The sequence below is a fragment of the Lepeophtheirus salmonis genome, chromosome 9 (genome assembly GCF_016086655.4).
Source record: "Lepeophtheirus salmonis chromosome 9, UVic_Lsal_1.4, whole genome shotgun sequence".
Classification (NCBI taxonomy): Eukaryota; Metazoa; Arthropoda; class Copepoda; order Siphonostomatoida; family Caligidae; genus Lepeophtheirus; species Lepeophtheirus salmonis.
The window spans coordinates 2012589-2084677 of record NC_052139.2 but is presented as its reverse complement, the minus strand read 5'-3'; the positions used below and the strand labels follow the sequence as shown (position 1 = coordinate 2084677).

General features: G+C 31.6%; 1 protein-coding gene across 1 annotated transcript; it reads right to left on the bottom strand.

Annotated features, from left to right (window-relative positions):
- Window positions 1-26283: 26283 nt before the first annotated feature.
- LOC121124601 (uncharacterized) lies at window positions 26284-29222 on the bottom strand. Its single transcript, XM_040719758.2, has 2 exons — window positions 27683-29222; window positions 26284-27137 (listed from the first exon to the last, which is right to left on the bottom strand). Exons 1-2 carry the CDS (start codon window positions 28760-28762, stop codon window positions 26895-26897), a joined length of 1323 nt encoding a protein of 440 aa, XP_040575692.1. The 5' UTR covers window positions 28763-29222; the 3' UTR covers window positions 26284-26894.
- Between the last annotated feature and the right edge of the window lie 42867 nt (window positions 29223-72089).

Below are 72089 nucleotides of genomic sequence, written 5' to 3'. Positions count from 1 at the left end.
ACAATGTAACTACTCATATTATAGTCTTGATAATTTTTGAGGAGAATCCTGCATTATTTAAGGTCAACATTGGTCAGTCTAATTACAAATTATTAATTGATATTATTACTTCATTTTTGTCTATCAAATATTATGAATTTATGTGTAGTATAACTGTGGGCGTTTGAACTTTATTATGTGATATAGATTATTTATATTAAAATAGTCAAAAATTACACCATGAATACGTGGGTCGTTTGAAAAGTCCGAGAGATTACACTACTTGAACGTATTAAGGTTATGTTTAGTTAGTAGCATCTCTTGGAAGAACACACACCAACTTTTAGACAGATAGGTCAATTTCATTCTGCTTGGCATTTGTTTGAATCGAGGAATCGGTTGGAAAGATTATGGTGACTGTCTTTTGGATTCGCAAGGAATAATCCTCCTCGACTTTCTGGAAAAGGCTAAACCTATTACATGTACATATTATTCATCGTTATTGGACCGTTTTAAAACTGAGCTGCAATAAAAACGCCCACGATTGGCCATAAAAAGCCTTTTTCCATCACGTCAATGCACCAGCTCACACCTCAACAGTTGTGGCCACAAAACTGATTGAAATAGGATTCCAACTCAAGATGCCCATAGCACTAGCAATCTCATGCACCTTCACAACTCTGTCATACATCGCCATATTATTGATTTTGTAAATTATTTCTAGAGTAGTAACCTCAACAGGTCGTTCATTACGTTCAGCGTCACTTGTGCCGATTTGGCCAATCCAAAAATTTTGAAACCACTTATGAATTTTTCTAAAGTAAGAAATAGACCGATAGGATGATTATCTTGACAATTTGTAGCTGATTGAATGAAACGTCATGACAGCTAAACGGCCCTCCATCAAAATACTCTTCAAATTGTTTTGTGTTACCATGTTGATTTTCCTATTCTTTTTTAAGAGTCCCAAAATACACCATTTTAATCACCCCCCCATACCCCATTGATTAATATTAATTGATTGCTTGATAGAGGGTGTCAAGCTAATTTAATTGTTGAGCTTAGATTTTATCATTTTTTATGAAAAAATATGACTTTACTCGAACTCGTCTTGACTCAATATTTAATGACTCGAACCCCATAATTATTAATTGAATCCAACACGGCTATGAAGCATGGAGAATGTAGTATATAATTAGAAGATAATTGAGAAAATGCTTTATTTGAGTCACCGTAACAATATTAACTTTTTGTTTCTTAATTTGACAATAACAGTAGTAATGAAATATATCTGTAGAATGTACATGTACATACAATCATTGAATAATGATTCTATCAGAATGATTTGTAATTATTTTTCAGTAACTTACATTTTAACTGAGACATGACTCTTTAAATTCATAAATATATACTCTATATATGAATAAGTATACCATTTTTATTATTCCTTAATAATAGCATTTATTGAGAGATACATTTTAATGAACCAGCATGAGACTTCCAGGCTCAATAGTGTGTAAAGAGAAATGTGAATAGATTTCTTAATTTTGATTTAGAAAATACCACTTCATATAAAAGTATATACTCGTAATTACCAAATAAATAAATTTCACGAATAAAAAGAATATTGATTAAGAGAATGAACGAAAATAACACAACACTAATCTGATCTGTTTCAACCACTTTGATACATAATATATATATTAGAATAATTTGAAAACTTAATGTAATAAGTTAATAAACTCAAATTATTATGATATTAGATTATCAAATTTTTATTAAAACGCTAGAATAACTTTACAAGTTTATAACTTAGTTGCCTTGGGGTGCTATTACGTCGTGGAGGGGGTCTCGTAACTTTTTAAGTTGGTCCAAGAGCTCATCTTCCGTCGCCTTCTTTGTCACCTGCTCACAGCAGGTGACAATTTGACAATGACAATCCTTCATTGCTGTCAAAAATGTCCTCTCAGAGTAGATGTTTGACCTTCCTGTACTGGAAGCAGTCATTCAGGCTTAGATAAGTAGGAAGGTATTTTATGCACCGGACGTCTCTACTGGTCGGGAAATCCTTTGTATCCTTCGATGCGTGAGGTCTTGCATTGTCCCAAAAACAGATCATACAGCTTGATTTTGTCTCTTTTTAAATTGATTCAACTGATGTCTAGTCGTTTTTAGTTACTTAATTATGGCGAACCGCTCAAGTGAGTAGGGACACTGAAATTTAACAGACAAAAGTCCAAACTCAGTCTATAGTTAGTCCATTCTTCTCAACGCTGGGACTATTTTTCTAATAGTAACAAAGAATTACTCACAACTGAACAAGAGCTAATTTGACTTTAGCCAATTAACATTTAAAACACTGATCAAGGTACTAAAATAGAAAAATGGCAGCTGATAGCAATTTATGGCATAGTATCTTTTTATACTAGTGTTAGACGAATATCTCGAAATAATGGAAAAAATATAATGAAAAATATAACTACTGAGGTAAAGCCTTTATTTTTTATATTCAGCTAATTTATATCAATATAAATATATGTCGAGTACAAGTTGCTTTTTGTACAAAATGTAGCTTGTATAAGAAAATTGTAGGATTGGTCACCAAAAAATGATATGAATAATTTTAAATGAAGGATTCATTTCATGAGATGAAGATCTAGAAATAATTGAATATTATTTTATGAATGGTTAATGATAAAATTATTATATAATTTTTGACTATTTTCATACAAATGACTAATATTTAACAATTCGGCTGCACATTATCAATTTCAAATGGCTGGAGTTACATAACTCATAAGCAAATAATACTCATGTGATCATAATAACGTAAAGTAAGACACCATACTTGACAGAATGTTATGGTATATTTTATCCATTCATTTAACTACGAGTCTCATACACATTTATAAAATATGTGGATAGCAATTTCGTTTAACTAAATATGATATTTCAACAAATACAGCTGTAATATGTTGAAAATAAATGCGATCGATAGAAAAACAAGGTGTTAATTTTCGAAACTTTAGCTACATCTAAAAATATTTTTAAACCCCTCAAAATTTGAACATGATATATTTTTTTTAAATATGATAGACCCAACCAAAGTTCCACCCTACTGTAGACCCAACCTTATTCTACTTACAGTCGGAATTATTTAAGATGCATGTTCATTTCACAGTACATATGCCTTGAAAAATATTATGTTTTACCTATATATAATAGGTAAATATATATAATCGAAGTGTACTTCCTGATTCCTTATAAAGAAATGAAAGTTGTACATTGATGATCCTCTACCATATTCGGTTTGAGAGAGGTGGTGATAAAGAAAAAGACAATACGAATTCACTAGAAGAAAAATAAAATAGAAAACGGAAAATCATTTATCAGATTTAGAATGTTTACTTATTGTTGGATACATACATAGCGTTGGGTTTTAAAATGGAATGCACTGGTCAAAATAAAATATTTTTTTCCAAGTGGTCATTCCATGTCACATATATGTATATATATATAATACAACGACTAACATACATAGAGCCATAAAATCCTAACAAAGACAGCAATGGATCTAACTTTAATTGAATTACATTAACGACCAATAACAGTTATTACATATTATAGGTAGAGAGATTTTTTTGTCAAAAAAAAGGCATATAACAGGGAGATTATCTTAAAAATGGTCTTAATACGGTATAACCATATGTCTCGCTTCCGCCTTTTCCTTGCATTCCTACAAAAATGCATTTTTTCCTATAATTAGAGATGAGATTTGTGTAAGAGCGCGAGGAGAAGGCGGGAGCGAGACATTTAGTACTCCCGAATTAGGACCATTGTTAATATCAGCTCCTTGTTAAACCGGAACAACCTTTTCTAATGGTTAATCGTAGTTTTTTCTTTACAAGGATCCCTTCTTTGAATATTAGTTACATATGTATATACTTTTTGTAATGTTTGGGTTGGATCAGTGATGTATAAAATATTTCCTGTCAGTATGTAAAAATAAAAGAAACCAAAAATGAACGTAGTAATCCTGACAATTTGAGGAATATTTGGGAGGAGAACAGCTTAGCTGTCTTGACACTTAATTAAATTAGCCATCAATCAGCTACGTAATGAAGGAAATAAACACAATCCCCACTCCGTATCTACCACGCGTCGTTACTTTATTCCTTCATATTTCCTTTCATATGCAAAAATCGAATAAATGCCCCAAAATAAGTTGGTAGTTAGCCAATCATGCAGTCTCTAAAACGTTGTGCAAGAAAAATACCAATAATTCCTTAACTACAACAATAACGAAATATGTATTCGATCCTTTACCGATTTTGTAAGTTGGTCCACTGATAAATACTTTCTATGGGTCTGAGATCTGGAGACTGGCTTGGTGGCTTCATGACTAAATTTACTTCTATTTAAACCACTCCTACGTTGCCAAAGCTGTATATTTTGTTAATTGTAGTGCTAAAAGACTCATTACACAACCCCACAGGTAATTTTTTTGTTAGTCGGCTATTCTTAATTTTGTGGGCTCATTTGTCTGTTAACGCTAATCTGCTGCAATTTATCAATTAATTGTATTATTTAAATGCAGAGGTCTGTCCAATTACCATCCTATTCGTTTTTTTCGGACCACAGAAAGTTTATATGTGGCAAAAAATTGGAAGGCATATCCTATTAGTTGGATGGGCTATCTCCCTGGAGAATATTGTTAGTACTTGAGAGTTCTTCCTAACTTGAATTCATGGAAGCTCACAAAAAGTTAATTTGTTTGTGAAAAAAATTTCAAAAATTTAATTACAATTTGTCTTAAAAAAGGTTCAAATATTACAATTTTTGGGGGAAAATTTCAAAAATTCGTAGCTATTTACAGGAAAATAAATGTTTTAGAAAATAAATTCAAATATTAAATTTTCCTTAATTTAGAGCAGGGTGCTACAGCTCCTCCAGTCTACCTCCTGTGGCCGCCCTGGGTAAAATATAATTGGAAGGGGTTCATAATCAATATAAAGAAGGCCTTTGGTGATAGTTTGGTAAATGAGCAAATCGATGAAACTATGGTTTTTAAATAGAGTGTGATTATATTTTTATTTTTCAAACGTGTATCTAAAATAATTTTAACTACCCTCGTATATCAGCCTATCTCCATTAACGAATTTAAAGGAAGGTTAGGTTTTTGCCTATGTTTATTTTATGTTGGTCAGCAGGGTTAAGGAAAACGATTTTGATATAACATTGTTCAAAGATTCTATATAGTCACAGAAAGAAACCATTTATTTTGAAAGGTCAAGATCAAGGTAGCACTAAACGTTCAAAATACATTATTGACAATAACTTTGAGACATATTGAGGTACATAACTCAAATTGGTATCATTCTGTAGGTTTAATAAAGATGTTTCATATAACAAACAATCCAAGGTCAAGATCAAAGTCAGACAAAAAGTGAAAAATTAGAAAGGAATACCATAGGTGGAAGTTTGTACTGTACCCAGCGCCCATTCTAGTTTATATTAAAATTATACATGTAATTTAAAATTATATTTGGTTGGAAGATTTGTATGTGGGGATGATTCTCATTTAATTTCCATCTATTGGTAGGCATAATACATCTATGAAGGGGATTTGACACCTTTTTTCTGTCAACTATCCGGAATTAAAAACTGCACTATCATTGTTTTGAAAAGAAATTAAACCGCATTCCATGGTTTTATTATTGCATATGTAGCTAACACATATATTAACACTTTAAACAAACATTTCATAAAATCAGTAAAAATAATAAACAATTGATTTAGGTATATTTTTTAGATCGAAATATAAACTCATGTAATCAGAGTCAAAATATATTTTATCACCAGTTTATAATATAATAAAATATTTATATATCAGAATGTTATAATCTATTAGATTACTACTTTATAGTTTCTTGATAAGTCATCAAACTATATATTTATTTGAATGCATATTAAGCTAGGTTGTATAATTCATTTTTTCGAAAATAAAAAAACCGGTTGGGTTTCTTAATATGTTTTTTACATGAACTACAAAGATGTAATTTTCGAAAAGATAGAATAACTTTAAGCTACATATATTTTACATTAAAAATTAGAGAAAATTGGTTTTTCCTACAATTTTCCAGTGCTGGTTTTCTATATGTAATATATAGATATTTGTATTAAGGGAATGTATATAATTTGTCCTTAATGTGAACAATTCAAATGTGAAGACATTTTAATCATTAAATTACTATAAACTTATTATTTGAGTACATAAAAAAAGACCATTCACAAAAGTTTTATTTGATTAAATGATGAAAATATTTCAATTACATTTGAATCAATTAAAGAGCTTTAACTTTTTCTTTCAGTATACTTTTTTTATAATTTATTTAATTTTAGAAGATTATTGAGGTCATGCTTGAAGTAATTCTTTGACATCTGTCTCCTCCTGGCTTCGTGACTATTAATTAAGCCATCTCTATTTATTTTTTTGTGAGAAATACTGTGAAAAAACTGATGTGACCATTTTAACAACCCTCTCACAACTTTTTTGTGTGGCATGGACATTTCGCCACATTCAATTGTGTTTGGATGAAGTTTAGAGTGTGTCTTACGAAACCCATTTTTACTAATCCAAAATCCGTTTCCACCATGAGTTGAGATTTAGTATGGGTAAGAATGTCCTGCAATATTTTTTCCTGCAGCAAAAATTCGAAGGGCTACTTCAGGTCAAAACTTCCGGTTAGTTCTAAAACTTCTCCAGAAATTATGTTCCATGCACAATAATTTATTTTTTTGTTATGTAATGTGAGTGTAAAAAAAAAATTTATTTTATAAAAAAAATTTTTTTGTTAGTTAAAAAACGAGGTTTTTCACTACACTTGTGGACCTTATTTATGAAATATAGTGTAGAATAATTTAAAGCGCGTTGTAATTATTTTTCCTTCGTTGACTTATTTTCAACAAATAATAGTAAACTAAACGTGTACAATACACTTATAAGAAAATTTGCAATATAAGTTATACTCTTACTCTAAGCTTTTAAAAACATTGAAAATTAGTTATCACTATCTAAAGCTATAAAATCTGACTTTTGGTAGTTCTTTGATATTTTTGATCTTGAATGATGAATTGTTAATAATCTATGAGGTCTAGTTCTTTCATCCGGTGTTATTTTAGCTTCTTTAGTAGTTGATGCGACACATCTTTCCACATTTTGGGAATGGCACGGGATCTCTGGTAAATCCAAAAGTTATCCTTCAATGCACTTGAGAAATTCTTCTTTTTTAATATCAAAAGTTAAAGGAGATTCCGTTAAAAAACTATTTGGAATCGATGATAAATCAACATACTCCAAATAACTTTTTGCATTGAAGTTTAAGTAATCAGTTAAGCAAATATATTGCCTAACTGATCCAGTTTTTCTTTTTCTATGTCTTTCATGATTATATTGACTGCTGTCCTTCTGATATTTTTGTCCGAGTCAGATAAAGCGCCTAAAAGTATAGCTTCGGGGTGTGCACCGAATGAGTTAACTTTGAATGAATTTGCAACTACATATCGTTCCTCTTTTGTAAGATGCTCACGTCCTTGATGCAATGCAAGGAAATAGTGCTGAGAAGTATATCTAACGTGATGATTCTTTTTAATGTTTACGAATGTTGGTTCATAAATATTAAAAATGATCACTACCATTCTTTTAAGTTCTTCTGAGGGATTTCTGGTTTGGCTATAGAGTCTCAGAAGAGTGGATGCTGTAGTAATCCATCTAGCATTGTGGATAGTTCCTGGATGTTTTTTTAGGAAAGGCTTTGTATTTGAATGTGGTCCATTTTGAACATTTGTGCAAATTTCATAAAAGTACTTTTGATCCCTACTGAGTTTGTTTTTAAAAGAGTCGTCGACGTTTGTAACGCATCCTTTGATGGCTTCATATTTTATTGACTCCGTTAGGCATGAAAAGTTTGATACAAGCATTTCTAATTCCCCTCTAAATGTGTAGGGTCCTGTTGATCTTCCCTGACAAAATTAAAATAGTTTTTTGAAGGCTAATTCATTAAAATGGAGCATGCAAATAATCAATTATAAAGGAGTGTATAATTTTTGCTCAAGAAGCCTAATGATGCCATCTTTGTCCCCTGTATTTACTGCAGTTCCATCGCATCCAATGGCTCTGATAGAATGAAGACTTCCAGATTCAGAAATTGAAGAAAATAATTCTCTTACAATGTGTTCTGCTTTTCCAAAAATAGGGGGGAAAATGGCTGATATATTAACCTTCTGGTTCTACAATTACTGTGATATGCTCCTCAAATATTCCAGGTCTATAAGACCCGGGCAAGGTTTTTGTAAGATCCTTGCGACCATCAAACTTGATGCAAATGAATTCTTTGTTTTCTTCAGGAATTTGATTAATATTTTTTAGAAATTTCTTTGCTTGTCTAACCACTTTCGATGTTGAAAGTAAACTTTGGAGAGTAGCTAGCTTCAGATCTCTTAATAATGCATCTCCATATCCTGCAGCAGAACGAACTGAAAGACCATACCTAATAAGAATTTCGCTAGATTCTTGGAGTTCGATATTGTTTCTTTGTACTGCTGGTTGGCATACTTGATTATTTGGTGTATCATAATAATCCAAATTGCTTCTATAATCACCAAAAATGTAATTTTGTTGTTTAGATTCTTTTTTTTCTTTGTCCAAAGTAGATATTCTTTCTTTTTCTCTCTCTGTTCGTTTTGCCATTTCATCTTTTCTTTCTTGTCTTCGAGCTAATTTCGTATAATTATTTCAATAGGACTGACTTGCTGCCTTGTCAATGAATGAAGTGATCATGAGTTTCTAAAAAAAAAAAAGTTTTGATCCATGTAGAAATGAAATTAATTCTGGGGTATTTTTTTGAAGGAGTCACATGTGCAATTTTTCACTTTAAAATAACTAATTTTCTTATTCTTATAGCAAGAACATAAAGCGATATCAAAAAAGATCTGACATCTCTTTCAAAAACTCACCAACAAGTTCATCACTACATCGGTTTTGTACATTCATCTTCTTTACTTGGTCCTTGATGAGAACCAAGAATCTGTCAATTTGTTTGCTTGAAGTACTTGATGTCGTACGAAAGGGATATTAGCCATCTCCCAAATACTTTTATCATCCATTGGCATTGTTTCGACGATTTGAAGATGTTCTGTTTTTGAAAGTCATAGTCCATTGGTATATTTATTTTTAAGGTAGAGGTAATATCTCATTAAGTCAAGCTTACTTGGCAGAGCATTCAGGGAGAGATCGCGGGGACTTCCAAATAAAAAGTGCTCCTTGTTCCTGAAGCCATGGTTAGTGCAAATAAATCATAGTTGTTTGTAGTTCGATAACTTATAGAATGAAGAGATTGATTTATAGGTAAAACAAAGGAAACAATCATAACTACCCAATGGGTAGTTATGTTCTTTGTTCTTAGAATTACTCAGTAATTAATAATGACATCGGTAAGACTAAACAACCCTACGGACAATATTGTTACTTTCTTTAAAAGTAAAATTGCAATGATTTTATAGGCGATAAACATTTTACACCAATGCCCATTTCGGATGCCCAAGAAACGCAAATTATGTCGTGTCTTGACCAATGTCAACTTCATAACTACAAACTCAATTTGATATCTGTTAAAAAAGCCAATAGTTTCTAAATTTTCACAAATCAAACTCCCAAATACCAAACTTTGTCTTATTTAAATTCTTTTTTTCTTTGCTATATAAAAACAGTTTAATTTACTATGAAGAAGTACAAAATTTATATTACAAATATTCATATATGTATGTGTATTGTACATAGTTCAGTTTATACAAATTTGTTGAAAAAAATTAAACGAAGGAAGAAAAATTACAACGCTTTTTATATTACTCTACACTATATTTCATTGATAAAGTCCACAAGTGTAATAAAAAACCTCGTTTTTTAACTAACAAAGCAATTTTTTTATAATATAAAAAACGTTTTTTACACTTGTATTATATTACAAAAAAAAAAATCTATTGTGCATGTAACATCATTTTTGGAGAAGTTTTAGAACTATTAGAAAGTGTTGACCGGAAGAAGCTCTTCGAATTTTTGCTGCAGGAAAAAAATATTGCAGGACATTCTTACTCATACTAAGGCTCAACTCATGGTGGAAACAGACTTTGGATTGTAAAAAATTGTTTTCGTAAGACACACTCTAATATGCATACAACTCATTCACTTTAAAAATAATCCAATTAAGTAAAAAAACATGAAGCCTCCTCGAGATAAAAATGAAATTGGACTTGACTTTATTTTTATTAAACAAACAATCAAACATCTCTTATTAATGAATTACCGGGCGGTGCAAAATTATTTAACGAAGATGTAAATATACTTTTTAAGAGGTTTTGTGGCAACCAATCTGATTGTTTCGTATTTTTATTGTTAAAATAAACAAAAATCCTTCCTGTGAGAGCGTAACAACTTCCACACGTGAGACCATGTCCAATCAGGAAACAAAGAGGATCAAAATTGCAGCCCTCCTCCTAGCGGGAGTGCCTCATAACAACATTAAGGAACAGGTCGGGACCTCGTTGAAGGCAATTTACAATGTTTCCATGCGCTTGGAGGCTGGGGGTGATCTCAAGCATTCCCCTGGGGCTGGCAGGAAGCCCACTGTCTCAACAATGCAAGTAAAGGCAGTGTTCAAGAGGACTCCCAACAGGTCAATTGCCGACATGGCCAGAAAGATGGGAACATCGAGATCGACTGTTTCAAGGGCATTGAAAAGAGCTGGAGGAAAGTCCCTGAGGCGTCCTGAACGCCCTCTGCTAACTGAACGTCACCGAGAAGTCAGACTTGAGCGTGCCAAGAAAATCTTTAATGATATCAAGAGCTCATCTGGACGCATCATCATTTTTTCAGATGAGAAAACTTTACGGTCGATCCTGTTTTCAACAGGCAAAATGACCGTGTTGTGAGCTATGGAGATGTGCAAGATAAGCACCGCTATGTGGCAACAACAAAGCACCCTGCTTCGGTGGTGATGTTGGGTCTCGTGGCCTCCAACGGGAAGGCCATGAAGCCGGTATGGTTCCCCACTGGCTACAGGTTAAAAGCGGAGGATTATGTGAAGATTCTGGCGTCCAAGGTCCTTCCGTGGATCAAATCCATAGTCCGCAACTCTCCTTGGGTTTTTTAACAAGATGGAGCACCCCCACGCATCCAAGAAAGCTCAAGAGTGGCTCTAGGACAACATGAACTTTTGGTCCATGGACTACTGTCCCCCTCAGAGCCCAGATCTGAACCCACTAGACTTCTCTATCTAGGCGTACATGGAGACCAAGGCCTGCAAAAAACGACATAAGAACATAAATGCCTTAAAGGCTACTGTCAACAAGGCCTGGGCCTCCATGGACGCCGATTACATCCAGCAAGTCTGTGGCAGCTTCAGACGTCGCCTGACCAGTGTCATTGAGTCAAATGGTGGCTACATTGATTAAATTTGATCACAAACTATTTTATTATTCTAAGAATGTATGAATAAATTGTTTCTCAAGTCATTCGAAATGTCATTATTGTCCGCAATATGTTCTGAACAAAAATCGGTAAATAATTCTGCACGGCCCGGTATTTTATATAATGTATATCTATCAAGATGAAGATCACAATTTTGAATACAATTGAGATAAAATGTAGTGTCAACTCAGGGCCATCCGTAGGATTATATAGCCATTCACAAAAAAAAAATATTTTTGAAAAGAATTTAAAATATTAATTTTTTTGAATTTCAAAAGTCCATAGCTATTCACGAAAAATTAGATTGAAGCTCTTCAACTCAGAAGTTACTAAAGAGCAGTTAAGATATGGCTTTGACACTCCTTCTGACCAGATGATCAGGTTAATGATGCTAGAAGTCCCATTGTTAAAAGTAGGCGTTTTTCTGATCCTGACAGATAGGCTACCAGGTTCACCGTTTGGTCCACTCTCTCCCCTGGTCCCCAGGATTCGTTCTACCGCTATTATTACCTCCTTCATGACATCAGAACAAACCAGAGCTTGTAGGATCATTTCACTGTGAGCAAGCCAAGTATATCTTTCCATTGTGTGTATCACGTGTTCATACACCTATTTTTTCAAGGACTTGAGACATTTAATTTAAAATATGACGTGCCCTTATTTCCAACAGTGATTCACCTTGGTATTGAACCAACATGGATAATATGCACCAATTATAAACTCAACTATGAGGCTCAGATTTTTTAGGTTTGTGCCCTACAGTCCCAGCTTTGAAACACAAAGTCCTAAAAGTCTGTAAGCAGTGGGGATCCGGCGGCTGTGGTAGACAGATCCGATCTCCAATAAATCTATCCTTTCAGGAAACAATAATCTGTAGAAAAATCTTGAATAACCTCATCACATAGTTTGAGTAATGTTGATACAATAGCAACTGGGGAAAATATTTTGATTGGTTATTGGCTTGGATATCAATCAAAATATTTTCCCCAGTTGCTATTGTATCAACATTACTCAAACTTTTTGGCTTTCTGTGAACCACATGAGGAATGGGAAAGTCCTATATCCACTTTCAGTCTTGTGGACGGTGCTCCCGGCATATTTTGTGACTTTTATGATTGCCTTAGGACTGTTGCCAGCCTCAAGCAATTATTTTTTCCTCTTGCTGCTTCATAGTGAATCTTAAGAGATTTAGTGGAGAAACAAAAGTTGTTGTCTATGCCCAGTATTTTCAGGTGAAGTTAGAGTTTAGCTAGATAAAACAAAAACAATTGCAATATATACGAATATTTCTACCCACCCCTGTACATAATAGTGATATTTATAAAAATTAATATTGAATATGACCACCATAGGCAGCAATAACGGCTTCCATTCGGAGGTGGATTTTGCTGCAGTTGCTTTAGATGTCAGCCTTTGACATCATTGACAGAATCCTTTAAGGCTTCAACGTTTGGGTATCGTATTTGGAAGACCTGGGGCCTTACTTGCCACCAGGAACTAAAATCCAGTGAATTCAGATATGTTGATTATGAATGCCAAGAATTATTGTCCCCGAATTCACAATTTTATCCCAGCCAGCGTGGGTTCCATCCTGTAGAAAGACAAATTTAGACCCACAGGATATCTGCCTGTCCTAAGTTAGCCATATTGGGAAGCAATAACTGTTTTTGGGGGCATTGCAGTGACAAGCAAGGTTGCAATCTTTCACCTATGTTCATTATTATCAAATAATAATGAACATAGGTAGATGAAAATGATATTAGAATCGGAGATGAATTAATTGTAATACTAAAATGTCGACTTATACCTAGTCAATGCAACTCTATATGACCATTATAGCGTTCATTAAATGTATTTTACGTCCACGTATTCATATTTGAAACACAATTGTTGATGGAATTAGCGTCACAGAGTAACACAAATTAATCCTATAAGATATCATATATTTATATTATAACTTTAAATAATTCTTATTTATGGGTCTTTGGACCTGACATGAACATAAAGTCTTACAAAAGCTAAACTAATTATAAGAATTTATGTGAAATTAAACGGACCCCGTTCTTGCTTTTTTGGAATAAGTAGAATTTAAATATACCAAATTCTTCAACGTTTCATGTACACTTGAATGAGACTAAATCTGCTTCAATAAGACACACCATAGGTTGAAAATACATTTTATTTGACTGCAGATAACAGAGAGTCAATGACTAATTTTTAAGTCAAAACTAGTTTACTAGATACTAGCTTCAACACCCTGCATTGCCCCGAGATATTAGGTGTAGACCAATAAACAACTTTTGTTTTAATATTATGGAAGATAACTTCCCAAGAAATCTTCCGTCTTTTGTCATAAGCACACTACCACCTAGTTACTCAATACATAGTTGTTCTCTCCTTAAGAATAAAAAAATTAATAAATAAATTTTGTGAGGAAAAAATAATATGACGTGATGAGTCAGTGAGTACTTTAGTCTCTCGAGCGTTCACTGTCTGTACTTTACCTACACACACTGGTTGATAATCATCAGTAAATTTCACATCCAGCTTTTTATTTAACAAAAACAATACTCCGTGTATACACGCTCAATGTTAGACAAAAAAACGCCTACGATATTTCATTAATCACAACATTTTTATTTCTTAGGTCAAAAATATGTTTAATATATACTAGCACAAAGACGCTATCTTAAATATAGCCAATTAAAAATTAAAAAGATTTTATTTATATTTCGCTTATTTATGTTCAAATTATGAACTAAAACGATTTACTATAAACTATTTATAGATATATTATATAATAAGTAAATTTCTATTATAAAACTTCCTTGTATACAGCATTTTTTGTTTTGTCTATCCATTTGATGTAAATGTTATCAAACCTGCACCCCCTTTTGACATTCTTGAAAATGCAACCTTTAATTGACCTTTGATATTCTTGAATTGACCATGTCAAAATACTGATTTTGCTAAATATAAAGTAATTTTTTTCAAATGTTTGACCCTGTGATTTATTTATTCTCATTGACATTGCTAATTGGACATGTCCTTCATGAACCATAATGAAGATAACAGATACATAATAAGATTAACTCGCTCATTTTCTTCCAAAATCAATTTTTTAATTCGTATATAATGTACGTTCTGGTAGTACAATAATTCGTTTCTTAGATTTTTAATTTTTTTGGTGCATTTTCGAGTCGACAACCATACTTTAAAAAAAAACTTTGAGACAGGGGGGAATCAATTTGGTTTTCTGAAAAAAAAAAAACTTATTTAGGAGAAATCAAACATACCTTCCAGAACCCAGGAATCTCAACGGATCAGTATTAGACCTAGCCTTACGTACGTAACTCACATTTGAGGACAACTTTTATTATATGTATAAAGTCTATATCTGTCTTTGTTTTTTAAATAAATGTGTTTTTATTATTGTTTTCCATGCGGAACGTACATTCTACAGATACACACACACAAATAAATTATTTAAATACTATGTAGGGTTAGAGGGCACTATATACAATGAACCTTATATATACGCTTGATGCGTCAGGCAAAAAGGATGCAATATATTATGAATACGAACACATTTTTGTTTATTAGATTAAAAATATGATATAAATCAAGGTGCACCCTGTACATATACTTGATGTTATGTGATAAACGACTGCTAGATTTCATTCATATGACTACATCGTTAATTCTTAGATAAAACATACCTAATTTTCATTTAAACCAGAGAAACTTTCCTTTATTAGTATAAATAAGAAATGAAAAATTAAATTAATTTCATAGAAATTATCATATAAAAACTGCAAATCTGTGTCATTAAAGTTAAAAGTTGTTGTAATTTTTATGTGTTAATTCAAAATCAATTCATTGATTTATTGGATGAATCTAAATAATTAATCTACACTCCGTAACTTTGATTTTATATCTTTCGTCAGCCAAACATTAAAATAGATATTTAAGTAATATATAAAGCTTTATTTATTAATTTTTTAAATTGAAAAATTACAATTTTTGTTTACAAATAAAAACATTTTAATTTTTCTACAGGAAATAGAAAAATTAAATTTTCTGGCAAAAAATTTCAAATACGTAACTTTTTGCATAAAAAATTCAAATATATAACTTTTTGGATACAAATTTCAAAAATCCATGCTATTCTCAAAAAATAAAAGTTTTTGAAAAAAATTCAAATTTAAATATTCTTGTAAGAATCACAAATTTCTATTATTATTTTTTTTTTTTTTTTTTTTTTTTGGGGGGGGGGCTACAGTTCTTTCAGCCTTTCCCCTTGCGGACGCTCCTATAAATACAAGCATCAGTCAACAAATTGAAAACTTTTCTACCAATATATTTTATACCTGTGAGTTGATCATATCTCAAATAAGTTGGAGAAGAGAATCTTAATCAAAGGGTTTAAAAGTGTGGGATAGATGAGCTCCCCCTTGACACCAGAACTTTTTCTCGCTTTTTGAAAAAAAATAACTATTAAAGGTTGCATAATGAGTTCATCAACATATTTATTCATTATTATGAAGCTGGTGCCTTTCCACTTTTGTATCGTTTCTGGCACCCCTGAGACCCCTTTCCCACATACACTACCACAATTTCAACATTTCATATTTTTTTCTATTGGTTAACAGTGTTTACATATACAAATATTTTTCTGGTTTGGCTCCCCCTCCCCAAGGGGAATCGCTTCCTAGTTAGAAAACTGCTGCGACAGAAGATATAATTAGAGTTGAGTAGTTTGTAATGAAAAAATATTAAGAATTAGAAAAGGAAAAACAGTTGTTGCGTGCGTTTTCTTCTTTTTTGACGATTATTTAATCGCTCACTGTGATGTTAACTTCTCTGTCCGAAGTCATCATTCTTGTCTATCATTGGTGCAAATTGTTTTAAAAATGCAAAACTATAATAAATGTATCTATACATTAAATGCAAATTTCTGTGTCTGGCAATCACGCCTAAGCAAATAAATAGTTTTGAAAATCCCAGAAACGGTTCTGGTACCAATTTTTTGGCTTTCAAGTCCATCCCGGCCTTAAAACAGCATTTTTCTATAAACGATTTTTTGATAAACAAAAGACCTTTTTTATATAAAACAAAAAATAAAGATCTTAAAATTTTAATAACTTTTCTTCAAGCATGTTGGTATGTATCTTTGCATACTTTTTCTTCAGAGAGATTATAAGGTTTAGAGAAGAAAAAAAAGAAAAGAAGAAAACAATGGATTTGTGACAATAATATGAATGATGAGCGAGCGATAGTTTAACTTGAACATTTTTTCTTTTCATGACCTTATAATCTCATTTAAAAAAAGTGCAATGAAACATTATAACATGCTGCGATAATAGTTATATATATTCTTTTATATGAATGAAAAGAGTTACGAATTAAATTTTTATTTCTTAATGTCCGGACAACACCGGGTAAATCTACTCTATCTTCCTTTAAAAAAAAGTGTGCAAAGATACTTAACATCGTGTAGCGGGAAAAATTATCTATGTTTTTCTCTTAAATTAAGCAGAAGAGTGCATAATCAATATTTGATTTCTGAATGTCTGGCAACGCGGGGGTAAATCCATCTTCTTATAAAAAAAGTTTGCAAAGATACTTAAAAACATGTAGTGAGAATATTTATTTATCTTTTTCTTTTATATGAAGCCGTGGAGCTAAAAATTACTTGTAATATCATAAAAATTTTCAGGTACGAATATTATTTTAATTGTAGAAGCGTCTCATTTTTATTCTAGTAACACTTTTTCTGACCCCAAGGTTATATAACAGGCAGCTGGTATTAAAAAGGGTCTTACTTCAGGAGCATCCACTTTTTCCTCGCACTCTTTTTATTCGTTACAAAGATATCAACCCTAGATATAATTAAAAATGTATACAACATAAAAGTATATTTCAGTCTTTGGAAATGAACAGATAGTTAAATGCAAGACTTTAACTTTTATCTTTTGTTTTTAGATTACATCGCTCAGAAATTTTCCCATATGAGCCATTCTCACAACATCATCATCACTGATTTTAATCATTTTTGTCAGGTTGTTTATCCCAAAAAAAAAAAAAAAAAAAAAAAAATTATGTCGGAAATCTTTCAGTCGAGCCCATTTCGGATTCTTCAAAGTTATGCCCTACTGAAGAATTCTTCAGTAGGGCATAACTTTGCTCAAAATCAACGAATTTCAAAAATGTTTACTTCAAAATACTCATAGTAGCATGTGCTTAAAGTTTTTTTTAAACATTGCATTTGTACAAAAAATGCAATAAAAACATTATACTAAATATTTTTTTTAAATGTTGTCCAGTCAAGTTTCAATTTTGATTTTGCCCATTTTTGTTTGAGCTGCTACCAACTCATAGCCTATATGTATTTAATTAATAAAAGTGGGATGTGAATGGAATCACCTTCATTTAGGACAAACATTTAAAGACAGTTACCAAAATTGTATGACAATTTTTTCTTTTGTTTGTGAGTTATTGTGTTAACTTTGACGCTCTGTTTGACGTATGCTTTAATTTTGCACCGCTTTTTGATGTGAAAAAATACAGCTCAAGCTTAGAAATGGATTGAAAAGTGTTATGTGGACTCCGCTCCTTAAAGGGGGGAAACAGCTAATAATAATGATTTTAAAAAAACAAATAATTTTGAAGAAAAAAAAAACGTGTTTTCTTTATTAATTCCAAAACATTTCAGCCCATGTGTTAAAAGTGAGTCTTTCTTTGCTGGTATAGTGTAAAAATGGTTAGAAACATCAAATCTTTTTAGTGAGAAAAAACATGGCAACAATTTCAAATGTTACAAATAAAATATCGTGTCAGTTGTCAATTTAAAAGAAAAAGTAACCAAATAAGTCTATTTTTTGCATGTCATATTTTTTAGTAGTCAATTGTAGAATTTTTATAGATTTATTTTGTAGATAAATATGTCTTTTTCATATTGATATACATTTCTTGACTTATCTTTGATACTGATCCAATTTGTTGGTGTGTAAAAAAATAACTTTTTGGATATTTAAAAAGAGAAAAATGCACGTAAGTGAATGCAAAGATGATATCATTTTTTTTTATGTATGATAAGTATGTGGGGATCTTTCAAGTTGGTTTTTATATTTAAATATGAATATACATACATGTATTATATACTGATTCTTAAATGTGATTTTTTTTACTTCGAAATGATGGTAAGATATAGTCAAAAAATGTTTGTTTTAGTAAACAATGAAAAAATAAACTTTTTGAGTAATATTGATCAATGTTTAGAGAATGTGCAAAGCCTTTCAAGTTTTAAAGTGTCCTATCTTTATTATAGAAAATATTGAATATTTCTAGAATATCAGAAATATAAGTAAAAATATCAGATTTGATGGTCAAAAATATTTTATATGAATAAATAATCTTTCAAATGTTTTAGTAAAGTTGGCTTAGAATGAATATTTCTTGTATAAATAAAATGATAAATAAAATATTATTGTATTGGTTTTTTTTGTCGTATAGTGTAACACTAGCGTGTGTATCCTGCATTGCTCGGAGTTATTAGGCGTCCTCGAATAGATAAACTTTGCCTTAATAACATAGAAGATATCTCTCCCAGAAGTCTTCAGTGTTTCTATAGGTATTTTTTAGCACAAGTAGCGTCTCAATAGTTCAATTAATTCATATGTATATGGTCTCCCCTCAAGAATGAAAAAAATAATTATAAGACATTTTGAGAATATTGCTTAAACTTTGTATATATTCAATTTTTACAAAAAGAAACATTTTTCAAATATGTTTCCTTCAATTTGAAACAAAATATATTTTAGGAATCATTCTAAAATATTTGTTGAAAAGCGTTTTGATTGAATCGATTGCATTTACGTTTGTGTACCTATATTTAATGTTTATCTATTTCTAAATATTATATAACTTTATGCATAAACCTATGATAAATATTTTTTCAAAATTGAAGAAATCTTTTTTTTCAATTTTTATATATAATTATTAAGAGAAGCAAAAGTTTTATTCATAATTGTATTATGAACTATTTTACTATGTTCCATATAATTAATTACTAAGTGGGAACGCTAAAACTTGTAGTATCATGAATAACTAGGAACAACATGATCTTTATTGAATCAAGAAAATACAACTCAAAAACCAATTGTCATTTGTATAAATACTACTTTTATGTATATTTTTGATTGCATTTATGCACCTTGACGTGCAAAAACAGCCTCGACACACTGCCAAATAGATTGGCAACTCTTGACGATAAAGTACATGTCCATGGGAAACCACACTGTCAAAATGGTAGTTAGGAGCAAATCCAAATTGAGATGACAGATGTAGCAAACAAGAGTTGGATTTTGAAATTTGTTTTATAAAAAATCCAAAAACTTAAAATTTTTGAATTAAAATATAAATTTCAAATGTTAAATTTTTTTCGGAAAAAAATTTAAAAATCCAAAGTTCTCAAACAATAAATTTTTTTCGTACAAATTTCTAAAATCCAAATTATTATAACAGAACAAATTTCAAAATCCACAGTTGTACAGAAAGACATAACTTTTTTGGCATATAATTTCACAAAAAATTTCAAATTTTTTAATAAAAAGCCAAGTTGTTAAAAAAAATGAAACTTTTTGGTAAAAAAAATTATAATACTAAATATCAAATATTAAATTTTTTGAACAAAAATTCATATCTTTTCATATAAAATTCTATTTCCAAATCAAAAGCGATTTTCAAAAAATTCAATAATTAAATTTCATATATTAAACTTTCGGAAGAAATATTCAAATATTTAATTTTTGAAAAAAAAAATTAAAAACCAATAGTTTCTCACTGAAAATTAAATTTTTTGGAAAGAAAATTGAAAAAGTAAATTTAATTTTTTGAGATTGAATTTTCAAATATAAAATTTTCTTGTAAACTGAAAAGTTCCTTAATTTGAGTGGGATAACCCCTGCCCTGACTACAAACTGGGAAAGTCCAAAGGGAGAGGTCAGGGCACATGGAAGTAGGCCAGAAGTCAGCCAGATTATTTCTGAAGAAGTTTTTGGTTCTTCATAATTGTATGAGACTGTCATCAATTTCTTGATGTTATAGGCAGTCCGGATGGAAGTACCAACAGTCTTTGCAGCCTTATTGGCACTGACACCCGTACAGAAGAGATTGCAAACCATGAATTATATGACGAGGGAGCTTGGTTTTTATAATTTTACAGAAAAAAATTTGAAAAATCCACATTTGTTCACAAAAAATGAATTATTCTATAAACAAATTTAAAAATTTAATTTTTTTGGAAAAAAATGTTAAAAAATTAAATTTTTGTAGTAAAAATTTAAAAAATTAAATTTGATGTAAAAAAAATTCAATAACCCTCAGTTATTTACTAAAAATAGTTTTTTTTTTGGATAACTTCCAAATATCTTCAGTTATTCACAAAAAATTAAATAAATTTTTTTTCAAAATCGATAGTTTTTCATAAAAAAATTGGAAAATTAATTTTTTTAAAGAAGTAATAAAAAAAAAATATTTTTTTTTATATATTTGGATGGTGGTACAGCCCCTCCAGCCCACCCCCTGCGGACGCCTCTACAAACTTATAGTTTTTTTTGTTTTTGTTGCTCCGACAGTTTTAAACATTGTTTAAAACTTGTTTCCTTTAGTTTTTGCTGTCATTAGGCTGCGTAAGGAAACCTCATAATTAATCATTAGGGGGAAAAAATCGTAGTTTAATGCTACTTCAAGCTTAGGGTTCTCTCTTGGCAAAATATATGTAACTCAATCATAAATGTACTGAATTATCTACCTACTTCAATTATCATCTAGGTTTAATAGAAATTCATCATTGATTTATAAGCTATGAGTAGCATTTTGTACGAACAAAAATGTAAACTCATGAATTACTAGAAATGTATTATCATATTTATTCTAGTAACGCAGAAATCAATTGAATATGTATTTGAAAAAAAACAAAAAAAAACCACGATGACTTTTAAAAAAAAACATTAGATAGACGGTTATGTATATTCTATATAGGCAATAGACAATAGGCTCAACATGAATGTACATATCAACAACCCATTCGATTTAATTAACGAACTTTTCCATCTTTCTATGCGAGCTAGACAATGTTGTAGCCATGAAATGAGTGACCTCTACCATGAAGTTACTAGGGAAAAGGGTGTATCTTTAAAACGATGACGGTCATCCTTACTGTTCATATGTGTATTAATATTATAGTCTATTAATGACAGAGGCTCTATATCATTGTTTATAAAATGTTAACATTGATAAATTCTGTCTCGTTAGATACAAAAGTAACCGGTTTTTGTTTTTTCAAACCAAGAATCTCTTTTAATTCAATATATTTATAAAAGTCTATATAATCGTAAAAGTAATATATATTTTAGTCGTACTTTTAATTTTTTTATACATATACGAGATAATGTCTTATTAATGATGAAATGGTTTCCTATATATGTTATATAGCTGTAGTCTTACGTTCATTGTATATAAAAATGGTCAATTAATACACAAAAGAGGGTCACTCACAATTAAAAATACCTTCACATTATATGATAGCCTAGGTAGAAACACACTCTAGGATTTCTCTTCACCTCAAACACACACACACACACACCAGTCAAAAGGAAAAGAAATATTACATCAGAACATGTGCAAACTTGATTGGCTAAAAACCCGGGTTTATACCGGTTTTAAAAATACCGTTATTCTGCTGTGTAGTGTCAATTATACAATTTATTTACATAGAGTAAATATGCATGCATATGGATAGAGTCAAAAATTAATTAATTGATGCTTCCATCGAATAAATTTAACCTTCTTTCATTTACTCTAATGGAGGTGATCAATTCCTCCCTCATAAGAATATTATATCAAGATGGAGACTTTTATAACGCTGGATATACTTTTTTTCTGTATCCAATTTAAAATTTTCATAAGTGAATGTACACAAGAATAATATCCCACTACGACACATTTCTTACAGGGCTCCCAGTGCTTGGGGTTCCCCATAGATCTCTGGTTTCATATATCATCCTTGGTTTTTAGGTTTTAGTTAAGAAAATGTAAGTGTTTATGGGTAATATAACTGTGGGTATTTACTTTATAATGTGACACAAAATATTTATATTCCAGTCATTGTTATTGAAATAACCCAAAATTTCACCAAGATTAACATATTGATCATCTATGGAATATCAATTATTGCAGTATCCTTATACCAAGTAGGCTGAAAACTTAATTTAAAGTTATTCATTTCTTTTGGAACTTGTAAAAAATCGCAGCTTGTAAACAGCTTATATAATTTGGCCGCCATTTTATTTATATTAAACAATTTTGCCCATTGAATAAAATAATATGTAGGATTTTAATATTATGAAATATACATATACATGTAATTCATTTTAAATACTGTAAATAAATACTATTACAATGATAGTCTGGGAATATTTAAGAGACAAATTTCAATTAGTGTAACTGCCTTATTTGGCTAACTACCAACTGATTTCAGGCCTTTTATCTGCTTCTTTTTGGTGGAAAGTTTGCGTGAAACAATGGAGGTAACAATGTTCTAAATACTATAAGTAAGCCCTAATCAAGAACAATGGCAAATTATTATCGCACTTGAAATATACTAGAAATTTCAATAGGAATCAATACATTAATTTGATAGTTGTGATAAAGAGGCAATATATGTAGAGGGCATTCTAAATATGGGACTTTATTCAAGGATTGATGACAGAGACGGTACGGACCGATTTAAAGTCCTGATACAACCCTTTTAAGTACTGTTTATACCTGAAGATAACGGGGTAAATTAAATGTATTAAAAGTTGATTTTTAAGCTATCACAATAATATAATGTTTTGAAACCTCTCCAAGAATTATTTATGTCTTGCAGTTAAAATAGAAACTATAGGAAAAGTCTGCAGGTCAACTAATTAGAAGTATGTCTCGAAATTTCATGTGAGGAATTTCCTTGTATCGACGTAAAAATCATTTACAAAAGTAAGTAATTTTTCTACTTTGATATTATCTGCACTCAACCTTCGTTAATTATTGAATTAGTAAGTGTTCAGATTTCAATGGACCACCCGGTATAAGTCCTTACTTTATAAAGAGTTGGACTTCTGTGTATTTCCTTTCTCTCTCAGTTGCCCACAGTTGATGATATGAAACGTCGTAACAACTAAGCTGATATCCTCCCAAATATTCTTTTAAAGATTGAAGATTACCATGTTCCTCGTAAAAGTACCATGATATGTACTCACTGTAAAAGTTGGGCTAAAATTTAATTTGGGCATTTCCTTAGATTCGACCCCAATATAAGCTAGAATTAAACTGATGTCGATCCTTAATTATATCTAAGTCCAAGTAAGACTTACACTTAAAACTCCTGAGCAAACGCTTATTGTTGATCTCTGTGTTTCATGAGCACATGCAGTAGTTATTAATATAAACAAAGATTTACATGTCTTCAAGAATTTAATAATAATGATAACAGCTTGAGAAAAAAACAACCCTGTTTAGTAATGTTGTATCAGTCCTTATTTATTCGGTTTAATCCAGTCTTAGGGCCCAGTCTTTTGGTCTATGTTCTTCAGACTGTTACTCCTTGCAATCGGACCTTGGAAATTTCAGTCCTTGGGACAGGTCGTTTTACTTTTTAATAAAAAAAATTAATGATATGTAAAGCCAAATAAGATAATATCAGGTATGTTTTAAGAGCATTGCAAATATTTAGCCCAAAAATTCATATCTTTACTCTTATAATTTAAAAAAAGGAAAACAACCTTAATGACTACGTTACGGGGGATCCATTTTACATTCTTTAAGGATCGATAAGTGGTACTAAACTGGCAAGAGCGTCTGTTGGAGTCCCCCCTTCTCTCAAAAAAATATATATAATCCTGTGGACGCCCTGACTATACTGGATCTCGTTTCTTGGTCCTATATAGGACCGACACAATATTACCTTTAAGGCTGCAAGTACAAAAAGTTTCACACGAGTTCTACATCATATTTTATACGACTCTACATACAGGAAACGGGCCAATCGTAGGGGGAAAGGATAGAACGGTATGTACATGCCCAAGCCCACTTCATGATTGATGAATTGTTATATACTTTTGTTCCTTTAACGGTAAGATGCAGTAGACGAACAAGGATGGGCATTTAAAACTCATTTTTAATAAATAAACTTTTTTTTTGACAGCCATAAACATGTTTTTATTAATTGTAATTCAAATTAAAAAACATGATTGGAAAAATTCCTTTGAAAAAAATACATATTTACTAGTGTGCATAGACTACATAGCTTACTTTTAAGATGTACATGAAAGATTAGTCAACAGGTGATTTGCCAACGCCGGTTAGTGAAATTATGACTTTAATAATTATCAGATGAAAGTTTTTTTTGTTTGTTTTTTGCTTAAAAAATAAATATATTAAAAATGATTAATTTTATTTGCAAACAGAGTTTCTATTCGTCAGGATGTAAAAATAGGAAGTCCACTTGTGTTTCAATCTTGAACCACAGAGACAAAAAAAAAGTTATTTCTCCCTTAATCATGAAACCACTTTAAAATTGTATCCACAGTTCATAGTTAAAGGAATTTTTACGAGCAAGACAGACTTAAATCATTACTATTTTTATCGAAAAAATAATAAGAAGATAGTACTTTAAAAAAGAAACGATGGTCGTTTTTTCCTTGAAAGATAAACTACATGTATATATAATGTTCCATTTTTATAATAATAAGATGGAGATAACATTTTGATTTAGGTAACTACAATATATATAATTATAATGAGGGCATGAAAAAAAAATTCGAATTAAATTTTTATGGAACAATTTCAAAAAAAATTCACAAACAATTAAATTTTTATTGAAAAATTTCACAAAAAATTGAATTTTTTAGATCAAAATTCCAATCCATAGTTCTCTAGAAAATAAATGTTGTGTAAAAAAAATTGTAAATAATAAAATTTTCGTCAAAAAATTTCAAAAATTAGCTGCAATTATCAAAAAAATTAATTTTAATACAAAATTTTCGGAAAAAAATTTACAAATATCAATTTTTTTCGATAAAAATCTATAGTTATTCAGAGATAATTAAATTTTTTAGAAAAAAAATTTGAAAAATTAAACTAATTTTAATATCCATCTTTTTTGAGCACAGACGAATGTTCAATCAGGTTTTGAATATAGTGGGAAAGGAAGTTCACTACTCAGGAGTTAAATAATAATAATAATTCATTCTTCAGATTACCAATTGAAAAATAATATAACGACCTAACAAAATGGACAACGGGATTGGGGAAAAATTATTTTCTTACACTCTATCTGTGTCCTCTTGCCTCTTTGTCGTTTCTAGAGAAGAAAATATACTTTTGTACTCTTAAATGGACTCCAAAGACAATTCCTAGGTCTCATGGAGTAAATGTAATACTGTAATAATCATGTAAATATACTGAATCATTGCAACTCCATATGATCAAGCAAAGCAGGGATTGGTAACCTTTTTGGCTGAATGCCACATATTTTTAAAAGTAATTTCGTGTGAGCCACACAATTATTTTCAAATTAAAGGAACATTAATAAAAAAAAACAACGAAAAAATAAACACGATTTACAATTCTTGTCATAGGTTCTCCTACCCTAATTGCTCTAAGACGTTCATTTATCAGAAAAATGTAACAACTGAGTGGTAATGAAATTATGTGAGGCTCATGAAAAAATGCGCGAGTCTCTTATCAAGATTTATATTTCGTAAACACACGTATATTTATTTACCTATAGATATATTAATATATTTAAAAACAAGTACAAATAAATAAATTCGACTAAGAACTAAACTAAACAAAAGAGATTGAAAGCTTTTTAGAGAACACTTTTTTTTATAATTATTTTAAATAAACAAAAAGAACAAATTTTAAGAAAGTCAAACAGAGACAACGTATCACAATTATTTTTAATTCCTTTTAATACGTTTGAGGAAAAAAATGGGAGTCAGTAGATTTGACAAAGATGTCATAATACAAAAATATCATTTTACTAGCCTTAGGGAACCTTAGCTAAGTAGCACCCTTTTGGACAATTAGGATCTATGTAGAATCAAAAAAGTAGTGAGAAATTCTTAAGACATACATAATAATATTATTAAAAACAACAACATATATATATATACTTATTACTAATCATTGAAGTGCACCATAAAAACAGTCTTGGTTACTTTAGAGCCTCATGAATAATTGAATAAGTAATGAGCAAGGATTTTAAAATAAATTCGATAGCTTGAAAGACAACCCCTAAGACGAAAGGCTTTTGGTAACAACTTAATATACTATAAACAGATTTTCAAGAGACTGAGAGTGGGGGATTTGTTGATAGAGCCGTGGAGGAACATCCGACCTTCCTTGCCTTTCCTTCTTGAACTTCCAACTCAACTTCTTGTACAAGGCGCTCCCAAAGAAATTTGAGCTGTTTAAGGAGAGAATTTTCAAGCTCTGCTTCTTTTCGTCTTTTTGAAAGCTGTGACACATGCTCCTTTAGCTGATATACATAGTGGACTCTTTTCCGACGAGAGGATCTTACGGCTGCCTGGAATGATAAGGAGGGAGTCAGTGTTTTGAAAAGAATATCAAAGATGTGAAAAGGGACTAAACAATACATATTATTATCTTCAATGGCCTTGGAGTCCTTGAAGAAAAACACAACAACATCTTGAAAAATAACAACCCCTAGAGACTCAATATATTATGTTATATTCATTTTTTTAAAGATTAATTGATGATCTTACACATAGGTACTACAAAAAAATAATACAATAAAAATGCAATTTAAATAACGTGAACACAAGCACTAATTGCTACTAGTTGGTCAAATACCTAGTAGGAAAAAACTAGTTTTTTTGGTGAAGATGAAGAAAAAAGTTCCTTTATCAATAACGGTTGAATAACCTCCTCTACAAATAATGACCGGAAAACTGATTTTCTTATCTCGGATACGGATAGAACTTAAAACAATTTCAAAAGAAAGAAAGAAAACTGAGTTGTGTGTTAGAACTGAGAATGATTTGTGTGTCTCTTTTTTTTTTTTTTTTGGTCATTTGATCATACAAAGATAAGAGAGAAAAAAGTCCTTACCGTATTTTTCTTCCTTCGACGTATCTTGAGACAAAGAGCCATTTGCCAATCTGAGAATCCTTTTTGTGACATGATTTTTTTCAAAGATGTAAGGGTGGGTTTGACAATTTCCTCTACGGTCATGGGGACGTCTGCACTCTGTAGAATGGCCTCCAAATTGAGTTGCCCATCCGGTAGAGTATTCAGCTCATTTTTTAAAAGTTCTAAGTTGACGTGTCCATCCTTAGTGATTGCAGACTTCCAATTTGATAATTTGACAGAGTTGAGAGATTCGTCATCATCACTGATTGATGAAGAGGTGGTTGATACGTCTGTTGACAGCCTTGTGATATTATATCTTGAGAGAAGGGACGACGGTTCTTCTGTTAATTGATTGTCCATTTTTCGTATGATGAGTTCATCCCTAGCTAGGAGGTTTTGAAAAGCAAGAGGGAACTCATTTTGTGTAGGTAGGTCATTTAAGGACTCACTCCAATCCATGGGTACCCCCTCTGATTGACTAACAATGGTGGATATGCTCTCCACCATGCTACTTGTGTCGGATGGAACATGAGATGTTGGTGGTGGTGGTAGTCCAGAGGTTGAGCTGACGTCTGGAATGGTAATGGGTTCAGATAGCTCTGTATCGCAGGTTTGAACGCGGAGTTGAACAGCAGTTCCATCCCCAAGGGTAAGAGTGTAGATCTCTCCGAGAATAGCAGCGGAATTAGGATTGATGTTACTGTAAATGGTGTTATTGATCGGACTAGTTGACGTTTCATGTTGAGGATTCAGGATGAGAGAGGGTGGAAGAGGGGTGCTTTGCTCCTGCTCTTGAATGATAAAGGGCTCAGAAGAACGGAGGAGTGTAATATCTTCATTGACTTCTTTTTCTGGATGTGAGGATGATGTAACATCAGTGGAATGGGATGATATTTCTGATAGAGCCTCACCATTCATCAAGAAGTCGGTGAAGGGATCATTGACTGTTTTCACATCAAAGAGATTGAAACTTTTTCCCATGATGTTGACACTGGATGATTTTGCTGTGGTTGAATCTGGAAGAACGTAGGGTGAGGTTGTCAGACTTCTTATGTTCATAATAGTCTGGTGGTATCCCTATGGTCCTCTATTAAAAAAACAACACCCCAAGATATACTTGTTGCTTTGTTTAATTTGTTAGAGCTTGGAAGCCAGATAATAGAAGTAATAATTTGCGACTTGCACGACCTGATTTGACTTACTGACGTTTCGAAATCATTATAAAATTTACCGGTAAAAAAAAAAAATCAAACAATTATACAATAAAAAAGGAAAAAGAAAAAAACCAAAGGCGCAATGGACGCAGTTAGAAAAGAAAACGTCTCTCACGAGGATTTTTTTTATATAGGTATTATCTGTGTATTTATTCTTTTTCACGGGTAATTTCAAACGCTCGCCTTTTTCCGAATCTCTTATAACACCCATTCACTAACACTCATCACAAAACTTAAATATGTTTAAAAGGGATCATATTTTTTCATAGGAGATGTCTCCATTAGAATGACGTGATTTCCACTAGAAAATGGCACAAAAAAAAAAACACATTGTATGTATTGTACACATATGTAGATTTAAATGTAGCTCTATTTACAGGTGCTTGAAGAAGCTTCTTCACACTTGAAGAATCAAAGTTAGTACATTCATAGCTACAAAAATATGATTATAGTGAAACATATGCAGGCAGAAACACAAAGGAACAAGAAATGTGTCAAGGCGGAACGAAAATATTGTCGTAGTTTTCCATTGTTATTATTGAAATCATTAGCAGTCGTTTCTGTTCTCATTTAATAAGACTAAACCAAAGAAGGCAAGTCCAACATTTAGAGTACTGAGACTAATTAGTTGATTTCATAACATTAATAACTAAAATCGAATAAAATAAGTTCACTAACATATATGTTTATTCAACATCAAAACAATCTTGAATAAAACTAAAAAAAAGAAAGAAGGAAATCCCTATATGGTTTTTTATTTCGTATATACAGGATGAGGATTTTAAATCCCGAGAACTTGAGGATAATATATATACTGCAATTTATTTCCTAAAATATACTCAGTAAATTCACAAATATATACATGTTAGGGACTTTGGTCATTGGGTATGTCAATAACTCAAAGAACCGCTCTCCAGCGTCAATCATAGACTCCAACTCGACCTAGAACCTGACACAATTCTTGATGTAGAACTCCTTGTCCGTATTGGGGACTCCCTCGAGAATGTAAGCCTGCAAGGATTCAACAGTGTTATATGCACGTTTATTAGGCTCTTTTTCTCCAACATACCCACAAAGTGTAGGCCAAGAGGTTCAGATCCGCGTAGCTAGGAGGTCACATTTCCGTTGCCCAAAACATTTTGGAATAAATACGCTTATAATTGCCCAATTTGAACAAACTTCACCAATTTGAAATTCTTAAATGACACAGGATCTGTTAACATCAATTTAAGGACTTTAATATTGTTATCATTCGAGTTATTTGCGTACTTGGGGGGTGTAGTTGGCACGAAGGCACACAAAAATGTCCACATGTCGTTCGTATTCGGCGGACATCTAAAGAAAATATTTTTTTTATGCAGTTACTAGATGAATCTGATGAGTAGATTTTTATTGACATAAACTTAGGGCTGCCAAGATATTACAGTATAAACTTGTGCAAGATTTAAACTCCCCGTCCTATGCAGAGAGGTCAATATTTCATATACCTATTTGAGTCCATGATAGACTTTGTATTCAAAGTCTTTGGGATGAGTCAAGATACCAAATAGTTTCAAACTTTTATTCGATTAAAGAGACTTAAATTCTAAATAAAATCTGTCAATATCTCATAGTTGTATAGTGACAATCAATTTTGTATAACTTATGTGCAAAAAGACTAATAACAATAATTTGTTGATAGGAATTAAGGATAATCTCTCTCCTTTGATGAGGTTGTATATTATATATAAAATAACAGTTATAATATTACATTCTTGTGGATATCGTTTTTGAATACAAGAATACTCCTAAAAATCAAGAAAAAAAGAAACGACTTTTGAGCAAACCATTTAATTAAATTCACTTAGCCTCGGTTAAAAATGATTAAATATACGAATAAATCCTAAACAAAGTATTATCAAGATGAATAAAGAATTACATATATTCTGATTTAATGTTACAGAACTATACTACAAAGTATTGCCTATAAGATGTAAATTCAAACGAATAAGAAGCATTATAATATCTCTGTTTACTTACAATGGGTTAACAAAGAGATATTAGTATTAAATGAAAGAAGATTTACATATTATGTGGAATTTTTCAAAAATATAGACTCAACAGAACTATCAAACATTTACTTAGGTCCAGTTCTATTTTTTAATCATGGCTAAAATGTTAATAAACTATTACCATAAATATATAAAATTGAATACTTCATGTATTTTAACATTTCAAATCAATGTGCAAAACAGTCACAATGAGGTTTAGAAAACGCAGATTTATTAGAAGCTTTCAACAATATTTTTAAAAATTTAATTACTCCTTATAATAAAGAAATCAATGAAATAATTTAACCTAATTAAATCATTGTTAAAATTGAATGGATAATTAAGAATGATACTCCATAACATGGCCATAAAAACAACTTAAAAATATATTTTGCATGTTTGAAGACTTTCAAGAATTCAATGACCTTAAGTATATTTAATTTGGCCAACAACTAGTAATTTTTAAAATTGCAGTCAAATAGATCTAATTATCTAGGCCTCTTAATTACATTTGTAACGTAACAAAAATATATAATATTCTTATCTCCATGTACCCTCAAATATAAATATATAATTAAACCACCGAGAAGAATAAATTGGATGCATTCTACAATGGATGGAAAACAAAAATGGACGGTTAAAAGATGCAAAAAAATATTAGTTTAAAATAAACGTTATAAGGTTTAATTACAAATTTTTAGACATATTAGACCAAAAATATATATATTTATTTGCCAAGGGTTTTTTCTAATTATTTTCACCATATTTGAGTCTCTGTATTTAATAACACACTCGGATTACATCATTGTTTATCCTACTTACGTTTCTTAGAAATACGATTTCTTCAAAAATATATTCAAAAAAAGTTTTGAGTCATTTATTATCTGTCAAAATAGTATTTTATCGTGGTGAAAATTAATAGCTATCTTTTCCACAATCTCTCTACACACCAAGATGTAAACAATTATTCAAACCTTGACATCATTCTACACACATATCTAGCTAGGACTACATACCTACGTGAAATTGACTCCATCCAATTTTCGTTAAATTCAACGATATATGTACAGAAATGAGACATTTCCTTCCCTCTTCAATTGTTAATGATAAAGAGCTCAGCTTTCAACTTACAAGTTTTTAAGCGTAGTAATTACAAATAATTTTGATGGAGCATTTCCGAGTTATTTTCTTCTTGGGAGAGAGGGATTATGTCCGACTGTAGTATATAGATCATTCAGAAATAATAGAAAAAATATAGTCTATCATATATCAATTTCAAACAAGCTATTTGATGGATAGGGGAAAGAGACAACGGGTCTTGTTGAAGCAACTATCCAATTGATGATCTATAATATCAGCAAATTTATACGAGCTGTGCTACTATGGCAGCATATCTGCCTATATGTGTTGCATCATCTACCGACCTGTGAGATTGCTGAGTAACAAGACTTTGGACTGGGGCTCGCAGATTTGCTATACTTTCTTAGAACCCATCTAAATTTACTGCGTGTCCCGAGTCCTTCCTTCTGTTTTGTATTATTTATAAAAGCTTATTAAGCCCCTCTCAGTTTGAAGCAGGATAACTACTCAAATATTTTTCGAAAGCTCAGTCTTACCCAAGATAACTTGTCAAAAATTTCCTCATAGCTCAAGAAAAATAGCATTGAATGATGACATCATCAATGTTGAGATTGGACCTCGACTCCAAGGAAAAACAGCCATTGACAACGTCCATGCATTCCTTGGAATTTTGTTCCCCTTGGATACACATTAGTGGCAATACTTTTGTCTCAAGGAAAGATAGTTCTCTGATATGGAATTCATTTTAATTGAGCAAAGGTAATCAATGAAGGAGGATATTCATAATGCAATCTTTTCCTTAAGAGCAAACTGGGATATGTAAATAGTTGTAGGTAGGTTGTTTTTTCTTTTATAGTGTTTATAAATATATGTACTTAATGTAAACGAAAATATTTGGTTTTGAAGATAATGTCTACCTTCTGTTTTTATAAAAGTCAAAACTTTATTATTTAAGTTTATATTCCTCATATAACTTTTTCTATGTGGATCCCTTTGAAGGGTATGGGAGCGTTGTTTTTTGTATCTTTTCTCGTAGTACCCATCAAAATTGATAGACAGTTTGCAATAAACGTAAACATATATCTATCAAAGTATATGTATTATTTGCAAGATTTGGGAGTTGGCCTTGAAGTTCTCGTTAGACACAGGACTTGAACTTACTTGAAACTACAAGTCAGATTCGGGACTCCTTTTTGAATTGGAAGTCGGACTCGGAGTTGCCCTGAAATTTTAGCTGATAAATACTATCATTTATCGGTAACAACTACTGGGTCAATTTACCCCATCCATGAGGCAAGATACCCTACATTAAAAGTGATGTAAATGTAAAATTAACCATGGAACTCCATACAACAGTAATAATGACGACATATTTCCTTTTCTCAAATTATACATTTTTTCTTATATTATACTAGGACTTACCCGTATTATATATTTTATTTCGAATTATTTTATTAAAGCCTTAAATAACTACAAAATTTTGTTAAACTTATCGATAGACAACATAATCACTAGAGTTATGTTCCTCCTTCAACCTTAATAAGACTACATACTAAGACTAACTCCCTAATCCTCTTCTTCCCCTTTTTTAATTCATATTTCATTATACATTCCCCCTTTTTCCGCTTGTACAATCATTCCTTTTCTGGATTTTTAATTTTTTTGATGCATTCATGAATCTACAGTCCATACCTTAAAAAGACTCTGAAACACGGGAAATTGATCTTTTTTTATGGAAAAAATCAACTCATTTACGAAAAAACAAACAAACAAAATCTGGTCTGATTAGAATTAAACATAGCTCTGGATACGTAACTCAGAATTCTGAGCAATTTTTCTCTCTTTTGAAATAAATATCCTGGTTATGCGTCTTTATTAGCGGATGGGCATACAAACAAACATCTATTATAATATTATATTATAGTAGATACCATAATATATTAGAGTAAAATAGGACCTTAATTTATTGTTTTTCGCATTTTTCAATGGAAAATTACAAATTTTATAAAAAATAGGTATTTCTCAAATTTTCTATTAGGCATTTTAATCTTAACAATTATTTCTAATATATATATTCTTTTAATTTATATTTTAAAAAAAACAATCATCACTTACCACGGATATCGTTTGATATTCTTATTTACAAAAAAATGTAACGAAAAAGGAATCTAAATACAAACTTTGCAAATGCAACAATGAGGGTTTGGTCCCTAGGAGTTATTAGTTTAATTCCTTTTTAGACTTGAATTGAGGATTGACTTAACAATCATTCCTACCTATATTATTTCTATATATGGAATGGAATATGTGTTTGTCAATGTTATTAGAACAAAGTTAGGCAACAAGAAAATTGTTCCACAAAGACAGTAGATATATTAAGTCACACTCTTTCTTTTACTCTTTATAGTGACGTCATTCTTTGGGTAAGTTTTTCCTTTCTTCTCCCCTTATCTTCCTATATCTGGGTCCCAATGACGTCAACAGTAATGCTAAAAAAATCGTTTCATACTAACTTTCTTGTAACTTGTTTGGTTCCTTCCTTTTGAGGCTGCTTGCAGCTGATATAATAATACGGCATGACAGCTAGGCATCTCTTCTCCCAAACATTCTTCATATTTTTAAGGTGACTTTGGTCATTTTCAGTGGCACATATATTATGCATCCCTGTCAAAAAGTAAAAAGTCTACCAACTAATCCTGCTCTTCCTCAACTATCTATATTGTATTAAAGATTAAACCCTTCTAATCGAACAAACAGTTTACCCATGGTAAGTAATCAAATCATATTATTATTTTTCATGAGAATGTCTATGTATTGAGTGAGTAGCTACGTGTGACCTGTTCATAAGAAACGGAGGGCAACTCAAAGTAATTACTAGGGTGGTATTTTGTATATTATTTAAGCAAAATTTGTGTGTTCGTAGACGCCTAATAGCACCGGGAAATACTGGATACTACCGATATACCCAAATATTTCAACTTTCATGTTTTTTTGATAATTATTTAACTTTTGATAGTCACAACAAGAAAAATATATATATAAAATCCCAGTTATGACCTCATCGTTCATGACTAAAATAAAAAGGCCTTGGTGTTTTATAAAATATGAAACCGCATTTCAAGGGAGAAATTTCCAGATGTCTTACAGTCTTGGCAGATGAGCTGTCAATAGGAATTGGCCCAAGCATTCATTACATTAGATCTGGAGAGATTAATAGAGCCTTACAAATAAATAACAAATAATCCTTCTATTAAATAACAATTGTAAAAGAGAACAATCATTTTTATTGTAAAAAAACTGATGAATCATGAATGTTCAGACATGGACCATTGTCCACACGGAAATCCATTAATTGTAATGAAAATAATTAAACATGGATTTGTGGAAAGACAAAAGATTTGTTAGATTTTTTATTGGGGGGGTGAAACAATTTGAGTGCCCCAAAATATGTTATTGAATAGAAGAACACATTTGGACTATTCAACGTTAACCCTACTCACTGTTTTTTAGAAGATCAGCTGACTTAATGAAATTGATTAAATGATTGCCCAAAACAATATCCCACAAGGAAGGGAAAAAAAGAAACTCCCTATGTGGACGATTAACTCGTTGTGAACTGCGTGGAAATACATTTAATACTAAATATTTTCTCTCGATAGTAAAAGAATCAACAGTTGACCTTCTTCTAGACCCCTGTTTGTCAACAGGATAAATTTATTTTAGGATATTTCCAGACCTCTCGCCTCTATATGTTTCTTTCTCTATCGGTTAGGTATTTTAAAAAGGAAATATCAAAGAAAACAATTATTTCTTCTTACACCTCAACAGTTTAAGAGTGTTTCCTCACTCTTTATCATATCCCAAACTACGTCAGTAAAAAAAAAACTGAGGTACGTCATTTCAAAAGGACATTTTGCGAAAAAATGCTCAAATACTGTACGTTTGTTTCTCCTCAAGCTAATGGTCGCATTTCGTTACTTTATTATAATGCTTAAGCTAGGACTATTGATGTGTATTTTCGAGGCGTTTACCGTTCTATAAGCATTTACTACTTATGTACAAGGGATGAGTCAGGAATTAAAGTAGTTTATACTTTTCTATAATGGCATCATCTCTTTCGAAAAACTCAGAAAGAAATGCGGATAATTATGTCACACAGATTGACACATTTTTTGCTTCCTGTCCTCTCACAAATTTATAAATGACTTCATTTACTAATTGTAACAAAACCATGCAACCTTTTATTATTATGTAATTTAAAAGTGTGGGCACCATAGCCCTCCCATTCTGGTGCCTATCTTACAATAGTGCATTATGCTGTTCGTCAGAAGGTTTGTATGACCAGGTGTCACAGATTATAGCTTGTTTTAACCAATTTAAAAAAAAGGTCGATACAGACATAATTTTAACAGCGCCCTCTATTTGTGTAACATACATCTATATATTTTATTAAATGATAGTAATATTCTGGCAGTTGTATCATTTTGCTGCAAGACAGTGCTTCTCTCTGTTACTTTATTTCATATAAGTCCGCAAGGCGGATGCCTCGTATTGTGTAGGTCCTTTTTCATTCAGTCAATTCCAGTCTTAGGACCAGCAATCCTTGCGAATGATCTTTAGCTGTCAGTCCCTGGAATTTTTCCTAAAAATGTAGATGGAATTGCACATATCTTGCAAAAATATTTAAGTTTTTCTTTATAATCAATATAATACGAACATAATATATTTTTACTTAGTTAAATAATTGAGTTTATTATATAATATAACAATTAAAAAGTAAAAACACGTCAAAAGGGATCGAGTTTACCTTCTTAAATGACCAACAAGTGGGGCTTGACTGAACCACGGTCCTCGGTCTAAGACTGTGACCGACACAACACTACTCATACACCATTTAGGCTATAAACCTACAAATTACTTGCAAGTATTAAAATATCCAAGTTTATCTGATCCGGAGTTCATTGGCTGTGCCTATCCGGTTCGAAAAAAATACACAAAATTTTGAGCATATTTTTTTAAGTTTTCTTTTGAAGTAATGGTTGCGAGATACAACAACTAAGGATAAGAGTTACCTACCTACTCAGTTTAGAAAAAAATATATTCTAACCCCATTACTATCTCTACGAGGGTGGTCTGAAAAGTTTCCGACCTAACAAAGATTCAAGACATATTTTCTGAATTCTTTATTTTATTTTTTAAGCATAGTCTCCCTGTAACTCTACGCACATCTCCCCGAAATGCTCCCATCTCATAACCCTTCACAATATTACTCGGCGTTTTTCTCTGCAAAATAATTGTTCACGAAGGTTTTTGACGAAAATCTGCCTTCACCTTGTCAAGTAATGCTACCTAGTATGTTCCTCTTTTTCCATCCTGAAGATAATCGATTAAAAATAACTTCATGACTATCACATTCGAAACAGTTTTTGTCACAAAAACACTTAGATCAACTCACTCCAAGGACCTTTACATAATTACTGTATGTCCAAAATGGTTGAAACTTTGGTGATTAATTGTCAACACATGTTAGATAGATGTAACTACCAGTTATTGACAAGTGTTGCCATCCTCAAGTTGAGGTGAGGCACTTTTCAGACGACCCTCATAAATTGACCGATAATTACTTCTTCTTTTATTCCCAAATATTTTGTTTCGGTCGAGTAGGTACATACTTATATGAATTGCCATAAAATAAAAGTTTAAATCCACCATTAGGCCATTGATCTAGTGATTTATGGGCGTATTAAATGGTCAAAAAAGATATAATTATTTGTACAGCATAAGCAAAAAAAATTGTGTATTTAATATAATCACACTGGTCGATCAATAGTTTCCATAGAAACTTTTAAATACCGAGTGGCCCATTAAAATCTGAACACTTTAAATTGTAAAAATTCAACACGATATAATTTATTAAATAAAAAAATATTGTTTTTTTAAATAATATTAAAGATAAATGTGTGCCTGAGCCCTCTTAATCATTAATGTAGCCGTTCTTTGTGGCAATGATGGTTTCGAGGGGGTGTCGTAATGGCAGACACCCGCTGCGGATGTAGTTGGTTGTCATCACGTCCCAGTGCTGACAGTGGCTTTAAGGGTCTCCGTGTTTGGATAACGGACACTACAGACCTTCTCCTCTAAATGCACCCAAAAATTTTAGTCGAGGGGTTGGCATGAGGGCTGTAGGAGGCCCAAAAGTGTCAAAAAAGAGTTTAATAGAGCTCCAAAGATTCATTCAAAAGAGTTTGGTAACAAAGGAGATGGGGTTTTTCATCGTCAAAAGTGGCCTCTCTACACTCACAAGGCTCGTTAGATAGTCTGGTGTTAAACCCCAAGTATTCAGATTTGAATAGACCATCCAGTTTGCTAAAAAGTCCTCTATAACTGAATCACAATATAATCCTCAAAAATTCAACGCACAAAGGTACAATATAAATGGAATAGTAATATTTTTGTGTCAAACTTTACAATTAGAATAAACTATTATATAACATTGAGTTATACTTTACTCCCCAAAAAAACTAATCTCTATTAATAAATCAAAAAAATATTTTTTCAACATACAGATATAGACTATTCCTTATCTATGGATGAAAATATTTGCTAATTTGTAAAAGAAATTACTCTATAATTAAATCCGCGGGATTCATCCCTGGGCTAGGGAATTTCAAATGAAAGTTGCCAAAAAATAGTTTTTCTTTTTTGAAATGGGTTTTTCCACAATTTTAATTTATAGGAATGTTTGGCTGAATACAAGCTCTACTTATCTCACAAAAAAGAAGAAAAAAAGGATTACAATTTAATTAGTATTTAATAGAAAATGTTGCCTATATCAAGGGCAGGGAGCTTATTGTCACGGGTTTACAAAGGTTCCCAATTGTTATTGAATGTTCTATATGTTTTATAATATATGGGTGACCTAGAGAAGAAAATATTTGGATATCTCCATCATTATTTGTACCATTATGTCATTGCATTATATTTTTTTCAATTATTTATACTTGCTATAAATACGAAAGTCATTAAATGTATTTTCTAGAAAATATATTTTTGCAAGCAAAATATCTTTAACTTATTGCTGAATAAATTGGCTTAGATGGTTTAGTAAAGCTTTCATTTCAATGATAAATATATATAACTATTTGGTTGTACTAAGAGATGATATGGTTTACTAAAAATGTCGTTTTATAATAGCACATGTACCTATTTATTTAAAATATTGTTATTATTATTTTTTTTAAAGCTAATAACATATATTACATAACTTTGGAACAAATTAAGATAGATAATTCAATTTGATTTTAGGGGGAGGTTTTGCACTCTACCGATTACCCATTCTACTTATGTATGTTTACCAAATTAGTATGTTTTTGCGATGGGTCTACGTGAAGTTTCAAAAATAGTATTTTACACACAACTATATCCAATACTATTTTGTCACCGTCAACTCCTCTTATGGCAGTAATCTACTAACAGAAAGTGGTGAATGACTTACAGATGTAGACCAGGTCCATTTCAATCCAGACTTGGTCAAATACAACATTTATCAACTCTGCACTCCCATGAGTCCTCTAAAAGCCTTCATCTCAACAAGTTGCCAAAGAAATAGTTGGAAAGATTAGCATCTGGGCTATGGGGTGGTCATTTGTACTTCTCCCAGTAATTGATATTTTTAGTCAAGAATAATTCATTGATCATCGTAAGCACTTTTATTTGCAGAAGATGTCCCAATCTTACCTACAGGTAACTCAAAGGAAATTCAAACGGCCGTAAAGACTTTCACTGGTTCCACAAAACCTACAGTTATTACAAAATGAACAGGATCAAAACAGAATTGATGACCTCTCTATAGGATGTTTTAGAAAAAGAATTTTTACTACTTTCGACATCATGTCAATGATATATATTATAAATATTAAACACATGTAATCCAAATATAAAGTAATTCTGGAATAGCTGACTAAACAAATTAACTTGTACATGTCTCTGACGGTTTCAACAAAAGCAAACTTAATATCTGGGATAAACTCATTATTCCCAAAATTGTACATCTTTTTAGACTCACACGCTACTTTGAATCTATTAAGGTAAAAGTAAACAGTCTTAAAAAGAAGCTTATATGAGACGATACAAGGCCCTATTTGTCCTTTGATAGACTCTTAGCTGAACAAACAAAAAAGGTGGGGCCTGGGTAGTGTCGACAAAGAAGTAACGTAGAAATTTATAAAGTTTAATTGGATGAAGAGTCTTCTGAATGGTAAGGACGAATGGGCAGTACGAATAAAGTATAATTATTATACTATATACATATCCCATAACTTTATTACAAGAATTTTTCAAGTCCTTGTAAAATATATAAGATCCTTAAGCGTCCTGATGAATATTGTCACCAAATGGCACTTTCTGGGAAAGGTTCTATTGATGGAGTATTATTCAACTTAGACTCCAATGCGCCAATTAACCAGTGCCCTTGATTAGGAACTCAGTGTCATTTTTATGAAAAAAGGAAATACAACCTTTGCTGAAGGACTTAAGATGGGTTACGCAGGACTCAATAGCAGAATCCTTCGGGTAGCAGAAGAAGTTACGGTTAGATACATGATTAAACAACGATTTGGCACAACTGTTCTATTTTCTATGGAAATTCCAATGGTCAAAAATAAGAAGATCAATGATTTCTTAATTTGATGAAAGATTATCACATTGCCTGCAAGATTAGTGAAGAGACGACTGAAAGAGCTCAGTGACATTTCCCAAGAAGTATATCTTCAAATAATTCATGCCAACGTCTACACAACTTGGCCGCAAAAATATTTCCGATATAGACTTGCAACCTCTATACAATCAAATCTAACAAAGAAAAAATTATCTGCTTCTTTTGTAAGACCTCAGTAGAAACCTCATAAAGTGGATCCGAGTATAAAAGGGGTTGATAACCTCATCTCAGAAAAATAATGAATGAGATTCTCACCACAGACTGACTCTTCACTTTTTTGACAAATTAAACAGTCTTTTGAAATTTCTGTAGGAGTTTGACCAGTATGAAAAAAAAAGTTGTGACCTTGAGTCACTTACCCCACTCTAATCCGATTCTTATCTTAATTTTTGAAACAATGAACGTTTAATGACAACTGATATTTCATAAACACAATAATTTTGTAAATCTGTATCTTACAACCCCAGAATTTTGAATTGTCTGAGTTTTTCAATTTTTAGTTTCCCCTCAGTATGGTCCGAAATAGGTGTAATCTTAAATATATTTGTCTCTAGCTCGTCGAGATTTCGTGTCATTTAGTTCCCCTACTCCATATATATTTTTACTTGTCCGGTTGATCTCTTAAATTCATGAAAGCATTATTTCACCAACATGATCCTTACTAAGAACCAGAAGAAAGTGATTGTTCAGTTAATTCAAAACGGAACGTCTTGGGGTTATCTTTCCAAGCTCATTCAAGTAAGCAAAGTTGTTATCTGGTGGATCTGGAAGCAAAACAAGCACGAGTTTGAGAACAAACAATGGCCCTTCCAGCAAAATAGAGCCCCTTCGCAAAGAGCCAAGATCACGCAACTTCTTTTCAAAGGAGGAATAACCTCCAAACTCTCTGGATTTAAATTAGACTACTTTAAAAATAGACTACTTTTTGAAGTCATTATTAAAGAAACGCTGAGTGCAAAGCCTCATAAGAATTTTGAGAGCCTGAAGGTTTAACTGCTTAAGGCATAGGATCCAATTGGTAATGGATTTGTCCGTGCCGCCGTCAAGGACTTTTGTCACCATATGACGACAACTGTGAAGGCTAGAGTAGTTCATTTTGAATCAAATTTTTGAATGTCTTCATTTCACAAATAAACTTGTTATAAACGTTTATCTGGATACCCAAATTTTCGTACACCCTACACATGTGTGTGTGTCTATTGATAATTCATTTATGCATGTTTTTAATGCTTAGAGTCAATGGTCACCACACAATACGTAACTGTTTGATCATCCCCTATTAAATACATACATTTATCATATGAAATTGTATTTGGCAGCAAGAAAGAAAGAAAAAGAACCGTTAAAAATGACAAGACAATGAAACTCTCTTTCCCTTGAGTTTTCTATCTGTGTATATCTGTGTCTTTATATAAATTCTTGGAGATCTCGAATCTAGGAGATATACAAACATACATACATGTATATACCTATGTACACTGATACATCTACATGCATATATAAAGCTATAGAAATCCGTGCTTGATAAATGGAATTCACATTACCATCAGACGAATCATATCAACGAAAAACATAAACATTTATATATTTTTTTTAAACCCCATTAAAACTTGTGAGTAAGAAAATGTACTTTAAGAATGTGAAGAATTTTTCATAAGGCTTTATCCTCCATGACAAAACCATCTATGCATGTACATAATATGTGCCCATCTGACATTTTGTTATTCATAATATTTTAAAAATGCATTCATCATAGGTGGCCTAATTACCGGGCCCACTGTTATTATTTACTCATCTCTATTATCCAATTTTTGAGAGTTTTTTTCGAGTTCGAGTAATACTCAAATCCAACATTATTATTTACTATGTCATTTAAGGGGCCTGAAAAGTCAGAATTAGTTCCCCAAAAAATAATATAAATAGTTTCCCCAGGATCTACCTGAATGACAATTTTCCTGATAGTGTCTTGTAGTGTTGTGTAGGTACTTATTTAGGACTAAAGACTTAGGACCCGTCCAGTGTGTCTCAGTTCAGTCCAGAACAGTCTTGCATATAAGGCCTAAAACTTATCAAGTAATGTTTGTCACTCAACTATATTTCAACTAAGAGTTCTAGTACAGATAGCCCTAAAGGACTGACGGTTTTAAGGACTGGTCCCAAAGACTGATAGGATCTGTCTTAAGACTGGACTATGCCGAATAAATATAGACTGACAAAATACCTAGATATTGTACAACAAGGAAATCAGGCGCTTTTGGTCTATCTAATTTAAATTAACATTAAATGGTCATTATGTATGATTTATACAAAAATCAAAAACTGATTACCAGATACCTACAATCATTGAGAATATATATCACTCAATGTGGCCTTCGTTGGTTTTAATTTGGGTCCAGAACTGTACCCAGGCCCTGGAAACTAATGCCCCATCTCAATTCTTGCGCATTGATGTCGATCAGGAAATTCAATATTCTGGGAGGACGTTATTGAACTTTGACTCAATATAGCTTCAGACAAAATAATGCAACAAGTGCATGTTAGGGAGGCTAGGACGATCCTCCTGCTGTGCTAGGGCATCTCCATCCCTGTTATCACTCCCCTGAGGTCCTTGGTCTCTACCAGGGCCTTCAATAACTCTGCAACTCTTCTCCTATCGACATCCCTAGTATCTTTGAGAGCTCATCATTGCTAATATACAGATCGTTGTTCTCCAAAATCATCACAACAGCACCCCTGCATTCAGCTTCTCCAATTGTATGTACTAGGCTGGAAATTTTATGTGGTTAACTCCATGGCAGTGCTGAGGATACTCCTTAGTAAACTATTTACATGTGTAAAGGTTCTTGAAAAAGTTTCCAACATATTAAAGATACAAGATATTTTTCCTGATTTTTTTTGGACTTTTCTTTTCAACATAGTCTCGTTGCAACTCTCCACAATTCTCCCATGGATGCTTCCATCTCTGTAACCTGCCCAAATAGTACTCAGAGTATTTTCCTGCCAAACAATTCTTCTTGAGACACTTTTGGTATTGACTCAATTAGTCCGAATGGGATTGACTTAGACGCCTCAAATTTGAACACAGCAAGACATCTTTTGATGTCTATAGTTTGAATCTATTTAAAGGTGACTCTTTCAAAAACAAATATTTTAGGACAGCTCCATACTCAATTTTCTCCATTTTCACAAAAAAAAAAACTCACATAAACCCACTCAAACGACTGTTACATAGCATCTAATCTGCCTGAAACTTTCCTGAGTAACTACCAAGAGATGCAAGATGGATGTGAATAGCTTTTATTTACGAGTGCTGCCATCTTGGAGTTGAGGTTGGAAACTCTCCAGACCCCCCTCGTATTTACAAGAAAAATGTGGAAATCTGAAATGCCGGCTTTTTTGTTACAACCTGTATATCATTATGAAATTCACTTGCCAAACAAGAAATTCAAAGTTACACTCTTGTTTATTGTATATATATCCATTCTTTACACTAAATACATATATAAAAGCTCCCATTTCGTCATTTAGAAACATCTTGAAGTTTTATAGGTATATATCCATAAAAAGACTGAGGAAAACTCTTTATTGGACGGTAAAACCGCCCAAAAAAAAACATGCATCGCATCTTCCGAAAAAGAATGTGTCTACCTTTTGTAAATTATAATGAAGTACATCCAATGACTATTTAAAGTACATATACATTAAATCGTCTTTATTTAATGCTTTGAACTTGTTTCTAATAGTCATAAATAATCAAACATTCAAACTAAAACAAAAACTAATTTTTTTTTATTATTGTTATTATTTATTTTATGTTTTTTTCCGCAAAAAATAAAACCTGTTTTCTCACCAGCCATTTTTACTTTTTGTGTTACATATAATTTTTCCAGGTCTGATTTAGAATGTATAAAAAATACTTTCGTGCCTTGTTTTTACTAGTGATATGCCTCAAACGGAAGGTTCCTGCTCCTGTATTTTCGAGCTTATAAAAAAAAACACTCGAGAAATTACGAGCTATACTCGTTACTTTCCCGAAATATTTATTATTAAAAAAAATTTCCCTTCTTGAACAATTAGTGTTGAATCGCTCTAAAAAGACTCAAGTTCTATTATTTTGGCCCTAATAAAAATTTTCTATATTAGTACGGTTCAAAATACAACAAATTACCTAATTTACATTTGATGTGTAGCTAGAACGTATAATATTCAAGTATTATACATTATTTTCTTCGTTTAATCCTTGCTAGGAATGAAGTAAATAAAAATATTACTAGGACTGTTGGACTGAAGTACCGTCTAATCGTTCCTTAAGACAGGTGAATGGAAAAAAAGATCGGACCGATAAAAAGACTGATTAGGAAATCAGTCATCTAACACTACTAATGAGTAATAATAGATTCCCGTTAGGTACAGCTAGTGTACGAAATATCGAAAGAAATATAAAAAGATTGAAGGCCTAACAGTCCAATCCTAATCAAATATGGTAGTCCTGGGATTGGTCGGTCTTTTAGGATAACTACAACAGCTGAAATGAAATATTTACTAACTATGTCCTTTCAACTGTTCAAATTAGCCTCTTTCAAGAGACAAGATAGCTGAAGTTTAATGTAGAAGGTGTGTAGGGCCGGGACGGAACGCTAAAAACCCACCAAATAAAAAATGTTGATACAAAATATCTACGGGCTATATTCAATACTATTATTCATGAATTTTGCTCATTTTATAGCAAAAAGATGAGCTTCTCTGTATTTTCAGTAATACACAATACCGATTAGCAGTTACAGTATCGTTAGCTGTCGAACAAGTTATTTCACTTGATACAGATGTACCTGTAGTTACGTGGTATCATCCAGCTAACTTGGAAATATTGGAAAATTATAATAAATTACCCCTCCACCATAACATAAGGGTTTTCCTCAACTAAGGTGTATTTTATCATTTTTTAAGTCATTTTCTCTTTTCTTATTAATTTTTGGTAATTTTTTATTTTTAACCAATGCAATGGCCTTAGTTTATAAACCAAATAAATAATGATAAAAAATATTATAAATTAACCAAAATTTTCTAATCTCAAAATATTTAATATGTGACTATGTATATATATATGTACTGAAACAATATGTACAATCAGTCCTTGGACGGATCCAACACTAGTTACGGCAACATTCTTAACTGGTTTGGATTAAGCAGATTTCTTAGTCAAATGGACACAATTTTCTTTTCTTTTTTTGAATATGAACAAATAGAATGTCCCTTGAAGATTTATATGCTATAATGTGCTCGAAAAAGAAAAGGAAGGAATCATTAGTTGTGACAAGTTGTGAGTAAATAATTGCATTTTATGGCAAACAAGCCGAGTTTTAAGGGTATTTTTTTTTACTTAATAATACTTGAGTACCAATGGACAAGTTTTGCTTATCACTAGTTTTTACCATGATGCAGGAAACCCTTTAATTGATGAGTTTCATATTTTAAACTTATTCCAATGATATTTTCATAAAGGAACCCTTTGGATATTGCAAGTACGAACAATTTTATTTGCTTGTACATACTCAAAGATATGCATTGAGTCCATATATATTTATAAAAACCCTTGTAGATATAAAAAAGTATTTAGAAAGAGTCTCTAATTAAGGTTTCATTTTCCATTTTTAAAGGGAATATTTAATAACTTTTTCGTGAAAATTTGGTCTACTTTCTTTTATGAGAATTTACACTGTTTCATTATATAATAATAATGGGGCTAAATAGAGTTGACGATGGGTAGCCCATAATTTTTTTATAGAGTTATTTTTGGCAAATCATATTTGCAAATTAACTTAATATAACCTCTAGGTGATAAAAGTAATGTATTTAGTATATCCTAAGGACGCAATAGATGGATTGCGTGCCATTGTCATCAATTCAGTCAAATTTAAAGTATGACAATTACCATACCTTGTCATAGAAAGGCATCCACAGAATGTGGGTAGGGACAGGGTCGGGAATATGATGATTTTTTTTTTTTTGACAACACCTTAACAAAATATCTTTTATAATGAGGTACCTTCTATTTTAGAAAAGACAAGAAAAGTTAACAAAAACAAAATTAAAACTTTGAACTCATACTTTAACAAAAAGACTGTCTCTTAAACTTGAATATTTTAAACTTGACAACGACAAAAAAAATCTGGGAAAGTTCCTCCTAATTATGGGCTTTTTTAAGCCCTTTAGCCCCTCCTGAATGTTCCCCTGCACCATTCTGGAACCATTACGTATAGTATACAGTAATTAACTCAGGGCTAGCTTTACCATGAACAAGGTCTAGAGCAAAGATAAATGTAATGTGGACTGCTCTATTCTTTATTTTAATTAATTTTGAAATTTAATTTCGATTGTTTTTTGTGAGAATATATTATTTATTCCTAATCACCTTTTTTGTAAAGACATTTCTATTTCAATTGACCTTTTGTAAGAAAATACATTTCTAGTTCTATCTCATTTGACTTTTTTTATAGGAAAGTCATTAATATAATTATTTCAATTGACACTTCCAGTTCCGTTTGAAATCACATTTAAAAAAAATAAAAACATTTCTAATTCCATTTCAAATGACTTTTTTCTAGAATTTTTTTTTTTCTAATTTTACTTCAAATGACTTTTTTTTAATATAAATTTTTTATTTCTGTTTCCAAGTTCCTTATTTAGCAAAGACATTTCTAGTTTGATTTTAATTGACATTTTTTATAAAAAAAAACAAAAAACAGAACATTTATAGTTTGATTTTAAATGACCTCTTTTTATAAAAGATATTTCTGGTTCTTTTTCGAATGACTATTTTTTTAGAAAATACATTACTAGTTCAACTTTAAAAGATATTTTTTTGAAAAGAAATTTATAAGTCTACTTCAAATGAACTTTTCTTAGAAAAGACATTTCTTAGTTCTATTTCCAATTAAATGAGTATATTGATTAATGTTTCCAAGTTCCTATTTTTCATAATCAAGTGCGGGGCTGGAACAAATTACCCCACCCCCTCCCCCTAACATCGGAACTGACTTAACCCATGAACAATGATTCCTTAGTAAATTAATTACATGTTCAAAAACGAGTAATGTAACCATACTTATGTTAAAGACCCTTATAAAGTGTCGAGTACCTTTTGCAAAATTGCAAAGGTGCCCATTTCTCTCTTTTCCTGTCATAACCTGAAGGTGCCTTTATTAATGTGTTTATTGTACACCCAACTATAGATAAATAGATGGATAGAAACACATACTAGCACAAGTGTCTATTTGAATACATAATTTAAGTATATATATTGGCAAATGAGTAGAGGAGAAAAATTAAATATTTGTGTTTCCAGGGAGGAAAGTAGACTTAGAATAAGTATTTGTTCCTTGGGAAGGCGATCTATCATATTCTAACTGTACATTTTTGTTTTAAAAGGGGTTATTGCTCTTTGCTATCAAGAGCCCAGAAGAGGAATAAAAAAATTTACTGCCTTCATTTCTTTTATCCTCATTAAGTGATATATAAACACACACTCATAGAGAGACTCAAAATGGTTCACTTTGACCTCATCACTTACATACTACATACGTGTCGTAAGTACGATCGAGTAAAAAGATTTTATGATCGCTTCGTTTTTTTGGTTTTTTTATGATGACTTTTTTGGAGCTTAAAAAGAAAAAATAATGGTCAAAAAAAAAAGATATAATAAAAACGACGGTCAACAAACTTATAGTTATTCTTTTTTTTTTATCATCAAACCAGTTTTTTTCAGGGCATCATCATCTCACCGGTAGTTGTTTTAAAAGAGGAATAATAATTAGATCAAATATGTATTATTTTATAGGTATACATATATTGTGTAGCCAAGAGACTCATTTTAGCAAATTAGGGATACATTTACTATAGCTGATAAGTTTCTCAAATTGTTTTAGGGTTGTGTCAACTGGAGTCGATTCGAACCATTTAATATTTCGCAGATTTTTTTCCATTCTCTCTGAGCACTAAGGAGTTTATATATTTGGAGGTATTCGTTAGCAAACCGTGGTTATATGACACTTTGCCGAATGCCATTTTGCCCAACGGACACATTGCTGCATGACCACTCAAGAGCGTTTGCAGGATTAGATTGCTTCAAAATTTTAAAACTTCTTTTCCAAAATCTTTAATTATTTACAAAAAATCAAATTTTTGGAAAAAAAAATCAAAAATTCAATTTAAAGTATGAAATTTCTCAGAAAAAAATTTTGAAAAATTAATATTCTTGTAAAAAATTTCAAATATAAACTTTATTTGAAAAAAAAATTGAAAAATTAAACTTCTTACATGAAATTTTTTGACAAAACAATTCAGAAAATTAAATTTTAAACATAAATTTTTTTGAAAAAAATTTCAAAAATCCATAGTTACTCCCAAAAAGTTAATTGTGTTAGAAATTAAATTTCTAATATTAAGTTTTATGGAAAAAAATTTCAAAAATCTATTGATACTAATAGAAAATTAATTTTTTATTAAAAAAATTCAATAATGAAATTTCAAATATTAAACATTTGAAAAAAAAATATTCAACTATTAAATTTTTACTTTGCTGCATAATTTGCTCGAATGACAAAAATAAATTCTATAAACAAGAAAAAAAATCCTTTTTTTCGGGGGGAGGGTGAACTACAGATCCTCCAGACATCTCCTTGCTGATGCCCCTGCCACTTTGCCGAACAAACTCTTAGCTTTATAATAAACAATATATATTGCGTGATTATTCATACTGCAATACTAAGGAATTATTATTTATATTCATGGCAAGAAGTATTAATTAATTAATCATGAGGCTATACATTAACTCCGCCAACGACGTTGAATAAAGATTATGTTTTTGTCTGGGTTTTTTTTGTATGTTGGTCAAAAAGAATTACTGCAAAAATAAAAAATCCATTTTTCTTCTTGGTACAAGAATATAAATGGTCACTTTAAGAGGCCATCAAATTTTGGGAGGTCAGGGTAGCACAAAACGACAAAGTTTTTGGGGGCCCCGCTGGAGCCTGGGCACTATGCACTCTGCGTATAAGGTAGCTGGGTTCCTATTGGTATCTAATATCTATCTAATAAAGATGCTTCATATAGCAAAAATTCCAATTAAGAAAAATGACCAAAGTTGGAGGTTTGCACTCTACCCAGTGACCATTCTAGTTTCCATATGAAACATTTCACAATAAGCCACAGCATTACCTTGTAGACTCAAAAATATAATATATATATATCCGCTATTAGGGTGAATATTTTTCGGCTTGCTTCTCGCAAGGACTTGTGGTCCTTTTGTAGTGTAAGTTTCCCGTCTAATGACAAACCATATGTTTAAAAATATAGTCAGAGACAATCATTGATTAGTGAACACGTCTTAGTCATTGTAGTTCTAAGTAAATAGTGGAACATTTTATCTTTTAAAATTGGTGTAACATGATTGATTTTAAAATAAACCCGGGACAGTAATGCTACAAAATTGAAGTAGAGTTGAACCGGGTCGATTATTGATGGAGTCGATGCATCACAAAATTATTGATATGAATTTCTCCAAACAGTAGGCGTTGATTTGGATGTACATATCTTGTAGAGTACATACCAAAGAAGAATAAGAATTGACTAATCGTCTTTAGATGTGACGACATCTCTCATTCCCAACAAAAAAAAGATTTTTCTTCTTGGGTTCTTTTTTGTCTTCGGGAGTAGTAAGAAGCTCTGTTGTCAACCCTGATTAAGTGTATACAAGGAGAAAAGTTATTTTTTCCCCTCTTCCATGCCATGGAAGTGAAGATATTGATCAGTTGTGTGGTTGTTTTTTTTTCGTTTATGGATAGTCTCATGACTTCTTTTTTTTTTTTTTTTTTTTTTTTTTTTTTTTTTTTTTGTCATGTCTTTTGAATATACCTAAGTATAACTATAGGTAACTGTAGAAACCAAAGCATCATAGGAATGAACGTTGAATGAGACACAAGATAAGACAGAGTTAAAATTGTTAATTAGCTATATGTACACTTCATATACATACATTTATTTTTTAATATCCAGGTTGGGGATTTTAAATCCGGAACAAGTTTAGATCTCAATATCTTGCTAACCCTCTAATATATCTTTATGAAAGTGGGATCATCCAATTCAGCTGAGAAAATTGTATAAGAAAGAACACATAGTCCTTGAAATGTCATCCGAGTGCGAACGCTGTGAGCCCATTATTGAGGGCATCCGTGCTATGTGCTAGTTTACGAAGCTACCAAAACAACTATTTTTGATGTTTCCAAGGCGTTCAAGGTGTCTGATTGTGAACTAAAATGTTTGAAGGGTTGACATCGTCGGTCCTAAAGGATGGCCACATCGAGGTAGGCCAGAAGTCAGCCATAGTTTTGCTGCCAAACTTTTGGTTATTATCAGCTGCAACTGTATGTAATAGACTGCTTGACGTTGTAGACAGTCCGGATGGAGATGGCAACTGACACTGATATTCAGGACGTATGAGATCACATATGTGTTTTTATAACAATATTTATACATTTAGTTATGAGATAAAAACAAGGCTTGTTTATTTTTATTTCAGCTGGCCTTTGGATGTATAATGAAAACTCATAATTTAAAACAATGGGGATCAAATTGTAATGACATTTTACTGCAAGTGTTGATTCCCATAAATGCATGAAATGTCTTATTTTATGTAGGGCAAACTGTTGTAAAATAACTTTAAAATATATATCAAGCAATATATTGATGAATAAACTGTAACCGGATGGAACGACGTAGCTCAATTGACAACGCACTCCGAAGAAATTATTTTCTTTTAACTCAATGTGCGTTAAAAGCAATAATGTAATAATGAAAATCCATTGTAGAATGGGTATTTTTTTTTAAAAACGAAAATCAAGATGGTAATCCTGACAATTTGAAAAAAGTTTTGGAGGAGATACAAAATAATGTTCAGGACGTTTCATAGATCATCTACAATCAGCTGTGACAAGAAGGAAGGAGAAAAGGATATTAACAAGGGCATTTGCTAGAATTACTCTGATATCAATCCCGAATTGTACTCGGAGTCCAACAATTATAACTCCGCAAGAAATCCTGAGGGTTACCCTCCGTCTTGTGTGAACATACAAGAATGTAAATAAGGTTCTTGAATATAATTTAGTCTATTTATTAGAGGAGCTTCACTATTCAGATATTAAATAATAATGACATCTTCCCAGGATAAGAAAATTCATTATTCTGACTACCAATTCTAAAAAAGGGGAGGAGCTATAAAATACACAAGAATTTTCATCACTATACAATACACTATAGAATATTCCGGACCCTCTACCTTCCTAACCCCACTAAGGACATTTTCAAACATATTTTTATTATAAAACGATTTCTCTTAGGTCCTCCTCAAGGAAATGAGGATTACCTTTAGTAATTGTTTGACAATTTTTTTTTTTTTGTAGGACAAACGTCTGAATATTTTACTCTTGTTTCTTGCACTGTTCGTTCGTTTTAATACCTTTTAATATTTAGGCCTTTTAGGCATAGGTTATAACTTTCACCGCTGGTCGAGTATATCAATATAATTTCGTTTAAATTATACTCCCCCCCCCCCTTTGTCCTCAATGGAAATCAAAACACGATCACCCCACCATATCTTATACGAAATTTATATGAGATCTTAATTCTTCCTTTTTTTTCTCTCTTTGGATACATCTGATATTAAATGCCGGGTATATAAATTATCCAATTTAACAGTACTTGTATTTGATTAATCATTCATTATCACATGGAGTGTATATTTATGTATGTTATAAGTAAATTAAATTTCTTGGACCGAGTAATTCATAGATTTATACCCATTAGTTTCTTGAGGAGATCCATCATCATTAGATGCATTTCTTTTGCACCGTTGCTGACAACTTCATTATGAGGTATTACGAATCTCTTTTAGACTACTTGACTCTATACCATGGTATAGCGTCTAAAAGTGTATGAACAAGCGTTGAGACTCGTTCCAAGACCGATTTTTTTTTTTCGGTTCGGTATTCAATGATTTTTTCTACTGCAATATGTACCAATATTTTGGTCCAGACCTGGAACAAAAAGATCGCAGATCATGACTAAGTTATAATTTTTATGAAGTCATGAAAATAAAACTGAAAACGTGGGTGTCTGCAGGGGCTGGGCATGTGGAGTTGTACCCCCCCCCCCACAAAAAAAAAAAAGAAAAAAAAATTTTACTTATAGTTGAAATTTAATTTTTTTTAATAGAAATTTTTTGCACACAATAAAAAAAAATGATGCAAAATTAGGGGGAAAAAAAATTTTTTAACTTATAGTTGAAATTTAATTTTTGGATTTAAAAAAAAATGAAATATTTTATGAATTTTTCTGAAATTTTTTTGTCCTACAAAACCTTTACAAGCAATAGAAGCCTCAGCACAATGTCAAGCAGACTGGCAGCTCTTAGCGATGATGGTCGTGGCCATGCTGAACCCCTCAATCATAACCATAACTTGGAGCGAATCCGAATTTGAATGAGATATGCAGCCAATATTCTTCTCCAAATTTGCACGAAATGCAAAATGTAGATGGTTCAAGTCAGGGCTGGAGGAGGCCACATTGACGCGGGCCAGAAATCAGCTATACTTTTACTGCATACATTTTGATTATTCATGTCTATATGGGACGGCGTGTTCAGTCTTTACTGCCTTCTTGGGACTGACTCTTGCGTAAAAGAGATCGCACATGCGTTGCCTTCATTTTTGTAGCTCCAATATTTTTACATTTAGAGGAATGGAATAAAAACAAAACATGTTTTTTTTTATCATCTGTCGTTTGGATGTATAATGAAGCCTTTTAATTAAAAATAACGGAATAAAATTGTAATTACATGCTGATCCACTCTGTAGAACAGTGTTTAATCCTTTTCAAAACCTTGACCAATTTTTTCTGCTCTGAATCTTAAGGGCCGATAATTTTCCCTTTCTTATTTTATGTGTTGTACAAATATGAGATATAAAAAAGATTTAACTACGTATAACGTTATTGTACCAATGTTTACAATTTTGAAACACACATGACGTCATCAATACTTTATCTATAGAATAGGTATATGTAGACCTAATTTTCAATAAGACCGCCCCGGATCGATTTTTTTGTAAACCAGATTCAGACCGATTTTTTCTTTGAGACTGTTCCAGGTCCCCACTTCTTTTAAGAAGCAAATTAAATAGGATCACAACAAAATAGTGATGAATCAGTTGTTATCTGGGATTGAGGACTGCAATCCCTTCCAGTTCAGTCTTGGTCTAGTTCAGTTCAGTCCTACATATAAGTTCTAAAAACTGATAAAGTTTACTCCTTGATGACGTCACTCAACTTTACTTCCTCTTCTTTTGTTTTATCAGTTCTATCACTGATAGTTCGAAGGACCGACAGTTTTAAGAACTGTTTCCAGGGACTGATAGTACCGGTCCTAATATTGGACTTATGCTAGACAGAAGAAATAAGGACTGACAAAATACTGCTAAAAGCCATTATGGTCTCAGACCGCTCTAAGATTATCAAACTTAACACTACTAGATACTGCCACGAACTTAAAAATGAGTATGTTGTTATGGCAAATGAATGGGCTATAATTAACATTCATACAATCTTAATATCAATACCTGGTAATAATCTATGAATGTTCGATTGTACGTATTGCAGCTACTGAATGACCATTTTTCATACACTCCTTTGTCTTTGGTGTACGTAGTACTTTGTATCGTCTTTGCTAACATCCTATAGTCAATCATTCATATTTGCTTAAAATAAAGAATAACGACATTGATAAAATTTCACTGTAGCACCAATGAAACTAGAAAATACAAGTATGTGTGTTTAGTGTAAACAAAGTTTCCTATATTTTGAGGGTCTTCAGTTTCAAAAACTACTACTTACATATTATTTACGTGTTGTTAGTCATTCAATGATGATTTTTAATAGCCAATTTCACTGTGTACTTTGGTAAATATTAAGATATTTAATACTAAATAAATTTTTTTCTTATCGAAAATGTTCAAATCTTAACACTCCGAGGGTGAGCATCCTTTTGGATCATAGTTAATGAGCTGGGATGAAAAATATCCGAAATATGTAGAGAATTTATATAAAACGATGCACAGTCGACATTAGTGATGGGACAATTCCAAAACCAATCCCGGTGCCGATTTCGATTCTATAACATTTCGGTAGATCAGTTAAAAAAAGATAAACAAATGCAATTACTACACAGTTTTATTAAATGTTTATGGTGCCTCACTTTATTTCATCTGCCTCTCAAAACCTTCCAAAACCTCTCAATTGGCCAATAACAAAGTATTCAGATTTTCAGCGTTGCACACTGTATAGGATGGATGGAAATAAACTTAAATGACTTTGATGCTAATTTACGACATCTGACAAACATTTTTTTTTTAGTTTCAACTAAAGTACACAAATATAATACTTTTTTGTTTTGTTTTTTTGGCAAGATTCGTCCAGATAGCTTGAAAAATGAATTTACAAAAATAAACTCGAAAATGATTGTCACTCTTGATCAATTACTAATTTGCACACTTCTGGGTTTGAGAAGGACCTGGTTCTGTCTCAAATAGTAACTATTGAACTCTCTATTTACTAATTTTCAATTCAAAAGTATTATACATATTAATAAAGCAAAGTGTGTCTGTCCGTATGAATATCTAGTGGTCTGGATGCATATCTGTATAGATGTATGAAAACGAGTAACCGGGCGCACTGGATATAGTTCTCTATAATGTAAATCATAAACATATTTTGAAATAAGAAATAACAATTTAGTCGTAGTAATGAAATACTGTAGGCGTGTGCATATAGCATCGAATATGTATACAGGATGCACTGTGTAATGTGATCCCTGTGGCGTAAAATTATTCCGGTCAAATACTATAAATAAACAAAAAAAAACCTATATCTTCCAAAGTGTCTTAGAAGCCAAGAAATGCCATATCAACATGACTCACAAACTTTGGTCCGAACACTTTTGGAAGCTGGCAAGAAACCAACGGAGGATAATTTGTTACCATGGGACCAGGCCAACTATCCGGTATGAACGTGGTGTTCCAGCAGGAAGGTGCGACTGCACACACGTCCAAAAAGGCCCTGAAGTGGTTAGAGGACAACTTGCCTTTCCGGCCAAAGAAAATGTGCCCCCTGGACTTCACTTTCTGGGTGCATGTTGAGTCCAATGCCTGCACCGTCCGTCACTCAAATATTAAGAACCTCAAGGACACTGTCAACCAGCACTGGGACGCTATCTCTGAGGACTACCTCTGCAATGGATGCAAGTCCTTCCGGTGCCGCCTGAAAGCCAACATTACTGCCAAGGGGGGACTACAAGGATGATTAGGCTAGCCAAGTCATCATAGTAGTTATTTTTATTTTATTGACGTAGCCTATTACAACTGGTTGCTAAAATACATCTTGACTATCTTCTAGACTGAAATTGTAAATGTTTTTTCGCCACACCCAGTATTATATAATTCATATGCACTTACATTATTTGCTCAGATTAGAATTAAATATTAACACTGGCATATTAAGAATAATTTGGTTGTTTGCTCTCAAGACTAAAGTACTAATCAGTGATATTGAACTTTCTTTCTCAAACTCATATTATTATTCTGTCATTCCTGAGGAAAGAATAGATATTATGAATTGATATGTTATGTGTTTTTGTGTTGAGTAGTTTGTGTGTGTGATCATGAAACACCGAGAGTCGAATCGAAGATTTCTTGGTGTGTTATCTTCTATATATTTTTAAAGAAAACTGTGTGTTTTAGTCGACGCCTAATTACTCCGAATTCATTTCATTAATACAAATAATAAAATCCAACATGACTTGATAATATGTATTTGAAAAATATCAATTAAAGAGAAAACTACTGCTCACAAAGATACTGTGTGTGTTTTTTTATAAATCTGAAGTTACATTCCTCCAGGTATATTTACTTACATACATATGAAGACAAAGACTCACCCAAGAACCCAAAAAATATTTCCTTCATATAAATATTATTGTCTATTGACTTCCATAGAACACATCAACAAATTGAAAAGTGATTATCAGCCTATTTTGTTCTGCCTTTTTATAAAAAGTGACCTTCAAAAGATAGAGGAATGAAGAAAGTGTTTCTACGTGAAAAACTAAGGTGGAATCTATCTTTTAAATGTTGGAAATATGTGGTCCTTAATGTCTCACAATGATTTTTTTAGTCTATATCTATCATTTGCTATTTTTTTTAAATATTAAGAGATATTTTGAGTTTTCATATCATCTACATGTAACTTCTTTTTTGTAAGAATACAAAAATCTAGATTGACATCAATTCTTTCAATAATATTTTATTGAATTTTTATGATAATTCCGTTTCTACGTTTCATACAGACTCATGAATGTAGTTGTATGTTTTTCTGTTTTTTGCGTATCACAGACAAACAATTCAACTAATCCACAAGAAAGTTTACTTCGATAAACAAAAGAATACATATTTTGATTACGTGGACCTAGGTGACCTTTTTATGACCTGCATTTGAAGAAAAAAAAATTAAAATAAGTTACAAATTTAAGTAAAATAGAAAAAAAAAGTTTACAAGAAAAAATTTAGTAGGAGTCCTTGTACATAAAAATGACACCCGAGGGCAACAACGGCTAAACTATATATACAAATGTATCTTTTCATTATTACATAATGAAGCAGAGACATACAAATAAAATATTGCATTCAACTAAATTCACTTGAAAGACAAACGAAATCATTTTTGCGGAGAGTTTTTCTGATTTACACATTCTTCATACTAACAATCAACACTTCTATCTTGATAAATTTATGAAAACCCCTCTTAAAATGTTTGTATGTGTTTCACTATGACCTAATATTTGCAAAAAAAAAATAGAAAATTATATTTATCACATTTGAAAGAGTTCATTATAAAGGTATCAATGGACGAAAAATTTCAGTCATAAGATGTTCATCACCGTTTCTTAGGCTAATGTATTATTAAGTAGGAGATATATACGTATTCTCCTTTGCCATTTTTTTATTAACAGTCATTAGTGTTGACTGTAACCATCCCAGGGGAGAAATCAATTTCAGTTAAATTGATAATTAATCATTATTCTTATTATATAGAGGAGGGATTTTCAACCTTTTTTAGTGTTGTACCACTTTATTCAACCCAAGTACCTCATCACAAGCACAAAGTATTTTTAGCTTCAGTGACAAGGGGTTTTGCAGGAATATATTATTGAGGGGATTTTGGTTTTTGAAATTTTTGAGACAATGAACACAAAAATTCAGATTTTTTTTTTAAAAATTTGAAAAATTATATATTTTGAAGAAAAATTTGAAAAATCATTAGCTATTCACAAAAAATTTTATTTTTTGGAAAAAAAATATCAAAAATCTATTTCTATTCTTGCAAATTATAATTTTTTGGAAAAAAAATTCAAAATCCGTGGCTGTTCACAAAAAGTTAAATTTTGTTTAAAAATTTTGAATTGAAATTTCAATTACAAAAATTTTTGAAAAGAAATTTCAATTATAAATATATTTGAAAAGAAATTTCAAATATTAAATTTTCGGATAAAATTTAAAAATCCATAGCTTTGCATAAAATTAAATCTTCTAAAAATTAAAATTTAAATATGACCCTCTTTGAAAAAAAATAATTCAAATATTACATTTTTTAGTAAAAAACAAAAAATCATTTTAAAACACCAGCGTTTATATTTAATTCAAATTTTAACATATACTGAAAATGCACAGGAATTATGATTTGTGATATACATAAGAGACAAAAACAACGACGCATACGCCTGCAATATTTCATTAATATATGGCTACATACAAGGTTATCCCATAACGTGTACGATTGATGTTTGACTTCCACCATTCCATTCAAAAACTTGACTTTGGTCGAACTCGGAAATTTTGACTCAAATCCAACAATAGTATTTTACCAAAAGAAAGATCTTACACTTGAAAAGTCAATTTACTTATGGTTATACAATTAAATTTTGAAATTTTTTTTATCTTTTAAAAATCATCATTTAATCATTCAACCTTTTTTTCTGGAAAGTGGTGTCAAAAATGACTTTATTGTTTATAGCAAATATTATGTTGTTGTTTTTTTATTTACATTTTTCAATATTAGCATACTGATGAACATTTAGTGAAAATTTGAGTTATTTCAGGCTGTTTTCATGTTATTTCTTACAAAAATGTTATAATTGTATTAAAATAAAATGATTCACATCTTCTAATTTTTGAGATTCCGTTAGTTAAATATTAAAAAAATTAGGAACCAATGTTTTTTTTTTTTGTTTTTTCAAGATCTGTTAAAAAAGGTAGATTTCTGAAAAATTTACCGGGTGTTCCATTGAAATATAAATAATTACTCATTCAATAATTAATTAAGCTTGATTGATTGAATTGAATTCAAATTTGGATAAATTAAAGCAAGAATAATTAGTTACAAAACAAATCTGAGCTCTTTAGGTGACGTACAAGTAGAGAAAATGACATTTGAACGTGATCGACGAATTTATAATTGCATACTCCAAGGAGTTGGTCGTCTTCAGGACCACAATATAGAGAGTTAAAAAGGTCAAACTGTATCCGAAGGAGCTAAAGGAAACAGCCTAGGGCAATCCCCTTATGGCCATGAGGGGCCATGCAAGAGATCTTGGGGTTTCAAACCATACTGTACAGAAAGCTATAAAAGGTTGGAGTTTGGAGTGGCCACTTTTGACACCTGTAGTGAAAGAAAGCAATCTCTCCCGATGCAATACTCTTTTTTGACACTTTTGCCCCCCCCCTCTTCTTTCTTGACGCAAACCCCTTTCGACGACACCTTTTGGGTACATGTCGTGGGGAAAAGCCTGTAGTATCTGTCATCCGAATACCAATTACCCCAAAACCACTGTCATCCTGCATATTGGGACGCCATGACAGAGGACTACAGAAGGCAGCGTGTGCCAGGCCTTCCGTATTGTTACTAAGGATGGCTACGTTAATGATTAAGATAGCTTATACTCACATCTACTTGTAGTATTATTTATTTATTTATTGAAATACTAGCGGTAGTAACCGGCATTGCCTGAGTAATTAGGCGTGTGCTAAAATAATGCTATAATAATATGGAAGATCGCTCCCCCAGAAATCATCAGTGTTACACTCCGTTTTTCATAAACACACTCACACGTAACTATTCATTACAATAGTACTTTATAAATTGTATCAATTCATTTGTGTTAATAAGAGTTTGAAAAAAAAATATTATGTTGGGATGGCGGATGAGTATATTAGTCTTTAGAGCGTTCACTAATAAAAACAAATAGCAGCGTTTATATTTAATTCAAAACGCAACATATACTGAAAATGCAATTGAATTACGCTGGGAACACGAATGTTGTACAAATACATTAAAGCCAATAATCAAATTTATCTTTGAACGGAGAATCCAAAACTGATCTCAGTTCTTTCTTAGTCGTTTGAATATTGAAATACCTGGGAGTAAAGTAATTATCGTTCAGAGGTACTTTTTACCCTTAAACAATCACCAAATTAAAATTTGGATTAACCAAACTTTTTAAAAGGGTTTTTATTAGCATAACAATGTTTTTATTGGTTCTGAATCTTGTTATGGACTCGACATATTTCCATTTTTAGGCTGAAAAATGACGAAAAACTTACTCATCATTATGAAGAGATTGTTTGTAAAGTCCCATGTTCCATAGGTATCATTACCAAGAATAAAAAGTTGAAGGATGATATAAAGAGCCTTGAGAACAAACCCTAAAAAGTTATGTGAATGTAACTTAGCAAATTTCTGGCCCTGTTCAATGTGTCCTCCGCCCTCACCAGACTGCAACCCTCTTGACTATAGGAACTGGATGCCATCGAGAGGAAGGCCTGTGCCATCTCCCATGTGAATACATCAAAAGAAGGAGTGGGTTGACATGGCTGAGGAACACGTGAAGAAGACCTGCAAGACCTTCAGATCGAGGTCAAGGGTGACCACTTTGAGACTTAATTGTGTAAAGTATTAAATAAAGTCTAATTGTCTATTTACTGATTTTCTGATAATCTTGATGAAGTAGAGCTTTTTGAAAAATTCGTTCCCGATTCACAGGGACAAATTGTATTTACTTTTGTGGCCTTCATACTCATTAAACAGCAACTTTCTTGCCTATGCGATCTGGAACGTCATCAAGAGGAAGTACTGTGTCACCTCCCATGTTTATAAAGTTTAATAAGTGAACAATTGTGTCCATATTTAAAGAGAAGAGTCCAAATGAGAAGTATTTCCTTTTAAATGATAAAGGAATTTAATGGCATAATGAAAAAAGGGTGGAGAGACTCGTAGAATTTTATCCTTTAATTACCTATAAAATCTATCAATATAATGCTCATAATTTAAAACAAAGAAAAAGTTTATACAGAGTAAAAAGACTCGATAAACTTAAAAAGAAATTTTATTTGTTAATTATTTTAACGTATTTTCTTTCTTATCTTTTATTTTTTTCAATTGAATGAACATTTCCTTAAAGGGACGGCATAGAAACATTCATCGTTTTTTAAGCTTTCCGGCATGCCTAAATAGACAAAGTAGAGCTGGTTAATATGGATATGCAGATTATAAACTACTAATATGAAGTAATTCCCCTAAAGCTATTGGACTGGTTATGGCAAAGAGATACATACTATGGTTAAATCATAGGATAAACTATATGTATTTCATAAATAAAAACATATGATCACATTTATCTTTCAAATAAATAACGTTTAATAAATTTTCCGCAAAAAAAAAATATTTTGCCCAAAGGTGATACAACATAATTTATAGGTTCCTTTTCTTTTGCAATTAATAATATTGTTACGTCATACATGTGTTTCTGTCAACTCCAGTTTTTGGGATATTTCAGTGACGAGAGCTGTGTCAGTCCCTATTTATTCGGGTCAGTCCAATGTTAGGACTAGAAACGTCTCGGTTTTGATTTAAGAATACAGTCAAGTCCCACTTGTCAGTCCTTAAATAAGGTAAAATCGATACTTCGTGACATCATTGAGGGTATTTATCCTTATTTAATTATCCCCCTTTTATAACAAAAAATAAATTATATACTTAAGAAAAAATATGTTTATTATAGATTGGCTTATAATGAAAACATGAATATTTTTGCAAGACTTGTACAATACTTCTATATGTATTGTTTGTCTTTAAAATATATCGACAATTCCAGGAACCGAAAGATACCAAGGACTGACAGTTCTATCGACTGATAAAACTGGTGCCAACACTGGACTGTAGCGAATAAATAAAAACTGAAACAACCTTCCTTAGGAATCTCCGATCAGTCCTTGGGACCAATTTTAAGACCGTCAATCCTTGGAACTGTTAGTTGTAGTAGGGTTCACAAGCTATCTATCTCTTTTAAGGTGTGCTCTCTTAGGCAAACAGTTTTATTTTTTATTGTTTTTTTTTTTTTGTGAGATAGCGTATTCAATCCAGCACCAATTTGAAAAAATGTTCTCAATTGACAAATTTGTTTTCCCAAATAATCGGAAAAGGCACGGAGCCCTCCTTGGAGTCTGCGACGGAGGAGAGAAAATAGAAATTGCTTGAACTCCCGGGACTCAGTGAAATGTTAGTTTGCAGGGATAGGAGATAATTTGAGGGTTCTTAAGGTGATAAAGGGCTGAGGTCAAAGGTCGAAGTAATAATTTTGAATACTTAATATTCTTGGACTTTTGTCCTCCAAACTCGCCCGTTATGAATCTGATTGATTTTTTTATGTTGGGTTTGATCCAACGACACACCAACCGAACACTCCTGCAACATCTTATACGAACTTATCACTCAGATCAAAAAGAATTCCAGGTTTTGCCAAGGGACCAATTGTGGAAGGCCTGTTTGCGCTTTTGGCCTCTTATAGAGACTGTAATTGAGGTTGGAGTTATTTTATTAAATAAAAATAATTATAATCCATCAAGTTTTCGAAATCTGGTTTGTTTTGTTTTTTTAATATGATAACTGGTTTGAGAGGAAATTGTGTTTGAAAACAAACATTTCAGAGCACATATAGCTTATGTACGCTTTAAAATTGATTTCAAAAAAAGTAGAGTGACTTCATCAATGCTCAAGTTTTATAAGCTTTTGGATTAATATACAGGACTGAACTGGGCGGAACTGCAGCCTTCAGTCCTGAATAAGGACGGAGAACACACTATCATTGATATAACAAAGAGAAAAATCCCCTTTTTTGATCATAATAAAATGTATATTGAATATACAAAAATATTGCATGAGAATGAAAAACATTAATTCTTGTTAAGAAAGAATATTTTAAGTGTAATGAAACTACTTCAACCTTAATCTGTCATAAAAACCTTTAAGTATTTACAAAGATGTTTTTTCTATGTAATAATGATGGACAATAGTAAAATACATGGTCAAAAAATAAATATTTTCTCTTGAATATATGTAGTTGAAAGAGCAGTTCATCTTCTAACAACTAGTTATTCCCTGTTATGTTGAATACATATAATGTAAGCTTGGAAAGATCGTGTATTTTTCACAAATTACATTTATATATAAATACTCTACATAAAGGTACAAATTATGAAATATATAATAAAAAATTGCTAAAAATATTTTTTCAGAAGATATACATATACAATTTTCATGAAAAGCATAACTTGTTTTCCCATCTCTACCATGGCCCTTACAATCGTTGTTTTTTTTAGTAGTATTAGTATAAATTAATAAGATCTATATAATTTGTAAAGAAATTCGATAGTAAGTTTATCACGACTCACTTATTGGAATAAAAGAAAATACCTTGTATTATTCTCTCTTCGCCTGGTTTGTGTCAGTTAACTTAAGACCGACCAGCAAAAAAAAAATTAGGGACTGGACCGAGTTTCAACACTAGTATTTATATATTCAAGAAGTACATTATTAATATATTTTAGAGTTGTAAATTCTAAGCACATTGTAGCTTGCATGTTTTTTGGTAGTTGTCAATCTTAGCATGTTTATATATATATATATATATAACCGTCACCCCTTACATAAAGTGTATCATAATTGAGAGAGACAGTATTTTTGGGGCTCGAAGTTGATATTTCTACAACATAAAATAAGCAAATTTCCCATAAATCTGTATTTAGCTCCAGCAAATGGCTTTATGAATAAAGCAAGATTTAACATCTTCATTGAAAACTACTTAATGGCAATGATAAATGATCATACTAGAATTCAATTGAAGTAATATGTACTGAAAATCCCTATGAAATGTCCAAGTTTATATACTTTTTTGTTGTTGATCGATTAGGAAAGGGATATGTAGAATAATTTAGAAAAATTATTTAATTTTTCCCTTTTAATTGATAATTTATTATCTACAGTATAGCAATATGGAATATTTTTTAATACTTAGTAGGGTCTGATATATAATAAAAGTAGGCATTAATGGGATATATTACTCATAGACAGTAAGGTTTAAGTCCTTTAATTGTTGGTCCCATTTTGATATCAAATAGTCACCTATTTTCCTTAATATTAACACAAAAAGAAAGAGGTGGCATTGCTATAAAACAAGATGGCCGGCATCAACAATGCTGAGATCATATGAAACCCTAGTCTAGTAGTATACATTTTATTATTTTCAATCTGTAATGACATTCATGTAAATTAAGGTGGAGGACAATAAGGCATCTTATCTCTGAACAGAGCAAGCTGAGACGGTTGAGAAGAGCAAAGGAGATTCTAAATTTTATCCAGCCAAACAAAAATTCGGGCAAACTTTTGCCCTTATCATATGGAAAAAAATCACAGTTGATCTCACTGTAAATAAGCAGATCAGCCCCTACATGACAATGTCCCAGCTTCAGTCAGACATGTTTTGAGAACCAAAAATCAAGTAGCCTGGACCGGCAAAGTTTACCCTACCATTTTCGTGGAGAGGGGCTCAATACAGATGCTTACATTAAACTTCTGGATAGGAAAATGCTACCTTGGGCCAGATAAAAGTTTCGGTACAACTTTATCATCATTCAAAAAGGAGCTCTGTGCCATTGCACATTGCTGAGATCCAGGCCTTAATGAGGGACAACTTAGTGAACATTTGGAACATCAACATGTGGCTGCCCTCCTCTCCAGAATAGAACCCATTGGACAAATGGCAAGTATTTAGAAGAGCGTGTATGCTTCTCCTCACCGGTGTGTCCAGTCTCTAGAGGCTTCCATCGAGAAAGAGTGTACCAAATTAGAGTCTGACAAAATAGTTAAGATATACAAGGGATTTAATCCATTTAACCATAGATGTAAAAAATATGTCCTAAAAAGCAGGAGTGGATTTTTCTAGTTGGTAATCTGGACAAGGTTCTTTCATTTTTCAAAGCATTTGTTAATCATATTTCATATATTGAAAAAGGCACATTTAAGTATAAAGTAATAACTAGTACATGTGCTCTTGATAGTGTGCTCCTCTGGAGTTATAATTTTAAGTCCTTGTTAATGTCGGAGTAGAATTGAGGAGACATCGGAATAGTCCCGGCCTATATGTAATTATTTACATACAGAGTTTGGATATATGTACTTCTTCTCAAAGCTGCTTGTAGCTGATCTAATGGAGCATCATGACAGCTAAGCTCTCCTCTCAGTCTTTAAATTGTGAGGGTGACTAAGTTGATTTTGGGTTTCTTTTATTTTTACATACCGACATAACATTTTTTTATACATCACTGATCATAGTAGAATTGAGGATCGACAACGGAGTAAATCCTGCCTTTGTCCTTGATATGGTATGGGTAACGAGTGGGGTTTTGTTTATTTCCTTCATTCATTAGCTGCTTTAATTTCATAAAACGTCATGACAGCTAAACGCCCAAACATTACGAAATTGTCAGGGTTACCATCTCATTTTTTTTTTAACAGATAGTCTTAGGATAAAATATTGAGGATTACCATCTCTTTGTATACATTTTTACCTGACGGAAGATATTTTAGCATACATTAACTTCCATAAGTTTTTGTCAAATTTTTCATATTATTTTCAAATGTTGAGGGACCAAAAATGTATGCAATACATAAAAAATGTGTATAATACTGTGATATTTGCTGAATTTTCTTTTTAAAACAAATATAATTGATTTACGTTCTCGAAAATTATGACACTTAAATTTGTTTTTAGACAAGTGGAATTTTTTTATAATAACTGTAAAAATTGCACAAAAGTGTGGGGGACTTTTGGCCCCTATGTTAACGGGGCCACTGAATAGTAATGGTCTAATTACTCATTTCCATTTATATTTTAAGAAGTCAATAATGATTTTTTTGATGATTTTTTTTAAATTATGAAGTTTATGTTATACGAACTTTTTAATAAGTATTTACGTGGCGAGTAAAAAATTATATATAGCTAGTTAATTTAATAAAGTTACTTAATCAAAAAGATTAATTGAATTTACTAAGTGCTACAAAGAAGTATTCATCACAGCATAATAATTTAATTATTGACTTTAGACAAGGTAGAATTATAATAGTAATTTTGACCTGATATCACATATCAACATCATTCGTCCAATATTTGTAGACGCCACAAAAAAATACTCAAAATCAACAACAAGATATATTTTTACATGACAATGAATTGTATAAAAGAAATTATTGATATACCTATTAGGAGTTGCTAAGCAAGTCAAATGAAGAAAAGGCAATGACCCTCAAATGTGTTTAATAAGCTAAAAATATTCAAATACAATATAGTTATCTGAATTGACTCACAAAATATGCTTTTTTTTGTAGTTGTCAGCATTCTTGATTTTTCACAAAAAAGGGAACAAGGTCCCCCTAAAATCATTTCCCCTAAAAATTCATTTCTGATATAAGTTTTTAGTAGAGATTATCACAGGAATTTTAAACATGGTGCATTTTTATGAAAACATGTGATTCTATGTTCTTTTGGGTGCTGATTCAATATCTGTATTTAAAAAATTGAAATTTGATGGAAAGTGAATGCTGTTTAGCAGCATTCACTTTCCAAGAAATGCTCAACTTTTGAGCTTTAGTAAAAAAAATTATGAAAATATCAGTGGTGATGTTCTGAAGGCGCTAATCCTTGTAAATATGTACACGCTCAGATTTATTATCGTACTTTGCCCCGATCATCAAGCTAAAGCAGAAAATCTTTCTTTTCTTTTTTAATATTTTTGCCTGTAAAAAGTTTCTGTGTGCAATTTTGCATGCAAATTTTGAATTTGGATTCCAAATTTAAGAATAAAACAAAAACACAAATTTCTACAATGTTTTTTTTTTTTTTTTTTTTTTTTTTTTTACAAAGTTTATATAGTTTAAATACACGCACCCCGAAATCCCTGACTTTGTTTATTTTAGTTTATTTAGATACTTCTAGACTTTCAAATTTTTGCACAGAGGAAGTTAAGAGTTCAAATTTTGATATGAGACAAAAAAATTGATGTAGAGACATTGGGGCTCATCCTCAAATATTCAAATAAATACAATAGCTTCTCCTGAAACATGCTAAGAATTTGAAATTTCATAATTTTTTTCGGTTTTCTGAATTGGTATCCCAAAAACATATATGTCTCAGAGATTTTATCAGTTTTAAGCTTCTTGTTCTTGAAGTGAAAATGATCAGGAACGCACACGTGCTCCCGTGAGAATCCCTGGTTATTAGTCAATAGTTTTTAATGTTAAACATCTTTGGACCTTGTGTGTGACCACGACCCTTGACCTTGACATTGTTATTATCAAATAAAATATTTAGCATCTTTATTATACCTACAAAATGATACTAATTCTGGTTATTTCTCTCAATTTCCTCTAAATTTATGGTCGATTATGCATTTTTAACAGTTACCTGGAAAAAGAAAGGAACAACTTTTATGCAAAATAGTTATTTAAATACACATAATCTCGATTTAAAATTGCTTAGCATACAAATAACTTATAAAAAAGGCATTATCAATAATAAAATAATTATTAATGAATAATAACATCTAAAATTGATTAATGTATTGGCGAGAAAATATAGATTTAAAGGAATAAGAAGCATTTTTGCTATATTGGCCTCTATTAACGGGTGGCCCATCTAGCGGTTGCATTTTGAACTGCCATTTTTTGACGTATGAACGCTGTAGTAACATTCTCATTGTGTCTAATATTTTGTAAAAGGTCTCTGGCTTACGAAATGGTTAAGTTTATGCTCGAAAAAAGTTGGAAAATACTGAAGACTTACTTCCAAAATGGAGAGTCTACAAACGAAACACTTGTTCACTTAGGGAGGGTTAACAAAAAAAATAATTAGAAAATTTAATTATTTTAGAATGCAAAATAATAATTATTATTATCTTCTTTGGGTTTGGGTGTACAAGCTATCTACACCACGAAAATGATTTTTTTGAACGAAACTTCTGCCAAACCAGTTACCAAATTAAAAAAAAAGTTTCTGAAAGCTTGGTGAATTCTGATATATTTATTCAATAAAATCACCTCCAGCCTCAATTACAGCCTATATACGAGGCCAAAAGCGCCAGCAGTCCTTCACTACTTTGCCCCTTGGCAAATCCTGGAATGGCTTCTTGATCTGACAGATAAGTTTGTGTTTGATGCTACAGGTGGTTTTGTTGTTTTGTCTTTCGATCGGACCCCACACAAATCAATTCATCATATTCAGATCGGGCGAGTTTTGAACCCAAAAGGCCGGCGAGAAGAAGTTGTCAAAATCGTCCTGGAGCCATTTCAGATATTTTTTCGTGTTGTGGAAGAGAGGTGAGTCCTTGTGCCACATGTAAGGCCTCCCATTGGCAACCATGTCCATCCAAGAATAAGTACCAGAGCTCGAATTATTGTTTTGTTTTGCTCCCGTCGCGGATTCTATGGAGGGCTCTTTCGAAAAGGTCAATTGATTCCATTTTTTTCAACTTTTGAGCAAGTTTGAAAAAATTAAATAACAAAAAAAATAATACCCGCATTTTTTCAAGAGAGTGCATCAAAGTTGTGGCAAAGATAGATTGGCACCCTGTACTTGCTTTAACTTGATAGAAAAAGGTCTGTATCTATGCAAGAAGATATAATTACAAACTGCCCAATGGGTGAATACCTTTTTGTCTAACATAGGAGAAAAAGTAAATATTAAACATATAACCTATATTATTAACTTCTTCCTTTTTTCTTTTAGAAAGGCGTTAATTTATGCAGTTTTTGCACTCTCTACAAACAATATACCGTATGTATATATATAGTTATAATGAGTGTTCTTTTAACAAACCTTAAAATACTAAGAAAAAACAAAGTTTTTCTCTTAAAATAAGTATGTAGATATTACTATACACATACTTTATTTCACTTATTTTTTTGTTAAATGCATTGTGTAAAATTTAATAGATATAAATGCATAGATATTTTGGAGTTAACATACGATCACTTGTTTTATAATTATCATGAAAAGATGCCTGTGTGAGAATACTTTATACAGAACAAAAAGATGAAGAAAAAAAATTCAATGCTCGCTTATTATATTTAATTTGTTTCTTCACGATAATTTAAACTCACTTAACTAAATAATCATCATTATTTTTTGAGTAATTGGATAACTCAGAGGTTATGGATGTCAAACCCATTCAGATACTTTTTTATGTAATGATCATTGTGAATTAACAAGGCCTTCAAAAAACATTGCTTTATATTGGGTTATTTTTCTACTTTTTTCACAAATATTGCATATGTACTTATAAAACTCATAGTTACATATGTGGGCGGTGTCTAACCCAAATATTAGATATTCGATTTAAAAAAAAATACACCTAGGTCTACTTAGTGTTGAAAAAGCTGGGAAACGATGGAATAGTGTATAAAATAACTTGCAAAAGCATTGCCTGAAAAGTTTTCCGATCTAACAAAGATACAAAACATTTTTTCTACATTTTTATTTTTCAACATGATTTATCGTAACTTTACACACTTCTTCCAGTGATGTTCCAATCTCTGTAACCCGTTCAACATAGCTGAAGTTTTGGTGAGTAACTGTCAGCAGATACTAGATACATGGTGGTCCTTTGAAATCTGAGAACTCACTAATTCAAAGAATAGTGAATGTTGAATGATTGAAATTAATTCATATTTCGCTAAATTAAAGCATAAACAAACCTGAGCTCCGTAGCTTACGTACAAGTCGAGAAAATGACACTTAAATGTGATCGATGAATTTCCATTCCTGCACTCTGAGCAGTTGGAAATCCCAAGGACCACCGTCTTCGCCGTCAGTAAGTCCGAAACGTTGGAGAGCAAGAATACTCTCTCAAAAAGGTTAAACAAGACCCGGAGACATTAAGGGACTCAAGGGTTTTAGCCTAAGCTAGTTTCTTTAGAGACCATGCAAGAGATCTCGAGATTTCGTACCAGACTGTCTAGAGAGCTATCAAAAAAGGGGGTGGAGTGAGCCTCGTGAGGGTAGAGAGACCCCTTTTGACACCAGCAATAAAAGAAACCCATCTCCTCCATTGCAACTCTTTTTGAGTTATTTTGAACTCTTTTTTATCCATGGGAAGGCCTACAGTGTCCGCCATCCAAATAACGAGGCCCTCAAAGCCACTGTCAGTCAGCAATTTGACGCTATGACAAAGAACTTCCTCCGCCACCAGTGCCAGGCCTTCCACCACCTGGAAGCCATAAGTGTCACGAAGGTCAGCTGAATTAATGATTAAGAGAGCTCGCACATACATCCATTTGTAGTATTAATTTTGTTTAAATTTTATTTTTAACATATAAAGTTTTATTGCACAACCAAAGGACAGCTGAAACCAAACAAAAGTAAATTTTTGTTTTATCCTGTGTCTCTAAGTGTAAAAATGTCATAGTAGAAATAAAGGTAAAGCAAAATTACATCTCCATACATCCAAGAAGAACTAAAGTATATGGTTTACTTCTAACCTGCCTCTATATGGCCCTCCTCCAGCCCTGACTTCAAGCCCTTGTACTTTACAGTTTTGAATATCTCGGAGAAGAATTTCTACTGCACCTCTCATCCAAATTTTGATTCGCTCCAAGTTGTCCCCATAACAGTGTTCCATCATCATGAACACGACCTTCATAATCAAGAGACCCCAATCTTTTCGTCTATGTGTTGAGGCTTTTATTGCTCGTGAAGGAGGACATATGGAATACTGAATGTGCAGCTAAATATACTATTTAGACATATCACAAAGGGTTTTTAAGTTGTCTTTTCTACATACAATAATAATTATTTTTTTGTAATTCAGTCATGTTATGCAAGTTTTAGGTCGTTCCTCTGTATTTGCTTACTTTCAATTTATATTGACCCTTATAAAACAATTAATATTTTGATCATGGGAGTACATAACATGAATTTCTAGTTTTATTATAGACATAATTATATCTATAAATGCAAATGTAGATATTTACCCATAGTTTAGAAACTTTGTTTTACAAAAAATAATTCAATTATTATTTTATACATAAAATGGAGCTATTTGAGAAATAAGTTTGCAAATTTTGAAGTAAGTGCATATAATAGGTAAATTATTAAGTGTTTAACTAATTCAACATGGATACAGTTGAACAATCACTGCGTATGAACATGAGCAGTAAGGTATGCACCTATTTAAAGCCAAACCATTTTGTATCTTAGTATTTTTAAAGTAATCAATATTTTTATGGACAAAGAAATTACTAATAAGTCAACATTCGTATGTAAATAGGCGAGTACCTCTACTTACAATAAATGAAACCACAACATCAAAAATAGATCATACTTCGCTGTTTTATTTTATTTTTTATATTTTTAGCCAAAAAATTGCATCCATAGCCTTATGATAAATGGCTTTTGGAAAGCTTCCAACTTCATTTACTTTCATAGCTGAGAGCCATACCATTTATGATGTTTATAAATATGTACATGTTTCAGTGATTCGGTTTTGGTTCTTGGTACATGTAGATACTAGTGATATGTTGATTAGGGATCCCCACGGTCGGGTTATTAATTCCACAGTGATTCACATGGATGAAAAAATATGAAAATGCAAAGTACTTTTTGTAGTTGGAACTTGAACAGTGTTTTATTATTTTTCCAAGCTGTTATCGTTATTATTTGATTCTTGAAGAGATAACATATAAGTATAAAGGACTCATTGTAGATGGAAATAAGACTATCCACTTGTATGTTAAAAAAATTGAAAATGAAGGTGGTAACCTGGCAACTTGAAGAATGTTTTGGAAATTACCTGTAAGCAGTTATG

What these genes read in the sequence shown, in the direction of transcription:
- LOC121124601 (XM_040719758.2), bottom strand. Translation starts at nt 28,762, where the DNA reads ATGAACATAAGAAGTCTGACAACCTCACCCTACGTTCTTCCAGATTCA. An exon ending in GTCGAAGGAAGAAAAATACG is followed by an intron (nt 27,138 to 27,682) that starts GTAAGGACTTTT and finishes TTATCATTCCAG; the next exon opens with GCAGCCGTAAGATCCTCTCG.